The sequence below is a fragment of the Tigriopus californicus genome, chromosome 5, assembly GCF_007210705.1.
Source record: "Tigriopus californicus strain San Diego chromosome 5, Tcal_SD_v2.1, whole genome shotgun sequence".
Taxonomy (NCBI): domain Eukaryota; kingdom Metazoa; phylum Arthropoda; class Copepoda; order Harpacticoida; family Harpacticidae; genus Tigriopus; species Tigriopus californicus.
Window position 1 is genome coordinate 8,700,596 of NC_081444.1, and position 69,265 is coordinate 8,769,860.

A 69,265-nucleotide genomic window follows, 5' to 3' on the forward strand; every position below is an offset into this window, starting at 1 on the left:
TAGTAAGTGGATCATCAGGATGTCGGCTTCATCTGTCAATCATTCAACGAAAGCATCTGTAGATTCATTATGGGAGCATCGGGAAGTGCGATTTGACATCCTGGTTTCGTAAGTGAATACCGAGTTATGTAGACATTTGTCGATCCCAATTCCAAGATAGACGTAGATTGGCCAGTCAGACCTCTGACGTTTAAAGCGGCCTTTACTTAATTTTCCAGACAAATGAAAATGCGGCCCGGTGAAATATTGATCGACAAATTGGACTCTGTGGAAGATACCAAGGGTAATGCTGGTGATCGAGGTAGAATCCTGGTCACCAATCTTAGGGCCGTCTGGCATTCGCAAAGCATGCCTCGAGTCAGCTTATGTAAGAGTTATCCCCATCTTTTCAATGATTTGTCCATCCCACGAGGGCGTTAATGCCACTTGATGATGGGGTCCTTTTTCTTATGCACTAGCCAATGCATAGTCATGACCAATCGCTCTTTGACTAATAGAAAAAACTGGTCACAAAAAAGCTATAAGGCTGCAAGGATGTGTTTAAGATGTGCTATGCAAATGCGTCACTAAGTTCTTTGAATTCATAAGTGAATTTTGTCCTCTTTCTTTTTCCAAAATACAAATATCTTTTTCAGCCATCGGATACAATTGTGTACTAAATATCACCACTAAGATCGTGAATTCAAAGCTCCGAGGTTTTGCAGAGGCTCTTTATATCCTAACCAAATGCAACAATACCCGATTTGAGTTCATCTTTACTAATCTAGTCCCTGGCAATTCGCGCCTTTTCACGTCAGTTATCGGTGTCTACAAGTAGGGCAAGCTCAGATTTCTATTTCAGACTACACACTACTATATCGCCATTATTCTTTGTTTCATATTCTATTCATGGTTCAAGAGCCTACAACTCGTCCAAATTGTACAGGGAATTGAAGTTGCGAGGTGCAATTCTCCAAGACCACCAACTCAAGGTTTTGCCCCAAGAAAGCATCGTGAATGTCATTGACGGTGTTTGGAATCTGTCGAGTGACCAAGGGAACTTGGGCTTGTTTGTCATTACGAATGTCCGTGTGGTTTGGTATGCCAAGATGAACGAGCTGTTTAACATTTCCATTCCATATCTACACATTGCTTCGGTAAGCTCCCTTGTGTTGTTCCAAGCATTGGGATATCTCGTTCCATATTTCATCCATGATTCGGATATCTTGTTTCTTTTGCACAGGTTCGCTTGAGGGACTCTAAATTTGGAACAGCTCTCGTAATCGATAGTAGCGAGTTGAGTGGGGGTTATGTGTTAGGATTTCGAATTGATCCCCCTGAAAAGTTGCAAGAGACCTTCAAGGAAATTCAATCGATGCATAAGATCTACTCTTCCTCGCCAATCTTCGGGGTCGAATATTCCAAAGCTGAAGAGGTCAGTGAGTACGTTTGGATATTTACAGGGTTAGGCATTCACTTCGTAGCTATCAAGACGATGGGTGCGTGCACGGATCAGATCATGGCTCTAGCTTCGAAAACCATTGGAAAAAAACAATTGCTGTCTAACTCGAATTTAACTTCAAGATAGTATGCCGCTCCCATTTGAAAGAATACGTGCATTTTTTCCCTCTAGTCTCGCTTTGATGAGGAGGACAACGATGGTGAAGATCAGCCAATGTCAACCACCCAAGTCATGGATGATGTGGATGAGATCGATCCCGATCACCCCGACTCTCACGATGTGTTTACGGCCTATCTGGCCGAAGGCGGGTTTGAGAGTCAAGACCGCCCTCCCGAGTACAATCCAGACTTGGGACTGTGCATGGAGAAGCTTAAAGACGGATACACGTTGGAAGGTCTTTGGCAAGTCTTACCCCCTGAAGTGGGCAAGCGGGCACTAAATGGCAATACTCTATAACAGTTTCCATGATCTTGATTGTGCGATGGCTGAAAATGACTCTGAGCAAATTACATTGTGTTCCTGTGCAACGCATTCTTGTTTCTTGTTTTATTTGCATCAAAATTAAGTTCATACTAAAAACAAAAGTCCGATTGTTGGAAATAATTCTAAATCGCTAATCTGTATAGTGAGCAACCATTTCCTGCGAGCTCCCGCCATTTTTAAGCCTTGAACACTCGTCCGGAAAACTTTCATTTTCCTCCTAGGGCAACGAACCAGCACCATGCATTCATGGGTCCCACCATTGGATCGCTTGGATCTGGTGTGTGTACGTACGTACGTACGTACGTACAAACTTTATGTACTGTCAAGAGAAAGGAGCGAGGAGAAAGGAGCTCCGGCCCCATTGCTCTCCAATTGAGACGCTGTACACACTCAATCGATATTTTCGACTGGAAGTCCCTTTGTTGAGCATGGGACTGGCAGTAGCTGATTTTCCTGGGTTGGTACAGCACATGGTGCAGTAGAGTATTGGAACTTCATCAGAACTTGGAAACATGACCGAATTGGTTCCCACGGCTCTGCCTCCTTCCCAAGAGGAGCCACGAAAATCGTGGAGAAGACCAGCCATGCTCGAAGCTTTCTTTATGTAGCCTCTCCACTTCTGAGAAGGTTCCCCTCTACTATACAGCACTCTCCACGCCTCCACCAAATGCCCTGACTGCTGTCGATCTTGATGGAGCTCGAGTAGCCATTGTCAAGAGCACTGGATTTGATTGCAAGGACAATACCTCGAGTGGCATAATTGTTCGCTTTTCTGCCTTAAAAAGCTCAAACAATTTGGTAGTGGCTCTTCCATCCGCATAGTTAATATGTTCTAATCGTGTGACATTGGGGTGTCCGTGTGCAAGACATGGAAAAGAAGCAAAGCAAGCCTCCCAAACCTTTTAAGATTTTAGTGAATTTCTTTCACAGATCAAAGAATCGTTCCAGCTCAGCTCCTTCCGGAGTCAACCGACAAAGCTCAAAATCCGACGCTGCAAAACAAAGTTAGTGTTGTTGATTCTTTATCTAGATGCATTTTGTCTTGCCTGTCTGATTGATCTTATATTTCAATTGAGTCTTTCTTTCTTCGCTTACCTCTATCTAGCTAACTTCACCGTGGTGAAAACTCCTTCCATAGCCACGCCAGGCGATGAGTTACAATTCGACACCTTGTCCAATGGGTCCGGACTTCTACCACCCGGTCTTTACACCGAGGTTGAAGCATTGCATCTTTCTCGCGGCGATAACCCATACATTCAGAAAATCTCCAGTCAAGACAATTTGGATGAGTATCTCGGCTCGGAGATCGGCTCGTTTGCTCGATATGCCAGCCAAAGCCTGGTGAGTGGGAGTCACTCTCTCATGAGCCCAGAGCCTCCGTATTCTCCAACCAAGTCTTGCGATGCCCTCACCTTGTCGGAGCTACACTCTCACTTGGTGCGATCTCCCCCACCAGTCAATTGGCCCACAAGAGAGCTTCCATTGTCTCCCCGATCAAATGGAACCTTCTCGCCCGACTCGAGCGATGGCTTGGAATCATCGGAATACAACGGCAACGCCAACTGCTACATGCGTAGTCAGTCCGAGGAGCATATTCTGTCGCCATGTCGGGATCTTTTGAAGGCTGGCCTTTTTTCCCCCGTACGTGGGACAACGCCCGAGCTGATGACCATGAGCATGGGACCGGAGACCTTGGCTTGCCATTTCAATAGTCCCAAGAACCCACGAGAGGCCAAAATCAGACGAAACTACACGTGTAACTTGTCCACTGAAGATACTCTAAGTCCAACCCGACGTGGTTGCGAGGGTAGGCGGGCCAACCTTTTCGGCTTTTATATAAGGAGCAACTATTAAAGTAATCATATCCATACCTATCATTCGCAGGTGGCACAACTCCATCGTTTTCAACGTACACTATGATGAGTGGTGGATCTTCTCGGCAAAATGCAGAGCAAACTCGAAGAGGCTACGGCGGTCGAACTTTGGGTGGCAAGCGATCCACGGGCGACAATTTCTTTTCCACCTGGCGATCTCAAAGATGCCGTAGGTCATCGGATCAGCATCAAGATGCAAAATCCATGGAAAGCTTGCAGGTTGACTTTTATCGAATGGGAGGGGGGTTCAGTCCAGGAACCAGGAAATCAATTTGCTCATTTGGCGGCGGTGGAATGTCACCACGAAACGGTCCATTAACTTTTACTCGCTTTCGCTCCTCGGGGACTAAAAATGATCCAGATCTCTTGTTTATTCCTTGAACCACAATGTGTTACAATCTACTTATACATAAATCTATAAAAATCTGCATCGATTAAATCCTAGAGAACAATAAAACCGTATTGACGTGGAATATTCAATCAAAGTAAGAGTTGCTTCTGTCGTAGAGGTTTTACTCGTAACTCTGAAACCTACTTCCGTGATTGCAAGGCATCGCTGGATTTCTCGCGGTGCAATATTGAGCAGTTTTGATCAATTGTGCGATCCCGGAACTTTTGAAACTGGTTATGCATCACTAGGGCCGGCTAAAATTTGTGCATCCTATATTTTTCTCCAAATTTCTTGCATTTTCAAATTTGACAACCTGGCGAGTAGAAGTGAACCGGTTGGTGCAACCTTGTCGAATATCTGCTCGACATGCAGGACACAATTTTTGTCGGAGTCTGCTTATTGACAATATCTGACATATCTCTGCAAGTTGTGAATCCTGGTGCCAGTTATGATCAATTATGGGTACAATGTAGCCGAGCGGGCAGGGACGCAATGTGAATTAGCTAAGCACCTTTTTCCGATATCGGGTTCATTTCCTAGTGCTATAACCTAAAAGGACAAAACTATATTTTTCATTGACATATTGTTTGACATGAAAAGTTAGAGTTAGTCCTCACAGTCTTCCTTGACTTGTTGATCCCTATATGTTCGGAGGTTTATTTACATTTTTTTGCGACAATTATAGACAATTTCCGTTTCACACATGTTGTCAATAAAGACCACATTTGTCTACAAACTTAAGCCAAGCACGATTTTTGAAATATACGTTGAGTTTAGTAACAAGCAAACAACATGTTATACAATCTACATAGATCAGTCAGGAAGACAAAATGTACAAAAGCTAATTCAATGGATTATAGGAGTGCACTACGGCAATCCTTCATTTGATGTTTTCAATTCTAGACCTTAGCATATCAAAAAATAAGGGGCCACACCGAATGATAAAGTATCATACCAAATATCATAGACGTAAGAAAAAGAAAAAGATGCATGTTTTGGCACAAAAAACAAGAAAGGGTAGGGGTAGGGTAACATTAACAAGTCATGGGTGTGTGTATGTATTGGCCTACTAGAATTCCTAATTTCCCTCCTGGCCGAAGACTGCATTTGTTGGTCAAAAATTCATTCAAGTCAGACCAATACTGAATGAGAAAATGGATTAATCCTAAGGGTTTAGCTTGTCTGTATTGATCCCTTCATACCTAATCAAACATCATCAGGAGTATTTTTGGGTCATCTGCTCATCTCAGACTAAGGACATCGGAAATGGCCTGCAGATATCACTGTTAATGGATCGCAAAATCTCTCCCCAAGACAGTAGGCCACAAATCGTTCAGCTTCACTTCAGAATGCACACTTTGTGATGGGTTTTGAAAACAAACGCTTGGGAACTATCCTCATTGGTCTGTAATTTTAAGGCATATTTTTTCCACTACTCCAATACAACCGTCTTGTCTGCGATGCAAAAAATATGAAGAAAAAACAGGCACCTGTTTCCATACATTGATCATCATTCCAAGGAGACCTGTTTTCCATCGCATTGTGGAAATCCTCACACGACATTTGCCTTGTGTCAGATTTGAAATCAACGTCAGTAGGTGAGCTGCCACTAAGCTGAAGACAACTCGAACCTTAAAATAGGGTCTTTTTCGAGTTCAAGCCCAAGTCCAATTTTAGGACATATTTTGCTCTTTTATTGTCATTCGGGTCCTTATCTGCTTCCTTCTTAACTTGTCCTTTGGTCCAAATCTAAATCCTCTACAAATATCGAGCTCAAGCCTGATTCGAGCATGCAGCAATTGACCTAAAAGACCTTAACCAAACAGAGCGCTTAATTAGATTTCAATCTATTCTGGACCGGTTTCTTTCAGCTCAATTAACAACATTTTTATTATTGTTGGCAAGTGTTAAGTTTGGAGGATTGAGCCTCGCCCTGCCAGCGAATCCTATGATCATAACATCCAATTTCTCCATATCCGTACCACTTTGGTTATCCATCTGTGACAGTGATTAGTGTCAGAATATGGTTTTGAAGAAATAGGTCTGGTTTGCCATTTTGTCGGTTTTGGCCACATTAACGATAATCGGTTATCGATTAACTTCTTTTGGTTCGTGACAGAGTTCGCAAATTAACGCTTAATGTTGTTAGCCTTTTAATGAATGGATCATGTTACTTTGTGTTTAGTAATGCCCACCACTGCCACAGTATTGAAAATCAGATCCATAATTTGGGAAATGACCTGACGAATTCTGCATTCTCAATCATAATCAATGGACAAGGTCAAATTCCAGATAAAAAAGCAATCAAAGATAGACATGACTGGAGAGAAAGGAGATACTCTTTTTAGAAAGTTTAAACTATTATCTTAATAGTCGAATGACATGGTTACAAAATTTTCTGATGCCCATTCCAATTAACATAAGCATCTCTCCACTTGGTTCGGATACAATATTCCAGAGGTGGCACCAGATCCTGGTCGTCATTTACCAATTCGCTTTTGGAGCAATCAATGGTCAAATTGACCAACTCCTCTTGCATGGCCAGTCCGTCGTAGAAAATCACTTGAATACTCTGTCTGTCGGCCACGTTGGTATTTTGGACACCCTGGACTGTGGCGAATAATACCGAAAAGTGAGACTCGGAGCAAATCAGCCAAATGGGATAATTTGGGGTCTTGAAATTTTCCCCCACGCGAATGGATTGATAGTGCTCGAACAGAGAAAGCATCCCAATATCCGAACGGTGGTCAATGCCTCGTAATTTGGTAAATTCGGATGAGCCATTTTCGCCTCCAAGTGTAACGGTCCCATCAAACGAATTGGAAATGGCCTCACCAACTAGGAACAAATTAACCATCTCTTGGGAACAGTACCCATGGGCTGCCATCAGAGGTAAATCAGGCGAGTCCATGTCGTCGCGTATGTTGGCAAATCCCCGAGTGAGCATCACTGAATATAAAAACGCCACCACGCCATGGTTTCCAGGGGCGGTAAAAAAGGTGACGTTCTCCTCTAAACACCGGATAACGTCTTTCACTTTCGTAAATTCATAGCGTGAGAATGTCTCGGTGACAGCATCATCTTTGTATCGTCCAATGCCAGTAAAGTGAGTCCTGGATGAAGGCATGACCAGGACCATGGATTTGGTCTTCTGGGCGCATTTGGCCAGAATCGAAGCAATCGCTACCACGAAAGCATTTTCTCTCTCTCGTTTATTGGGAGCCAGTGGGTCCACCGCTCGAGTTGTATCATCCAATTGGCTGCCAAACAATAGAGCTTGTAGAAGGATGGCTTGGACCGAAGCCAACACACCACACGGACCGCCTCGGATTTGTCGAAACCCGAACTTGAGTTTACCATCAAACTCGAAGGCCTGGTTCCACCATCCCGAAGGAAAACTCCGATTTGTGGTGCCAAATAATAACATTCTCAAACTCGTCGCCAGTTCCAAAGTGAACGGTTGGCCTTGTCTTTGAATAATGAGCTTTTGCTTTCCATTGTGGTTGACAGGAGGGGAAATTGAAAAATCTTGCTCTTGCTCATCAAGATCGCGAAGTTCCATGGCCGCTACCGAGTCTTTGGGTATCATGTAGTCTTCCACGTCGGGAATGGGTGCCAAGCCGCTATTTCGTCGGGACGAGTCTGTGCTCTCGACGGGCGACAATGGGTCTTGGGTGAACCAATTATCCAGAGTCAAGGTATTTGCGGGTGCGGCGGCCGACAATTTCCGCTCATAGTTTGGCTGGTCTGCTAATGCTCGAGCATGCTGGTGTTGAGATTCTGTTGGATACTGATTGTGGTTTGATCGGCTATTGGAGCGAGCTGTTACCCGAGCAGTGGCTGCGTCAACTTGTTGACGCCAGCTCTTTTCGATGCTTCCGTTTAGGGCTCCATGCATGTGTCTGGGGCTCTTGGGGAGAGGGTCTCCCAATTGGGCTTTTCTGGAATTGGGAATTCTCGGTCGCCGTGAGAGTGCCTCATCATCAACCGAGGAAGTTATTGGTCCATAAGACAGGCCGAGGGATATCTTTCTTCCCACCATGGTAGCACTAGGTTGAGTCTGATCCTGCGTTGTGAAAGTCAAAGGATGAACTCCCCTCCTCCTCTCTTGAGGCCATTCAGCCAGATTAGGCGCTACTGTCCCGCTTTGAGGAAAGAGGGATTGGCTCCGATTCATCTTCTGACCGCTTGATTGAACTAAAGTACCTTGACTGCTCGATTGAGGGGGAATGGTCCCAATTTGGATGAGAGAGTTCTTTAACTTGGGCGCAACATTTTTGGGTTGCGGAGCTGGCCCGAGATCTGGGATCATGAACCCTCCCGATCGCCTCCGATTCGAATTCATCTTTAGGCGCAGTTCCAGCGCTTCATTGACATCCGTCAGCTCACTGGGAATACTTTGAGAGGTTTGCGTTCCAAAACTTGGGTAGTATCCACTCTGATGAGAGTGGCTTGAGCTGGTCGAAACGGGAGATATGGCATCCTCTCGACTTTTGGAGCGAAGGGCCAAGTGATGCTCAACAACTTGGTCGACCGACTGACCAATGCTTTGTCGACGTCGGGATGCAGTGTTCAAATTCCGCCTTGAGAGCCGTGCTGGATTATTATTATTTGTGGTCTTGGTGTTCGGCGGTGGAAGACCATGGCCAAACATTACCAGCCTCAAATTTGTCTCTCTTGAGTTTGAGGTAAAAATGTCACTCAAAAAGATTTGATCCGACGCATGTCTGAATGCTGCTTTCTACTTGATTAAAATTGCAAATGTAATCATCATCAGCTATCTCTAACTTTGCAATACCTGCTTTCCAAAATGTGTACTTGCTTACACCAGCTCAACAGTAAGGCGCCGCCAATTTTATGGTCCACAGTCCGCACCCCCCCTAAGCAATGACATGAGGTCTAACTAAGACTTTGCTCTCAAAAAAGGAACACTCGCCTCTCATGGGCTTGTTTCCGTTTTCATGAGGAGGGCCAAGTAACTTGGAGCAATTCGATTTTTTTCTTTGCTGACCTAAATTGCTCGTCCTTTCTTTTTCCTAGAGTTCCTTTCCATGATGTTCCATATGAAGAGCATATGTGTTAGTTGGAACTGACGCTCTTGGTCCCAAGAACTTCAGCTGGAACCATTGGAATTGATCACCTGTCTTCAGATTCGTTATACGATCCTGCCCTGATAGATGAACAATACAGAATACAAGGGTAAAATGGCCTTTTTAAGGAACAACTTTGATTTTGATACTCAATGGATTTCTAGCACAGATTATAAGCTTGCATACCCAAAAACAATAACACTGAATTTTTCAAAATTGTATGTGACGGAATTTTGGAACAAATTGAGTTAGCACTTGAAATATTATCAGATTGATATAGTATTTTACCACCGCTTATTAAAATTGTTTGCATGCTTTTTCGCTCCAAAATCCCTCGGTTTTATCTGAACTCAAATTCACAATCATTTAATGACGATGGTCAAAATCAGAAAAATAAAATGATATTTTTCCTCTCTTTCCTTGATTTGAAAATAGCTCAAAATGCTATTTAACATCACTTAAAACTCACGGGTCTTCTAATGTAAGCTGAAAATATTACTGTGTATGCGGTCACTCGAACCCTGAAGAAAAAACCTTTACAGTGTTTGTGAAATGTGTTAAAATGCGTATCATACACAGACGGACAAAATAATCAAATGGCCAGAATAATAAATGGCAAGAATTTGATATCATACTAAAGATGATTAAAATTGGTTCAGTGCAAAGAAAGGGTGCGAACAATTCCTTTGTCATCTCCCAGAAGGGATGTCAGACCAAGGACAGTAATAGGATATTGTCAAGTCCTAAACGGGGAAGGACAACTTTGGTTCTGACACCAAATTGGGAAAGGTCAGGTGCTCGACATTGTTGGACAACATATCCTCAGCCAATCCGGCAACTAGTAGAGTGGACATCATCTTCAAAAAGGGGTTCGTTCTCAAGGCAATGATTCGATGGTGATACTTTTTAATTGTCTGAGTATTTGAGTTTGGATATAACCGGGGCATTTTGGAGCTAAAACGCATGCGACGTCAACATTGGTTAAAAAGATCATGGTGCAATTTGAATTTCAGAGCTAACAAAATGCGATCCAGATATTTTCAATGCAACTTGAGTCTTGCAATAAACAAATCCATTTGGCAATAAAATCAAAATTGTGGTCTTGTGATCAGCAAAGTGCCAAGATATGTTTGGGTGTTTATCTAGAAACTTGATTAAGCTTTTCAACCACCGTGGGAAGTACTTCTTTTCACGCCATGGAACGACCTCGGGATTTGTCTTCATATTGTTTGCAATCTTCCTTACCGCTACTGGGAATGGAATCCCCAGCAGTTCAAGATGAAGGACTGCTACATCTTATTTTATTTAGATTTTAAATGAAATAATATCTGATCCACCAACGTATTAGAGTTGTCAGATCTGGCTAGACTCTGAGTATGGGATTGATTGGGAATTTTGGTCAAGAATTTATGCTCATCTGACTTGAATCCTGCTAGAGGCTCAACACCTTCATATTCCCTAGGAATATTTGAGGGCAGCAAATATTCCAATGAAGGAGCCCAAGAAAGAAGAGAGAACTTTGGACTTCATTGTTCTAACTAGCGTGGATTCACGAGGGTTCGAAGATGCTCTCAAAATGAAAGCTAAGCTTCTAGGGGTGATACAATTGATTATGATTTGATGATCATTTATTCTGAGGACTGTGTTGGTATAGCAAAAATGGAAAAAGATGTAAATAATAAAGAAAATTGGACGATTTGAAAAAACCCAGTAATGTCTCCTGGTAGCCCTTAAGCCGAAAGGCTTAATTCAAGGGTCCAAAACCATGGTTGGAACAAAGCTCATGAATGCTCTTGAAAACATACAATATTAGATACCTTTTGTTACTTCTCTGAATAGTGTACAGTCCCAACCTTTTTAGTCCCTCCCAATAGGAGAGCTCTCTCATTCCATCATTGTTGCTAAGAAAGTAGGATAGTGTAGCGCTCCTTCATTTTCCATAGTTATTTTTCCCCGATCTAGCATAATGCTCGATCGGTGGGTTGCTGTTTTGGGGGTTCGTGGCTTCAATATTTTTTTTTGCCCGAAAATAAACGAGGTCATGAAATAGTTATTTCTCCCGTTATTTCGCAGCGCTAAAGTTGGTGACTCCTACAATGGACAAGCACGCCCCTGACTCCCCGGTGACATTCTGACAACTACACCAGCTCTTCGCCGGCGTCCTCTGTTTCCTTGATGTCCGCCATTGATTCGATCTATAAACCACCAGTGTACTGGCACCACAATCCGGACCTTTGGTTCATCACTCTGGAGGCCGGTTTTGAGATGAACCACCCCAAAATCACGGACGACAAGACAAAGTTCCAGAAGGTGCGTCTTGCCCTGGACGCCCACACCATTGCCGAGGTGCGCGCAATCATTGTCAAATCCCCCGCCACTGGCAAGTACCAGGCCATCAAGGACGCCATAATTGCGGCTTTTGTAAAGTCCCAGGCCAAGAAAGACAAGTTCTTTTTCGCCATCTTGGGGTTGGGAGAATGAATGGCATCGTCCCTTCTACGCTACATGGAAGATCTTGAACCGGATCCCACTTCCCTGTTCAGTATTTGCTTCCTGAACAACCTTCCCGCCGNGCGCGCAATCATTGTCAAATCCCCCGCCACTGGCAAGTACCAGGCCATCAAGGACGCCATAATTGCGGCTTTTGTAAAGTCCCAGGCCAAGAAAGACAAGTTCTTTTTCGCCATCTTGGGGTTGGGAGAATGAATGGCATCGTCCCTTCTACGCTACATGGAAGATCTTGAACCGGATCCCACTTCCCTGTTCAGTATTTGCTTCCTGAACAACCTTCCCGCCGTTATCCGGAGATTGGGGCAAGAACGGCCACCCCGGGGGTGGTAACGCCCAGAAGAGGAAGGGAAACGAGAACGGCGGGTCTGGGCAGTGAAGTGGCGCCAGCCGAAATTAAGTCTCCCTCAGTCCCCTCCTCTAGCTCCTTCTCCTTCTTCACCTCGTCAGTGCTCGCCAAAGGTTTCTGTCTCCAACCTCAACAACAAGGAGGCCAAGGAGTGCAACACAGCCAAAGGCGGTGAAAGGAAGACCATGAGCATCACATGCTCCAACTTGGGTGCAACATTCCTAGTTGACTCAAGCGCCGATGTGTACGTCCTCTCCGCCACCCGCACTGACCGCCTTAAGGAGTGGACTGAGGCTATGGTTGCGGCCAATGGTTTGTCCATCCAGACATACAGGACAAGGACGATTCCCCTCTGTTTCTCGGGGAAGTCTTATTCCCGACGGTTCTGGTTAGCTGATTTGGCCAAACCCATTTTAGGAGCATGGCGTTGAATATTTTATTCCTACCAACGGCCCGCCCGTTAACGCCAGAGCACGCCGCCTCCACGGCGCCCGCTACGACACGGCCAGGGCGACTTTTGATGAGATGGAAAGGATGGGTACTCCACGTCGTCAAGAAAGCGGACGGAGGTTGGCGCCCGTGCAGTGACTACCAGGCCCTGAACCTCATCACCAAGGATGACCGTTACCCGCTTTCCAACATCGGCGGCTTTGCCGGCCGCCTACACGGGAAGTGGGTGTTCTTTATCGTGGACATGGGTTGTGGTTATCACCAGATAAGAGTGTGGACATCCCAAAGACCGCCGTGATTACGCCATTTTTTTTTTGCGGACTTCCTCACCGCTACCGGAGCTCCTTGCCATCTATCTCTGGATTAAGAAGCTTCGATGATTTGTGTAGGGCAGGCCATTCAGGGTCTTCACGGACCACAAGCCGTTGACCTTTGCCTTGGCCAGCGGCAGAGACAGGTCCCCCAGCAAACCCGCCACTTGTCCTTCATCTACGACTTCACCTCTGACATTTGTCATGTGAAAGGCATGGACAACGTTATCGCCTACGCCCTCTCGCGACTGCCGACCGCTGAGGAGGTCGTCATCACTAACCACGGTCTCTACTGTCGGTACCACCGAGGTCTCTGCTGTCCAAGCCCCCACCATGGACTTCAAGGCTGTTGCTGCTGCACAGCCCTCCCTAGCTGAGGCATGAGTCTTTTTCCCTCACTTGACCTCACCGTCCTCTCTGCCCACGGCCATTCCCTGATCAATGACCTCTCAGGAGTTCGGCCGCTCCCTCTGATCCTGGATCCGTAACGTTTCATGGCGTTCTCCACCGTCCACAACCTCTCCCACGCCGGGCCCAAACCGCGCTCCAAGGACGTGGCCTTGAGGTTTGTCTGGCCACACCTCAAGGGAGACGTGAGGGCGTGGTGTAAGGCTTGTCATGCCTCCCAGCTGGCCAAGGTGAGCAATTGCTTCGGCGCATAGGAGAGATGACTCCTCCTCCTTTCAATTTCCATGGTGAGATCCCTGCTCACGTTCCCTGCTCCCTCAAAGACTCACAGTTTGTCTATGTGCGCAGTGGCAATTCCCCCGCGCCGTGGGCGCCCACGTGCCGCCACGAGCACGCCAATTCCGGAGCGTGTACCTTCAAGACAATCAGGTCGCCCTTGAGGCCCTACCCCTGCTGAGTCTGCGGCCACAGCCTCCCTACCACTCGTTCTGGGCGGCTCTCGAAGAAGGTTCCCCGATACTTGCAAGTTTTACTCTACGGTATCGCTCCCTACTAGCTCTGACGATCGATCGAGTTCTTCGCTGGGGAGAGTCATCTAGCGCTCCTTCATTTTCCATAGTTATTTTTCCCCGATCTAGCCTAACGCTCAATCGGTGGGTTGCTGTTTTGGGGGTTTGTGGCCTCAATATTTTTTTGGCCCGAAAATAAACGAGGTCACGAAATAGTTATTTCTCCCGTTATGTCACGGCGCTAAAATAGAATCAAATGTAGGAAAAAATAGGAAAAGAACCAAACCATGTTTGGTTAAACTAGTTCTTGAGCTTGTTCAGCAATTTCGTGCTGTTCTTCAGAACGCTCTTGTCCTTCATTTTTGGACTAACAATTGGCCTTTTTCCATCTTGAGCCAAATGGTTTTGGTGGTCCACAGTCTCAAAGTCATAATCAAAGTCAACCAAAGCTTTTCTAGTGCTCATTATTTTGGGGGGCATATTTATCAGGTCAGAAATCTCGACATTTTCTTGTTCAACGTGGCTTCAAAATAAGACTTGATGTTCTTCTTTGATTATGTGAAGCAAAATTGAGCTGGAGCCGCCATTTTTACACTAATACTCCTTACTTCCCAATAATTACCATTTTCATCTTTGACAAACCAATCCCAAGTGATGAGTGTTGGCAGATTTAAATGGCCCACGGGGTAGATTTGATATAAGTTATCTGCAAGATCTGTGACTATAAGATCATCTAGAGATGCTCAATTTGACAAACGTCATCAATCTCAACTGACTCATCAATTGAGCAATGGGCTGTTGCTCCCACACTCTATGGAATTGAAAACACACTAGATAACTGATCTCCAAGCAAATTAGCCATAACTGCAGATTACTTATGGCTTTACCGTCGATCTCAAAAGACCCTAGAGGGTTTTTCTTGGTTCTCTTAGAGTTTCCAAACTAGTTTTCTCCGATTCGACCTGACCTCTCTACTTTTTCAACTGATCATTCATCAATCAAATCCTATTTTTTAAAGGTTAGTTACAACAACTGGATTCAAACTGCTCTGAAGCCTTTTTGTTGATATGCAACTCTTTTTGAACAGTTGCTTCCTGTATGCGTACGAATACTGCAAACGAATATTAGCTGGTGTCCCACTTTTCGGAACACATTCAGGAGTTGATGGAGTAGAGCAAACCTCTTCTAAGACTAGATTTATCCTTTCAATGACCTCGTCTATGGACGGTTCCTGGTGGCCATATGTTTCCCCCAACCACAATCTCCCATTGTAGTTTTCCGCCAGTCAATCTCCCCCAGATCAAACTCAACTGTTTCTGCATTGAAACCAGGCCCAACTCTCCTACCCTTTCCACCACTAAGGGCCAACGGTTAATGTTCATCTTTGAACTTGAACTTAGCCAGACCGACCTTTCTGGTCGGTCTTAGTCTTTTAGAGCATGCCGGTTTTTGAGTCATGGTCAAAAGCTCAAGAATAAGACCAGCCAGAAAGGTCGGTCTGGCTGAGTCCAAGTTCAAAGATGGAGTTCATTGCAGCACTTAAAGGAAATTGAAGACTCTTTCAGTTGAATGCAAAAGGTGCAAGAGATCTAACACAAACGAATGCAAAATAAAGCCAAATCCTTTTAAGTAAGGAGCAGCAAGTTCGGAATTGGCAAAACAGCTTCTAAACACATCGATTGAAATTGGAAAAAGTCGATTGATGAATGGATTAATTTGTCCCCGGTCTCTCCTTTTTGATTGTACTAAATCTATCAAAAATCGCCAAAATTTGGCGAAAAGTTTGGTTTACTTTTTAAAATTTCTAATGATGAGGCATTAAGCAAAACAGAGTATTAAGAAGTTTAATTTTAACGATTTTAACGCCTCAAATGTAAACCTCTTTTTAAGTTGGGAAAAATGTGAAAATAATGGGTGGAAATGGCATGAAAATGGACAGATAATTGTAAAAATGCAAAAAATAATTGGTGATAATGCAAATATGATTTTGACAGTGGGGAAAAGGTCACTTTGAGCCTTTTTATCCTCTTGCCTGCATTTTTATTTGTTACAAAAAACTTAGGCACACAACTACATTTCCTAAGTCATATTACTTAGGGCGCATTTGTTCACAAAATGATTTTTTTTTGGTTGGATCAAACCAAAGACGGCCGGTTGAGCTCAACTGCACCTCTCTGAAAACTAATAGGAAAAATGTCGGAAAAGAGTCGAAAAAGTAGAAAAATGGCAAAACATTGAAAAATCGGAACCAACTTTCATTCATTCTTATTCCAACATCAAAATAGTTAATTATGTCATGTAAAACACTTACAGACGTTGATTTTTTTAATTTATTTCACTATGCCATAAAGATAAGGTCCTTCCTCATGACTTTGTAATGTACAAGAATGTCAAGATGACAACTTTCGTCGATGTTTCATAAGATATTTCAAGCCTCATGGCAAAGTATTATACTAAGATGATAATGAAATCCAATGTTACGATTTAGGAACTTAAAATGACTGAAAAAGTAAGGGCAAAGGTAGTTTAGCTGGTGCAATACCTACACTTTGGTATTTTGTTTTTCATCAACATATAAAGATTGAAAGGTAATAAATAGACGAATTATAACCTCTCATTTTAATAGTACTGGGGATTTCATTCCCTGTAGCGGTCGTATAAGCCCGTGAAAAACCAAACCAAACCAAAAAAAAGGAAAATACCAAGCAAAGAAAATTGTTATGATGTTTTAGTCGATGCTTTTCGCCATATTTTGTTGGGGAAAATTTCTTTTTTTTGCGGGCTTCCTCACCGCTGCTGGGATTGGAATCCCAGCAGTTCAAGACGAGAAACTTATTCATTTACTTAGTTATATATATTATTTGATCAACCAACGAGTTAAAGTTGCCTGATCTGGCTAACCCTTGAATGTAAGGTTGATCGGGAATTTACGTCAAAAACATGTCCAAGTCTAACTTAAATCCTGCTACTGGATTAACGCCTGCATACGCCCTACGAATATTTGAAGGCAGCAAATTGAACAATGAAGGAGCCCGAGAAAGAAGAGAGGTGGACTTCATTGTTTTAACTAGCCTGGAATCTTGAGGGCTTGAAGGTGCTCTCAAAGCGCACGTTAAGCCTCTACGGTCACTACAATTGACCCTACAGCCTAGTATGAAAAACTATATTTCTTAAAGCTTTGGGAAAAACTAAAAATATAGGGGCTTTTTCAAATCAGGACATACCGTAGAAGAAATTATCACTCATCTATCCCCTGTTTCACTACTTGTATTGAGACTCTTTGCTTCTTGTTATTTGTCAGGACATATTGCCAACCAATGAGCTAAGAAGATAGTAATTGTAACTTCAGATTTTCTAAGTTCCCTAGTTATAACATGGTTCAAAGAAAGCAAAAGTTTTTTTGTTCACTATTTTACCTATCCTCTCTTTGCCTCAACAGTTTTACATCTCTTTATTGAATTTGCCACACACTCAGGCAACTCTTGTCTTGATATGCTAAGAGCCCATTTTCTTCCTGAGAGGGACCAAAATGGTCCAGGACTTTCCACAAGTTGTTCTATCCAGAATTTATTTTATTGAAATATCCATGTGTTTCAAGTTCAGAGAAGAACAAGACCAAATAAATGTCCATTGGCCGAAAGTCGAAAAACCTTGCGCCAACTTTGGTGCTTGAGAGGGTCGGACAAACCATCCTGTTCTAACCCTTATGGCGCCTTAGCATACTCTCTCTGGATCCTTGTAAGCAACTTTTTGTGACAGAATAGACAAATTACAAGATTGTTTCCATTTGACGGCTCAAGGACGACTTCACCACTGGACAGCGACGGGGGTGGGGGAAAATGAGTAATTCCAATTCCAATCAATCAAATGCATTTATCTTTGAGTTGGCTCAATTATAGCCTCAGAAAGCAATGTTCAATTTTGATCTCAATCGAACGTCTGTGTCAAAAGTTATGAGCATTTAAAACTCGGACCAGGGAGGGCGCAAATTGAATGAGCTAGCACCACGTTGGTAAGATCTTACCAACGTGGTGCTAAGCAAGTCATTTTCTGCCCAGGTTGTACTGACTTTCAGGACCTCATTGCTTTTGACGCAGATGTTCGATTGAGATCAAAATTGACGAGCGCTTTCTAAGCTAACTTAAGTCCAACTTGTGTGAAGGAAAATGCATTCGGTTCTTCTGGATAAAAGTTACGTTTCCCCCACCCTACCGTCTCTGTCCAGTGGTGACGTCGTCTTTGGACAACATCATCATTGAAGATCATATAAGTTTTTCTTCTAACATTTGTGACCCCAACCCAAACCATCAATGCAGGAGGCATTTGTCTTCGAAATCCAATCCGAAGATCCTTATTCATGTTTCCCTTCGTTTAGACCTTGGGTATTCAATATAGCATAGAATAACGACTTTACAATATAGATCTACAGTGTGTTGTTTATTCTTTATTGAAACAAAAGGGCAAAATCCTTGCAATAAAGTCCCTTTTTAACGCATGGACTGCAATTTTACTTCTTAGCCTCTATTGAAAAAGTTTCAACGAAAACTTTTGAAACCAGACAATTTTCGACGTATTTCAATCAAATATTGCCGATATCTTTAAGTACTGGTACTCAGCCTCTTTTTGTCTACTTGTTAGATTTCTAGCCTATTTTTAAATGCTTTATTCAATCAATATTTTAGATACTTGTTTGTACAATTTGCCTTGTTTAGAGTGGATTTTACTTAAATATTTAACCCTCTATACACAACTCCAATTTTTTCCGAGTCCCTACTTACAAGGGACCATTACAAGGGCCTTAAGAACCAATTTCCACATGGTGGTTGGGTTCACAGTCTCCTCCTTTGCCAACCGTCTCGTTGACTTGATGGGGCTCGTCCTCAACTTCACCTTTATTATCAACTTCTTCGTCGGTTATGTTCTCGCGACCTTTTGTGTTTCTGAAGCTCCTTGTCGGTTTTGGTGGTCTTCTTGACAACTTTGATAGTCTGAAGCTCAATGGATCGGCTGCTCGCAGTCCTTTCCAGCATTTGAGCATTTTTGAAGTTTACTGGACTACTTGATAAGTAGTTAGGAGGAGCTCTCACCTGGCTTTCTAAGCTCAGTATAGCACCCAAGAGTTAGAGTTACCCAAGAGACCCAACTTAAATTAATGTTACGAACACAATATTTACGGGTTCCATGCTAAAAAGTGGGACATTTAAAAAAAAATATTTTTGTCAACAAGCTTGACTCTCGATTCCAATGAAACAGGTGCTAAACACATCTGGTTTTCTTCATGGTCCTTACAATCGCACCAAGGCTGAAGGTGAAATGCGTTTTATTGCTGCTCAGATAGACTGCAATGTCATACAAATATGCGATCGATGCGTCTTTTTTCGTTTGTAGACAGGCAAATCATGTGCCTCGCCAAGGGCAGCTGAGCTAACAGGGTAGCCGTCCCTGGCCCCGCTTATCCTTTAAAGAGTTGTTGCTAACGTCAAAGCGTTGCTTCGCATTCTCTTTTTTGCAGTTCTGATCACTCATTGTTGCTAATGGCAAATGCACCTGAATATGAAGGTATAGTGGACGAAAGGCAGTAAAGCTAATCGTGGTAACTTTTATTGTCATTTTCAACAATAGCATGGCAACAAAAATAGAAAAATTCAATCCTGAGTAAGAGGCAAAACTGTTCAACCCTTCTTTACGCTCACATGTCTTGAAAAGGTATTTGCTTAAAGTACTTCCTTTTATGTCTTCATAATATTACATTGGAACCATTACATTAGTAATAACCACAGACTTGGAGGATCCCAATGGACGAAAATAGTATGAACATTCGCACATAGCGCACATCCTAGGAATGTAAATTTTACGTGCCCGTTATCTAAGTCAAAAATAACGAGCGCTGGAAGCTAACAATTTGGAACTCCAAGCTAGAGGCTGCAAACTTGTGACAACCAATTTGTGCTAATCCTTTGAAATACGGCGATGAGAAGTGCAGGAGACAGTAGAGCGAGTACGCTCGTTGCACTTGTGTCAGATAGATTCATACCACCGTGGCCTTCTTGCTTGATGTACTGGTAGGCTGATTTCCAGAGCCAGCCGAGTGATGAATCCATGTTTGAAGGGGCAAGGGGTCTTCCACGGCGGGAGAGTGAAAACTGCTCATATCCGTCAATTTCCTTTTGGACCTGGCGTTGAGCGGGCCCAATTCAATGGCAAAACTTTTTGAGCACCCACTTGGGGAGTCTTGTTGTTTGACTTGATTAGACATAGGAGGCACGGGGGAGATGGCCTTCAGCCTAGTTTCCGGCTCGCTCTCAAGCTCCAAGTCCGTGGGTTCATTTTCATCGTGGCCGGCGCCAGGATCAGAATAGCGTTTGAATGAGTTTAAGGAGGAAGTTGTGACGAGTTTGGACAAAGTTCTCGGCTGACTGGGGAGTCGACTCGTTTTGGGGGATTCGAATGGCTCGTGGTTACCTTCTGCGTGGACAGATGGAGAGCAAAAACTGGTTCCATTGCCTTCTTCAGGTAGCTCGGGCCCAGTTTGGATGCGTCGCATCAAATCCAATTTGCAGTTATTAAAACGAACATGGACATCGGAAGCAGCTCTTTTGGGGGGCATCATTCGTGCAGGACGACATCGACCTCCCGAACTTGGCGAGCCAGGCACAAAATTCGAACTTGAGCGGGGATTTCCACATCCTGCCGACAACTTTCCCGATGGGCCCCAAAGAGCTGGCTCAGTGCCCGTTCGAGAGAGGGTTTTGGACTTTTGATGAGCCGCCATCACCAAGTTGCTGAGTTTGATGTGATGACCAGCACCATTTCCGGATCCGGCCCGAACCGAATGGGAACGTGACATGTTGAACTTTCGACTTGTTGACGTTGAGGAGCTGGGTGGAATATCCTTGGCGAATGATGTCCCCAGATCGTCAAAAGCAAACGAAGACATGTTATCGCACGACTTTCCTCTTAGCGTCCTCATGAAGTCGATGGAGGACGTGGTGGGAGGCAAGATGGGAGGGACTGGGGACAGAGGCGGAACACTCACAGGAGGAAGCAGGGGATCAATGAAATCCTCGGGATCTTTCTGGTACAAGTATGCATAATACGGCAGTTGGTTGATGTCCCTGTAGTTCTTTTTCCAATGCTTGAAAAATAGTAGAATGGAGCAGATGAGTAGGAGCAGCGCTAAGCAGATCAAAACTAACTCTTTCACACGAATTTGTGTTCCAGAAACACGTGGGGGGAAAGGTGGGTACTCCAAAACTTCCCCGGTATCACTCAAGTAGGTCAAATCGGTTTGAAAGCCCTCCCCAGAGGCATTGGGAACACATATGACTCCTATTTGCGGTGAGATAGAAGAGTTTAGAATGTCTCGGAATGAGGCAGCCTTAGCCATGGTCCTTTCCGCAAACGAGAATCCTCTTTCAATTTGCAACCAGTTAGGCCGAGTAGATTCTGGTGCATGCAAAGCGATTGCCTCGAATTTCCACGAATATATATTGGTTGTACAAAATTGGTTTCTTGTCGTCAGATGTATGGAGCTTGGATAAGATAAAAGCCGTCTTTGGTCCAGGGGGGCTCTGGAATATCTCTTGGGGGAAAAATACTGAAAGCTATCGATAAAGACTGTGAGGTCGTTCTTAACCCCAAGGGTAAAAGCAAAGTTTCGGAAAAATGAATTCTTAATGAAAGTGTCCTTTGGGCTGGATTTCCTGAGTTATTTTTGACGACAGCTTTCCCGATTCCTCCTCATTCCTTTCTTGATTAAATCCCGCAGTCTTTGTAAAGAGCAGACATTGAGACGCGGCTAGTACCAGCATGATGATAGGTGAATTGATATGAGTCGAGGAATAGGGCCTAGACAAATCATTGGCCGTGAAACGTTCATCTTTGCTTGCCGAGAAGAGCTCTGGGAAAGGTTAATGGACCCAGAGAAGATAACGTAATGACAGCGAGCCTCATTTATGTGGTAGCGTGGTACGCAGGTAGTGCATGTGGCTTCTTCCCGTGAAAGCGATTGTTTTCGTTGGAACTAGGCTCCAGATTTAGTTAGAATGTCGGCGCTTCGCGAAGTGGAGAATGGTTTGGTCTCAAAAGGTCGGCAGCCCTCCCGCGAAATTTGCATTGAAAGGATCTCAATTAGACAATCAGCAGTCAAGGAGTAAAATATGAATTAACCAATGCTTCGAAGACTGATTTTGTACCTGCAAGAAAAAGAGAGAGAAAGCGACCATGAAATGAACCATGAAACACTGGAATATGGACGGGAATCCTAAGGCCGTTAAGTGGCACTTAAAGTAACTTTACACCGAATGAATGAGCTAACCTTCCAGTATCATTCAATTACCAGGTCATTTATTCTGTGCGCGTGTATTTGCTATGTATTGAGAGGGCATAACTTCATTAAGGTGTAATTTTGAATATGTACTCGTAGTGAAATTTGAACTCATAGTTTTTATTCCGAAATGTTATTTCTTAACTTGAGCGTCCCCATCTCTATTCCTGGGGTTTATTAATGGACTAACAGTTCTTAAGCTTCAAGCTTTAGGCTTTTAGATTAGATCAAACGAAGAAGTCACCATTCGTTCTTTTCCCAGGCTTCTTGAGGGTTTGATTTGTTAACCTCCTCTTGAAACTACATATAGCAACAAACAAAGCCTACCTATCAATAAATCACAATTCGCCCATCCATAGGTTAAGGGCACTACACTCCTTGAGTTGGTTTCGGGACGCTCACAAAAACACAGTTTAAAATAAGCCCCAGGACTAATCATGCCAAAAGCGCACAAGCCAGCACCGATAAAAATATATGCGCAGCAAAAAAGTTAGGATAAAGAGGAAAGTTCTGGAAGTCGACCTAGTACGTAGGTTAGTTGTTAATTATATTTGGTACGCTTGGAGAGCGTCTTTCTAATTTGCTTATACGTATCTGAAAAGCGTCGAGTTTTTTAATGATCTCCCAAAACTATTCAAGCGGATTTGACGGCCCATTGAGAACTAACACTGCCACAGAAAACTTACCAGACACATGACAAGTGTCCTTAAGATATGCCAGAGCTTTTCCCACCGCAGCGATTTCTTTAGATTCTCATATAAATTGCCTATGACATTTTGCCTGACTCAGTTGCAGACGATTGATTTAGTTACTTCATGGGAATCTACAGCATATGAAATTCGCCTCTATTATTGGTTGAGTGCGTCCTCTCCATTTATCATGTTTCGTCGTTCTGGGCCAAATGTATGTTCCGAGAGTGGGATTCAAGTCCTTGTCCGATAATGGACACACTGGACGACACACTAGTACAGTATGCGTCCCGAAATTTGGCACCCAGCTTAACATAACATCAACAATGACAGCTGATTGCTTATTTTTGACATGGACGTATTTATCGATTTCGGATTCCTTGTTATTACCTAGGAACAAGCCAAAACTTGAAAGTTAAATCATAAAACATAGATATCTTAAAGGAAACTGAAAAGCATGACCTTAAATTCCCATGAAACGCAACTAGATTATTGATGGGATCATCGATTTCAATGCAAAAAGTTGCAAAACGTATCCAATAACTAGTGAGATGAATTTTTGAGTGGAATTGTACAACGCAAAGGCTGGCAAAAAAACACTAATTGATGCAAAGCTTCACATTTTTAACTAGCTGACCAGATATCATGACATAAAAGAGCCAAAACTTAACACTCCCGCCACAGAAAAATGTTTTATGACAGTGACCAAACGCTTAAAGACGAATATTGTAGTTAGTAGATCCGTTGTAAAGGGTTTCAAGACCTCAATAAGTTCAAGAAAGGGATGTCACGAGCTTCCCTTTTCTTCCTTGACGAAAAATTGAAGCTTTATGGTCACTTTGCAAACACTCAAATGAAATGTGTTGTGATCAAAGAAAGTTCGGCCAAAGCAATTGTATATTGTGATGGGAAGTCTCTAGGTTTAATTCAGCGTTAGGCGTGAGAATACTTTGCCCCACTAACGTCTTTCAAGAAAGACACATTGATGCAGGATAAGATGTTCAACGATGGGCTTTAATAAAGACGTTTCACCTATAGGCAAGAATTTGTAGGAGCAAACAGCGAAATTGGTATTGAATCAGTTGCCTACAAAAAAGGTCCAATTTGGGGGTCCAGTTGGATGACGTCTTTGAAACCCATAAGTGAATTATGTGGCCATGTCGATATGAGCGAGTTTTTCAGCAAGGATCAATTTAACGAGAAATGCCAGCATTAAGCGCCTTCTGAAAGGTTCCGTTGAATAATACTATACAAATACTTTCAAAGAGAACTTCAAATAAAAGATTGGCGACGTTAGGAAATATCAAGGCTTAGAGAACAGGATTCCTTAATAAAAAGAAAATTGAAATAGCGCGTAAATCTACAACATATCCTCAACATCCTCAACATCCTTTTTTTCTTCCTACCTACGTACTTAAATCATCCTTATTGCAAAGATCCTTGACGCATTCGATTATAATTATTCAGGCATTACAATATTTTTTTTTAAATTTCCAATTTGTTCGCTTTAACTTCATTTGAAACGAGAGAAAATTCGAAAGCCCTACTGCACAAGTCACACTGTCTCTTGACCACAATTTTAAGATGTAATTTGTTTCTTTGGCCGGTCCTTGAACAAACCGTACATTGAAGTTATGGAAAGTCTTAGTTCGTACACTATGAATGAGCAAATTTTGTCGACAGGGATTCCATATCCCATAATCTGGATAAAGATTTGGCGAGGCCAAACAATGGGCACACAATCGGACGATGCTTTTTCTTGCTCATGTTGGACAAACACCCCATGGGAGATCAAGAGCCGCCACTCACACTAGTAGAAGAGTGGGATCTTGTGGAGGTAATCCAACACCTTGTCTTTCCTCTTTTGTAGTTTTTTCGAGTGAGTGTACGTGTAAGTGCAAAGTGCACCACTTACTGTGCCAATGAGGCCTTTGGCAGAGGCAAAATAGTGGTGAGTAATGGCTGAGTAAACAAGAACTCGAACTCGAAGACGCTCAAAACCCTCCCTGCATGCAGCATCCGTTCAAGATCGCTCCAAGCTTTTTTATCTTGGGACCGTATGTAAGTACTAATGCGGTACACAAAACACAAAACCTACAACTTCACCTCATTCGGGTCATTTTGGTCTGGTTGTTCGATGTTTCTCGAGTCTCAACTAGTTTTGTTGGCGGATCAGAATTCAAGAATGCGAAAAAGGCGCAAAGAATCTTGAATTCCAATCTAAGTCAAACAAATTACACACGGGCTAGCATTGTCATAAGCTTTCATTGATGGGGCCAGTCACAATCGTGACAGGTCCTAGTTTCACGTCTTCAATGGACTCACTAATTGGTAATGTTCCATGCGAGGCCTTGATGCCGTGGTCCTAATTTTTCCCGAGGAGTTTTTGTTGCTTTGCACTTGGTGTCTTTCGTCACCGTCTAAACGACTGGTACTCGTCGACGAGTCCATAAATACTGAAGCCTGAATGAGGTTCAATGAATGAGCGAAGCCTTTGGTTAGGCCACGGTCACTGAATCGCTCTCTCTTTTTCTCTCTCTTGCGCGCGCTCTTTTTAGCGAAACTTGGTTCAGTCTCACACTGTACGTATAAGAAGCCTTTTCTTGTAGTGGGGCCTTTACTCACTCACTTACTTACCTACTTACTTACCCACTTACTTACTCAAGAAGTGCACATACGGTCGAGTCCCTTCTTATATTCTCACAGGCGCGTCTTTTGGGCTCCACCAAGAGGATCGAAGGATGGATGGATGGTTGGAAGGATAGAGGACGGAAGGACGGATAAAAGCCTCCTCGTAGCAGGAAAGAAGAACGAAAAGACAACAAAAAGAGAGGGAACCAATGAGTGAGTGAGTAAGCGAGTGGGGACTGGGGAACGCTGGGATGGACGGACGGTGGTTGGCTTCATGCTGGTTTCGAAATGTGCTGCCAGGGCCTTCTTTTTGGAGAGATGGGTGAATGTTGAGGAGAACTCGAGAGTTGATACTCTATCCATCTCCTCGTTCTGATGAGCTTATTCCAACCAGAACTCACTCACTCGGAGTGCCACCAACTCTTGAAATGAGTAGGCGTTATCCACTTCAAGCCCCCGCCATCCACCAGCACGCATACTTCAGGCAGTCTCATCGTCGTCGTACGGAGACAACCGAACCAATATTCGATGTCCCATTTCCTGATATGGAAACTGGTTTTCATGGATGTATCTTTTACTCTCGGTGGCGCTACAGGAGCCGCTCTAACTTTTGGAAACCTTATTTCATTGCTCTAGGGCTAAGGTCTGGAAAGTGGTATTGTGGTGAATCAATTTCCATCACAGAGAGTTCTGACGAGATTTTTTGGGAAATATATAGGGATGTAATTAATCATGTTATTAGTATTTGGGTGTTGATAATTCAGATGATATTCTATCTTGAGCAGAAATTCAAACTAATTTGATCTGAGATGGTTCAATTAAATTACTCTTCTAGTTGTATATTCAAATCGTAACAAATCTTGCATGCCAAATTTATAACGTCCAATAGATCTTGAGATGAATTATAATTCAAGTAATTGCTCTTGTGCGGATTTTTTTTTCGAGTATCGTATTTGACGTCCATCAATTAAAATTTCCATAAGGCGACGGACATAAGCTTTCACCTTGAGCGGCATGCTTTTTACAGTAGGGTGTAGGACACAAATCGTTTTGCCTTGGGGTTGCGATGAGATCCAAGCCGAAAGAAAAATCATTATCTCTCAAAATTCAGCTACATAATGAACCATAATCATCACTTTATATTGTATTTGTCAACATCACTGTTACAAGCTCAGTTAGTTGTTTTCCTATTCCTGCGATATACCCTTTCATTGTAATTTTACTAGACAGAGAATGGGGATGGCTAAACTGATTGTCTCAACCTCGAGGCTACAAAGGTAGAATTCTAATTGACTGAGCTTGAGTTTGGCAAAAGACCTATTACTTGTTTTAAACCTGATAGGTATTCATGGGTTTATTACTTTATCAATTTGGCCTTTTGGTGGTGGTGTGTGTGAGAGGGGGGGAGCTACCGTTTGACACCAGGATCTCCGTTAATGACATTAATGGCCCGTTTGAACATTCCAGGTGACGAAGGCTTCTATTTTCGTTGCCATGGAAAGCCCCACGAAGACTTCTGTTTCGAGAACCTGCTGTAGTGTGCAATGCAATTACATGTGTTACGCCTTTTCTCCTCGTAGGCTCCTAAACAGGCCTTTCTTTTGGGGTCACTTTTGGCAAATGTACCAAATAGTATTTGCTTTGAGTCATTTGTTTCTAAAAACTGCACGTAGTTGCATTCCAAGATCTATCAAGTACAGAATAGAAAATCACCTATTTTCCTCAAGATAAGAACGGATATGAGTCCAATATTTTCGTAGTAAAACATGCCAATTGACGCGTGGGTCTCTAAAAGCAATCATGAATGCAATGGAAACGGGGCTATGTGCCCATGAAAAAGCAAGTCAATCTCAATAATCAACAAGTCTCTCAACTGTAATTTTACGATCTACCTACTGTCTTTCATTTTGAGGCGGCGTAGAAATACTTGTTCATACGTACAATGTGAGTTTAAGTTTAGTTCAAGCTAGACACCCCAACTCACCGTGTGACATCTGCAGAACAGATATATAGTTGGATAAGAGAGGGGAAAATGGGGTATGTGTCAATAAAAGTACTTTTTGCAGAAATGTAATTGAAATTAAAATATACCCTATTTCTGATTTCGAAGATTTGCCAATAATGGACATTATTGGCCGAGACGGAACTTCATTAATCCATAATCTTTTGTAATTTAACTTAAAGCAATGAAATTTAACAGCTAGTTTGGGCTAATAACATAGCAAAATCACATAGGACCTAACTTTATGTTACATCAACTAGAATCGTGTTGGAAGAATGTTATCTGGCTGCTGCCCCGGCGTGAAAAAGGTGGAAGTTAATAATCATTTTTAAGTTCCATCCATCAAAATTGGAAAATGGGCCATTGACAGATCTAAAAGTTAACGCTTTAACGGACGTCAGATGTAATAACAAATCATTCCCTTACCATAATGAAGGCTGCATTAATACATTGTTGACATAACGTTGAAATTATCGCTTATGTTTGTATGACGCTATAGTCAATAGCTGATTAAACAGCGTTTGACACTTTTGACCTACAGAAAACAATCCTGCTTCTAGTAGGCAACCAAGTTTATGCAAATAATTGGAAATACTTTTTAGTACTCATCCATTGCAATCTGCGCTAGCTAGTTGGTCTAGTTTTGTGGGCCTCGTCTCAGTGATTGGCATCTGAAGTTCTGACAAGAGATTTAGAGCGGCATTCAAGTTTCAATTTGCAGCAGACCATTTCAAAACAAGACTACGGTTTTGAAGAAGAATGTCAAGCTGGAACCAAAAAGTCATCATTTTCAACAAGCACCACAACTTCCAACAGTAAAGGGCTTCGATTTTTCACTTGATTTAGCTTAATTATGGAACAGAAATTCCATTTCAAATTTTATCAAATATTGTAGATCGGTTGAAGAGTTCGTTCATGGTTGAATTGATATCAATGAGCAGGAACTTTACCGTCACACTGTAGAGCTCAATCTTGATCGCGTCGAACCGCAGGACAGATTCCAGATTCCCAGAAGCCAATATCTTTCCTTCACAAGGCAGATAATGTTTTTATCCAGTGTTATTCAGCCTTTTCTGACAGAATAAATCATAACAACATCTTATTCGGAATGAAAATTAGGGAACATTTATAAAACTTGAAGAAACTAATTAACCGTGTGTTCAGAACATTCGTTATTGCCCCTGGGCCCGTACCCTTTCCTGTTGGATTAATCAGACTCAACACAGGCCCTTTAAAACCTCGATAGGCTCATGGAATGTTGGAGGAGAAGGATTTGTTAGCCTAGGTGGCTTTTGGATTCAAAAGTGAGTACGATTTATGCTCCGTCAGTTTGGCAAATTTTTGACAAACATCTTCGCTTGATGTTTGCATTCTTATATTGTTAATTATGTGGCGAGCCTGCTCTTGCTTGCCTCTACCTTTCGCTTCCTCAGAATCTCCCTATAAATAGACGATCATTAATGCAATTAACTTTCAACTACCATCCTCAGACTCATCATGTTGGCAGACCAATAGGGTCCGCCACAAGTAACATAATGATTCAAGTGAAAGTGATCAATTACACAATATGAGCTTACAACCAATCGTATGGTTAGGGCAGTTTTATTGATTTAATAACCATACTTCTCATTTAAACTTGTCCGTCCATCGCCACTTTGCCCTTCTGGTGGCATCCATGTGGCATACTTGGGATCGGAGCTATCGTAATCACCTTGCACCTTTTCTTCATCTTTACGGCATTTCTCCACCGTTCGCTTTAAACTTCCATGGTCCAGGGCGGTTTTTTTGGAACCTATAGCATTCTTCCGTTTTTGAGCCGTTCTATCTACTTTGGCTTGGAGAGAACCAAGCTCCCGAGTTGGGCTCTTTTGAGGGGGAGAAATGGTCTGGGCTTGCATGGCACCAGGTTCGTGATTGATCCCTCCAGATGAGGCTTGAAGGCTAGGACCCGGCGACTTCGAGAGCTCAGGTGATGATGAGATCTTGACATTTGTCTGGATCTCTTTAACGGCCGATGGTTTTGAGTCCGTCTCGTCTAACGCCACCTGAGACGGCACATCTGGCGAGCTTGAGCAAGATGGCTTCCTAGATGAGGAAGTAGTGGCGATAGTACGCAATTTGTTGGACGCACCTCGTTTGCCGACTAAAACACCGGCAAATCTAGACTTGGGTTTCGAAGTCGAATCTACAGACGAGGGCGAGGCGGGATGGCTAGCGGCTTGAAGTGCGGGCAAACTCGTGGGTCGAGTTATTTCTATGAGCTTTTCTAATTGGCTAGCCTCCTTTTGTAGCTCGGTCACTCTCAGCTTTAGTTTACTGATGGTACTTTTGTCTTGATTGCCACCGGACTTCAAACTGGCCATAAATTGATCCAAATCGTCGGTCTCGGTTTTGGACTGTTTGGAATGCTCAACGGCTACACTAAGTTCGTGCTGGGCTTTCGCCTTCTCCTCCATCACACGTTCATGTTTGAGGGTCAAGGATTCAAAAGTTTCCACGGCTGGGGTCTCACCCTTACCGGCCATTTGCATGCGCACCTGCCGCTTCTTGGCAATGGTGCCCGTGCGGTCGAGAAATTCGTCTTCGTCACTGGCATAAAAATCGTCGTCTTCCCACCGCTTGATCACTTTCTTAGCCCGACTTTCTTGATGCGATTGGCGCAGCTGACCCAGGCGATCTAGCATTCGACACGCTTCCAACGCGCATTGGACGACCGCTTCTTTCTTCTTGCCCTTGACCACACTCTCGGCCACCACGGAACCCGTCTCCAATGGCAACGTGACGGTGCACTTGAAGGTGGCATAGCCTTGCTCCACACACTCGTACTCCAGGTCATGACCCTCGCGCTCAAACCAACCCCGCAGAGTGCGTTTGGGGTCATCCAAATATAGGGACTCGTCCGTTTGGTCCGGAAGGGCGAAGGGATTGTGGTCCATGTCCGGTTCTTCTTGCGCATCCTCCGCCATGCCCCAAGACACGCCCATTTCTTTTTCCGCGGCTTCAGCACGCTCAATTGGCTCCCGCTGGGCTTGGGCTTGGATCTGGGCCTGAGCTTTGTGGTGGTTGGCTTGGGCCATGAGCTCATGGGCACTGAGCTCACTCTCGGCTTCCTGATCTTCGGACGGGCCTTGGAGGATCAGCAATCGGGAACTGCCGCCCAATTTCACGGTGTGACCCACGCGGAGCGGATAGAACTTGCGGGGAAAGCACCGTTTCTTGTTGTGATAGGTCCCGTGGGTGGAATCCAAATCCTGCAAGTAGAACCCGGCCGGATATCGGGGCGGATCCGGCGTGGAGCGGTACTGCAAAACCGCGTGATAGCGGGACAATGAGGGGTGGTCCAACGTGAGATGGCACTCGGTCCAACGCCCCATGGTGAACACCCCAAGCCCGCTCAAGTCGTGAGTGGACACGATCGAGCCGTTCTTAATGACCTCTAGATGATAACCGGGCGGGGCCAGGCCACTCCACGGCGGGGCTTCATAGTCCAGACGGGGCACTGTCTTAGCTGTGACCGGCGTCTCGGGCGAGGCGTGAGCTGAGAGGGGCGTCGGCTTGGGCGGGTTGGTCGGGTTGGGCGGGGGGACGGAGCCGGACGTGAGCCCCTCGGATGGTAATGGCGGCGCTTTCACGGGTTCATCGGAATGGGAGAGCTGGTTGGGGGCCAAAGTGGGTCTGGCGGTTTGAGCGGGGACGCTCATGGGTTTGGCGAATTCATGGGCTATCCCGAGGGACGGCGGGTGGTCCACGTTGTCTGTCTGGCGTGCCTTTTCTCCGTTCTCATGGTGTTCTTGGACGTTGGCCATGCTCACTCTGTCTCTCACTCGGCTTCAATCGTATAATCGATTATTCATCGTCCAATGGATATTTTTGTCTGTTGGTGATTACTAGAGGGCCTCTTTTGGGTGATTTGTTGGTAAACATCCATCAAAGTGGGCCATGCAAAAACGGAACAAAAATAAACCAACCGGCGCAACCTAGCCCAGGGCTAAGGGAAAAGAAAGTCCCAGATGATGGATGGATGGATCATGCCGATCGGTCGGGTCGGTTGAGGGCTGGGCCTGACCTGGCTCGGGAGGGTGGCAGTGCTGTGCGGTCCTTTCTTCTGCTGATTGGCACGCTGGACCCGTCGAGTAGTTGGTGGCTTGTGGTCGGGCGAGCCGATCCCTACCTTGAGCCGGATCGAACCCCCAACCCCTTATGCAACCATCGCTCAAAGGTCGAAAGTCCAGACTTCAATATCAATCAACATCCCCGAGTGAGGGGGTCACTTTCTTTGGACACCCCGGCCACCGGAAGGATTAGGCCGCTCCCGCCCCTCTTCGTCCATCGGAGTTGCGGGGAGGAAAACGTGCCTAGGAAAGGATGACTTAATGACGGGATGGGATGAGACCCGTTGCCTGAACTTGAAGGATAATTATGATCTCCTTACGACACAAGGTGTGGTGGTGGGCGGTCTATGGACGGGGCTTCGTCATCACGATCCAGGTATGTACCAACCGATACTTCCAACGGGCATAGTTAGTATTGTCGGTACGGACATCGGTAAATAGTCGAGTTTGGGTCGAATGTTCCACTTCAGATCTTATGTCACTTGAGTCGACCGGGTCGACCCTCCCAGGCCGAAGACGACGGGTTTCAATGGGTTCAGCTGGAGCCGGATTTGCCTTCATCCCCCGAGCGATCCAGCCCCGCCCCGCCCTCTTTCGAAACGCTCATTGATCATTTCATCGGTTTCTTGAGTGAGGGCGGGATCCGCGGGGACGCCCAGCACATACTTCACGTGGCCAATAACGGCTATACCTTCGAAGATCAGCTCTTCGTCTTACCCCTGTACCCTCTGGTCATTCAGAGCCTAGCTCAAGGCAGCCATTGGCTGGTGGGCGATGGGCGATGGCTGACTTACATATCTTGGCTCAAGCTCATGGCTGTGATGGTGAATGGCGTACTCTTTGTGCTAGCCGCAGATCTGTTGTATTCCTTGTCCCGGCGAGTCTTGCAGGACGAGTATCTGGCCTACAAAGCCGCCCTCTTCTTCTGCCTCAATCCGGCTTCAACCTACTTCTCCGCTCCTTACACGGAGACCATGTATTCGGTGTTTTCATTGGGTGCCATGTTGGCCATCGATGATCACCTCAGCTTGAAAAGTGGCGTGCTTTTGGCTCTGGCCAGCGGCACTCGGGCCAATGGCGTCATCAACATCGGCTTCGTCATCTACAAGAGTTTGACCGTCGTCTCAACCAAGACCATTCTGTTTGTCCGGGCCAAGAAAGAGCACGGAGGGCCCAACGCCACCCAGACACGAGTCCGAAAGCCAAAGATCTACGACATTTTCCCGGATTTGGCCATGCAAGCCATTATCCCGGGCATTGCCAATATCATCTTGTGCTTCGCTCCCATGGTGGCTTTTCAATGGTACGCCTTCACCACATTCTGTGATGCGAAGCGCGAGGAGATCCATTTCCCTGCCGCTCTCAAAAACGTGGCTCGAAACCAAGGTTATGTGTTTCCGGGCAACTTGAAAGAATTGCCATGGTGCCAACACGATCCTCCTCTGTCTTATCCTTGGCTACGACCGGAACATTGGGGCTTGGGATTCCTGACTTATTGGGAATGGGAAACGAAACAGCTTTGGCAAGCAGCTCTGGCAGCTCCGGCCTTGGGTAAGTGAGAAGCGAATACAATATACTAGATACAATAGAGCTCCCCATATCTACAGTACAGGGTGGCAAGACATCATTTGTTGAATACCACGTGTACCATGTTGTCGGTTTTATTGAGGCACTTGGTTTTCCATGGTTCTTACGTCCATCTATCAATCTTTCCTTCATACCATTGGGGAGACACATGGTTAGATTTTCTTATGTTATTACTACTGCGTTACATATGACCATGTCTCCTGAAACATTCTTACATTACCCAAAGATAGAAGAGGCACAATGGAGTATCTGTAGAGGAATACGATAAATCGTGAAAGATTCGTTCGAGGAAAAGTCTGTTTGAATCACAAAGGGATGTTGCGTAACATTGTATCTTGAAAAATGAAAACTTAAATCTCAACATGGAAACAAAAATTAGTTGCTGAATGTAATTTCTGTCCTGTGGAAGTCAAAAGGACATTCATTTCCATCAATAGTATTAAGCCATGAAACAAACGCTGGTACTGCAAGCATCACATGAATTCTCAAAATAATGAATGCAGACTCTCTTGACAATTATTTACATTTCATTTGATTATCTCTTGTTAGAAGTATAGCCTTGCGACATGATGAATGGTGAATTACCGTATGCTTTATAAAAGACCCCAAAAACTCACCAACTTCCCTCGTTCCGGGCAGGATTATTATTTTCTTTCATTATCTATGCGATTTTACCCATTCCCATCAATGAAGACATCACTCCTTATCCGGATGCACGAATTCCTGGTATTTTTGTGATACCCTATCAGCTTGCATTGGGTTGAAGTAGATCCAAATAACAATGATGTTCATGGCCCTAAAATTATCTCTGCTCAGAGTTGGAACGTAGCTAGTGGTTGAGAAGCCACATCTCTTTTGTAAATCCGACAGTGGTTGTCATGGCAAACAGATTATTCTCATCTGATTGTGCCGGGAGGAAGGCCAGGCAATATACGGTATATGCATGCAGGGAAGTAGTAAGACGTCGCATTTTACAGATCGCTACCTTTAAGTCTATCCTCTCTCCACTATAGATAATAATAAATTTCATTACTATTCATTACGTTGTTAGCATTCGAATATAAACATTAAAATAATGAATGGCTTTACGGCTTTTGTCACAGTGTGCCACACTTAGCAATATTAGTGAGAAAATCAAAATTGAAACCAGGCTCCTTGTTAGTTTTCAAAATTTAGGATACTTCAAATGTTTATATTTCTATAACCACTCTTAATATATTATCATAATTATCATCATCTAAGACGGACACGCCATCAAAGTTAGCTGTTCAACAATTGATATATTCCCATGATATTCTTAAAATCTTAATCTAAATCAAAAGAGTAAGGGTTCTTGGGACAATTTCAAAGCTATTGACTTCCAAATGCTCTAACTCAATTTCATTTAACACTCAAATCATATTTAAACATTAATCATCTTTAGTATATTTGGATTACATCCTGAGTGAAGTTACAAATTATCTAGAGTTTACCTTTAGTCATGATGTAATCCAAATTACCTAATATCTAGGCGTTTACAAAAGGGTACAATGGCAATGCACCATACTACGCTTTTTTACATCATTTTCTGTAGGAGGGCTTTAAGGCTTTGTTTGCCAACATTCTCCGTAAATGCCCTCCCCGTTCAATAGACAAAGCTGAACCTGTAACAATCATAAACATATTGCGATATTCCTTTAATCTCATGATTGAATATGCCAAACGTTATTGCAGCCTCACTATCCTAAAGATTGGAATAAGCTTAAAAAAGGCAAAGACTGTCACATAATCAGATCTTGAATTGCCATTCTTTAAATTAGTAACGGATAATGGAACGAACATTGAGTTGGCCGAACTAAACCAAAACATATCAGCCATCTTACGTTCTTTTTCTGAAGATGAATCATTCTGTTTCAGGCCTTATTTTGTGGCAACTAGTGGCATTTATGAAGATTCACAAGAAATACGCTCTACGCTTGGGCCTAGTCGATAATTCTCTTCTGGGAATTCCTCGTCTCAAAGATCCCCCTCTGACCACGACTTGGACATTGCCACGGGAGTGTTTTGTGTATATCGTTCACTCTGCCCTTTTGGCCATTATATGTCTCTTCTTCAACAGGATTCAGGTAACCAATCATTGATTTAGAAAACCTTACGAAGATCATTAAGAATGTCGGCACATAGTGTGACCGACCTACTACAGTAGGATCCAACATGACATTGCGGAATCGCCTCTCAACCAAAACAAGTACTAAATATGGGTATTTCTTATATCGATCGGACCTGAAAAATTTCCTAAACGCAATTTTGATCAAATATGTAGGCACTTTTTGAAATCGGGCAACCAAGGCCAAACACGCTTGTTGAAAATGACTTCTTAACGAGTGCTTCCTAAAAGTGTATAATGTAATTTGAAATCCAATCATAGATATTTAAGTTTGTCCCTCTTCTGTTCCTAGTTACGCTTTGGGTCTTTGGCAATTGAAAACTGTTTGTTTGATGGTTTTGATTGTAAAAGTTGTGTTGAAAAGTAAATTGCTTATTTTTATGAATAATGCATATGAATATGCATAGATTTCTAGACACTGAATGTCGGACGACCGACCACTCGGCTGATAAAACAGTACAATGGATGGTCTCCGGGGAATTGATCACAAACCGGTTTAGTGTATTGTTTAGCCAACCGAGTGGTCGGTCGTCCGACATCCAGTGTCTAGAAATCTATGGAATATGTCATCCAAATCTACTTTTAGTTTTCTTATCTAAAATAAGGCCCCCCATGAGAGTAAATGAGTACAATGTTACATAACTAGGTTAAGACTTGAACCGTGTGTGTGTCACGTTGGTATCAAAAAGAAAAAGATCAACGACCAGCCAGACAATCTATGAAACTTATCGATGATCTCTTGGTTTTTGGTGACCTTTTTCTAGGTTGGGACTCGACTGATTTGTTCCAGCTCACCCGTTCTCTATTGGATAGCAGCACTTCTGACCACGCCTTCTGAGGACGAATTAGTTCCCATCGAGACGGGTAAAGTCAATCGTGAACCCCTGGCCGGATCTGGAACTGACGCCCTCAGTCCAATCACGGACAAAGAACGCCTCCGTGAAGAACGACGCGTTTGGTTCCGAGTAGAGAAGGCGAGGAATCTGAACACTCGAAGTTCCACCATCCTGCTACAGGAAGTAATCCACAATGAAGTGGGTAATGCTATCAAGATATATTTTCTCGCTTATACTTTGGTGGGCACCGTCTTGTACTCAAACCATTTTCAGTGGTCTTGAACAACACCTCAATCTCTCGACATCGTAAACATCCAGCGCCTCAAGATGTAAAATGTAATCTCGACATTCGTGGCCAAAGTGCTTTGTCCCCCGGAACCTGTTGTTATTGGTTCAGATTGAGTAGATGTATAACACCCACATGTATCGTTTTATCAAAGGAAGCTAGTGAAAATTGATTTTCGCTATTGGCCAACCGCTTTTGAGTTTCTCGTAAGCTAAACCAAGATGAACACAAGAAGCTTGGCAGAGTTCTTGGTAAAACCAAAATCCGTGGGTAAACGTATGTCGAAAAGAGCCTTGACATGGAATTCAACTGATGTGCCACAATCGAAGTAAAAAACAGATAGCAATGGCCCTGATGGGATAATTTGGCAAGTTATCGTACTCCCGCATTGAGCCAACGATTTGATGCTTTGTAGGATCGCGATTTGGGGACCAGATTTAGAGCTCAGCCAAATATTTGACAAATGCAATGTCAAATATTTTTGGTGTCACCGTTTTGACTGTTTCACTGGAAAAAAATGTGAAATCTTAGGAAGGAACATTGTTGTAGCTCGTTTGAATTCCTCGTTTGAAAACTGAAGCCCATTTTCTAACCTTTTAGAATACTCACATCAACTTATACGTAATTGCGAAACATTCTTTACTTTATGTGAAGGCACAAGGAGACAACAAATGTTGGAATTACGTTCAACTTATGTTTTATTTTTTCTGCAACGAAGCAATGCCAATGCCAAAATTATTAAAGGCTAAGACTTTGAAGAAGAAATACTGATTTTCTTTAAAATTCGAGTCTCAAATGATTTTGCTATGGAGACAGTTATCTAATTTAACATTTAATTATAAAAGTTATTTCTTTGGCAAAATTGATCTTTTGGGAAAAAAGTTCCCAAAGGCACAAAATGACCTTTCTTCATTAAAGTCATTATCGGAATAACTTGCAAGTTAGAATTGACATAGTATGTTAGTTGTATCACAAAAAAGTAAAACGCATTCCTTGATCAAAAAAGGCGAAATCTTTAGACAATGTCTAATTTGCAAAATATAATATTTTATCTCTCTGTTGATGACAAAAAGCAAGCCTAAAATTGAAATAAACATTGATTTACGAAGGCACTCAAAAATCAACAAGAACAAGGGCAATCTAGTAATGTTATTTGGTGTACAATCAGCTTAATGGATTGAGTCTTAGATATGAAGAACGATTTCCTATTATGCATTGCCTTGTTGGCCTCGTTAACCAATCTTCCACAGGAACTACCTTTAAACCAAAAAAATATCTTCACAATTGGACAGAATTAAACACCTCAAGGTTGTATAATTCGACAAACCTTGATCGCTTTTGCTTCAGGTTTTGTTTTTGGTGTTCATTGTCTTGAGGCCATCACCCCTTAACACCCTTAAAGGGATTGAAGTGAGCCTGATGGGATGGATCACTTCGGTTTAAAATAATAGTAGGCTTGGTCTTTTTGCGTATATCCCATTTATCCGAAAGTTTAGAGCTGAATTTGCAACGCACCTGTACTTGGTCACTGAGCAACGAGATAAGCCGGTCTGTTCCCTGGATTCATGTTCCCTCTTCATAAGACTCACTTTGAGGCAAATGGTTGTTTGATGGTTTGGCTTGAATTATGTATTATTTATAGTCTACTAAGGAGGTGAATCCATGATGGTAATGATGAAATGATGATGTTGTGCGGCTTTTGCCACTCTGGTTCTCCCCCCCCCTCCCAAGAAGTATTGGAGAGTTCGTCCGAGTTGTACATGAAATGATTGATGATGAAAGAAGGGCACCAGATAGATCAGTCAAGACCTTGGCAATGGGATCTTAATAATTCGAGTTCATTCCAGCCCTAAAGTGCAATTTAAATACAACGAATACAATAAGGCAATAAGGTAGAGGAAACCTCCTAGCGGTGTGTGATAAAATTAGGATATCTTTAGGGTCTCATTGGACAACTTTAGAGCCTCTTCAAATCATGACAAATTGAAAGAACTTTCAATACTTGGAGCTTGAGAGTACCAGCCAATTCATCAAAATGCCGAAGTGCATAAAAATGGTTGCGAGTAATTTGAAATCACAGGGAAAATCAACTGGTTGGAAAAGGTCTCTGAAACCTTTTCCACGATGATCATAATTGTTGTTGATTTGTTATTGTTCCCATTGTTACCACTGTTGTTGCAGGTGTTTTTGCTCCTGCCGTCAGTCAAATCGTTTAACTCGTTCAAATAAATGAAATCAATGTCCATCACAGGTTTATTTATGATAACTGAATTGCTGCACCTGTCAAATGTAAGCGGCAAGCACCATTCCCAGACCGACCATCAAGGCGATTTGATCTGGGCTGGACAATGAGTGGGCGGCTCTGTTGAGTCCAAACGTTCCTCCGTACATTCGACAATCCGAGATGTGCATCCGCGTTCGCCCATCACTCACCACTCGGTTGAAGATCTGTTCCATGAGAATCTTTTGGCTCTCTTTTGTCTCCTCCACATTGGCGGGAGAATAGCACTCCTTCAAAAGCTCGGAACACTCATGAACGGCCTAGAACCAAGCGAGAATCAACCACTGCCGTCATTCAACAGTGTCCATTAACTGGCTTTCAATCTCCTGATGGAGGGAGCCCTTACGCGTACCTTGAACATGCCGTCACACATGATATCCATCATGGCATGACGGTTTTTGATGTTGTGTGACATATTATTCTGCATGTCGTGATTAGTCTGTTGAGTGCACTCATTGTAGCTGCCCAAGCCAAGTAAGAGAGAAAGACAGAAAGACAGAAAGGAAACGTGAAAGAGAGATTCAAAAACCCACGTGGGAGCAACATGGGTAGCGTTCATCCAAACAGAGCCTTCGATCAGCCAGCCTTTTGTTCCACGAAGATCAATTCGAGTAGGATTTCCATGGTTCAATTGAAACTCACCCATTGGTCATAATGAGCACTTGGTGTTCAGTGCAAAGCGCCGTGGGATAGAGCTTCTCTCGTCGACCACTTTCTTTGTACTCTCGAACCACGGGGCACAAGTCCAAATCCTCGTGGGCCTTTTTCTGCTTCTCAATGTGAAGCAGCAGCTCCAGCTGTGTGTCTTGGTGTTGTCTATAACAAAATTGAAACAAAGTGGATGCCGTTAGTGACCAACAAAAGAGATCACCTACATAACCCGGTACTATTGGAACATTCCTTATCATTTGAGGCGAATATCGAGGTCAAATGATACTCTTACAATGTCATTCATGGTATGCGAGTCCCTCCGATGAAGAGTACAAACTCTGCAATATGTTTTGCTCCGGGTCCAAAAATAGTCCGTGATCTTTGGAAACCCAGAAAATGGACTTGTGCAGTTGGTGATGATGGTGATGATGTTGGTTGTTTTACCTTAATTCGGTCTGATTGAAGCATTGGGCATATACGACTGAGCATTGGTCCAAAACCGCAGTGATCAGTTCACATTTGAGTGTTATATTCTCTGGCAAGTCATCCCAGAGTGAGGAAAGTAATGGCTGGATCACCACGGCCTTTCGGCTGCTATTCCTATTCGACTGGGTGGCCTCTACGTGATGCTCCTCAGGGATGGACATGGATCTGGACGCGAGAAAACGTGATTGAATTTGTCCCTCTAGGGCAACCACATCGGGCTGGCTGGAAGTGTCGGCACTGGATGAGAATGTTCTGGTGGCATGGCTCTTTTTGAGAATGGCTTCTCGACTGGACTTGGTGCATTCCACGTAACGTTGGTGAAGCCCATCCTCAACCGACGGGGAACACGGAACTTGTTGGACAGCCAAAACACTCAGTGACCACAGAAGCACCACTTGTCCAGAAACCAATGCTAGACCAGCAAAAGGCTTCCTCTTGAGCCTCATCCTTCTATTCCGAAGACGATGTGTCCCGTGTAGTACGCCAAGAGACGCTGCAATCAAACCAAGGGATGGAAAATAATATATAAGCAAGTGATAGCGGTGGTAGAAGTGGTAGACATCTGTCTGTCTTGTCAATCTCAAACACCATTGGTTATCTACTTTCAGCAGCAGATTCTTCAAGAAGCTGTTTCGAAACCTGAAGCTCGTTGAATATACTTCTCTAACCTCGGCAATATTGATTTGCTTCTCTTGCTTGGTGGCCAAGATACCCGTTTTGATAGTGAGGGTCATTTCGTGATGAATATTAGCTAAATAATTGAAGGGGGGACATGGGAGCGACCTATCACATAACTTTGACTGCCTATCCTGAGTTCCAAAGCCAGAATTTGGGCCAAAATTCGGCCATGGGAATTCATTTGGTCAGATATTTTGATCATATTGTATGCTGTTGTGTTCTAGTCACTGATATCCATTTCCATTTACACTTTACACCAGCTCCCGCCATCTTTTACCAAATAAGAATTCACCCAGAAGTTTTAAACTGTTTACGCTTGAAAACTTTTCAATGCGTTGAAAAGTTCTATGGCCTTCATCAATGAATCGCTCGAGACAAACTTTGCGTAGAAATTGTAATAGGATCCAATTCCACCATGTGCAATAATAAATCATGCTTGAGCCTGCTTGGGTTTAGGTGCCAGGTTGGGGTCTTCTACAAAGACAACAGAGCAAACACAAACCAAAGCCCCGCCATGCATCATTTTTGGGTACAATATCTACAATATGCATGCGTAATATGCAGTCCACCTGGCTCTCCTGCGCAAATTGCCTAGATGCACATTTCATTCCCAAAAATTACTTGTCTAATAGTGTCGTTAAATCGACTGAAGTCGCTCGAGATTGTACGAACCAAGGACGGTCGTCCACATAAGTTGATTTAATAACTTGAAACTTGAAACTGGAGCTTAATCAGTAACCAGTGGACACTGCAAGTCTAGCTGATGGAAAGCCGCGCCTCTACAATCAGAAACTACACCCTAGCAACCGTTCAGCTGTCACCCATTCGCTCTGAAAACGAGTCCGCTTGGCTAGCTCTCATCGCACTCTGTAGGCCTTGCTTCCTCTATGGTTAGACTGTCAAGTAGTTGATTTTTTTTCAATGAGAGATGTGCTTAGGTGTCCATGTTTTGATTTAAAGCAATAAAATTCCTGATTCAGGCCTTGGTGATGCAAAAAAAGCAAAAAAAAGGTTTAAGGACTATTGAAAGCGGAAGATATCTTATGGGAAACTTATTTCAGATGTTCCCGATCCTGGCCCTTCCTTTAACTATCGTAGATGTGAGGGGATTGATGAAGGATAATTAAAACTATTTCCGATTTCAACCGGGCGATTGTTGATGTAAAAGGAGGTACGTAGGAGGTAGAAGGCCTTCGTGGAGAACCATGGCCTTCGTCTTGATGTTATTGACTTGAAGGCCGTTCGTTCGTTGATGTTATTCTACATGCTCCTTTCATAACTTTTCATCGTATTTAATACTTTCACACATACAATATCTATTTTCAACCTGCTGACATGACACTTAGTAGTAACAAACGTTAATTGATGAAGATATCTAGGATACTTTTTCCTAAAGTGATGGATTCAAACGTTCTTAATTGATATTATACCAATAGTCCCAAGTTCTCAACTATATGTACGAGTTCGAGAGAGAAAGAGAAGTTCCGGTATGCATCTCACAACCGATTGTTCCATTTCGTGTGTTCTGAGCATTGCACCTGGTACAAATGTACAAGTGAATAGTTTGGCTAGCAAAAGTGCTCTTACCATCGAGAACAATGACGCTGAGTCAGTTAGATTGATGAGAAAACTTCTCGAGATCATAGGAGGAAACTATTCCGCCGTTTGAGGCCAAGCACCATTCTGGGAAAATACAAGCATTTTCAAAAGAATAGGAGATATTAATTTCTGGGCGGATGCCTCTTGAAAGGACATAATCAGAGGACAACTAAGCTTGGCGCTCTTGAGAGAGAGAATACTGCATGTACTCGTAATGTCCGGAGGTCAGGCGTTTGGCCTATTTGAAACCAGAGGCGAGTTTCTTGGCCGTCTCACCCATCTCACCACGGAGTTTGGTGCTTGGACGTTAAACAGAATGAAAATGCGCTCAACGGAGTGGTCAGTGGATGCTCATTCTGAGTAACGTCCAGGCATTACCTCTGAGGTAAGAGCGTTTAAAAACAGGCCTCAGTATCTTGGCTCTTTCTTTTCGTTTCCTCACTTTGAGGTACACTGTCTTTTTGCCTTGACTTTCCCACTTCTACATACAATGCAGTTTTGTTTCATAAGGGTCACTGTTCTCAGGTTTGGGATCTTTATATTCTCAGACCTGTCCATGTAGAGTGGGTGGGCCAGATTTAACAGATACTGTGTCAGCTCCTGATGTTGATGGAATTTGTCTGTAAGCCAGACAAAGGAGCGTGACGGCCAATCTTTCGAATGGGGTTTCAAGAAGTTCTTGACCAACCATGGCTTTTGCAAAAATCATGCTTATAGGAAGGTTATTTTCTATAGGTTGCTTGGCTATTTTTTGAGCCATCAGTAGCCTTCTTTAAACAAGACAATCTTATTTCAAAACTCTTCCCATTTATTAAGGTTTTTTTCATTCATACAGCTATTTTTCTATAAATAAATGTAGGACTAGTAACTGAGGATACAATAAAAGAAGCTTTTTATTTAAGCTGCACAAGGCAGGCCTAGTTGTAGCATAGCGGAGCCCTCTATAATTTCTATAATAACTCTTGATTTGGAGCTTCGATGAATTTGACTTTTTGAATAAGTATTAGAAACAATTCAGATTGTGCGAACTTTGGATGGAAATGATATTCCCAGAATTTGAACCACAATTCATAATAACTGCACTTGAAGCGTGTTCGCTGAAAACCTTTCTTCAAGCAATAACATCAATAAAAATGAATTAAACTGATTTCTTTAGAGTTATCTTATTATATTATTAAAAAGTGATGCTTAAGTGGCACTACTCAGTAGTTGGAGTTGAAGGCTTGTTGCGGATAGTAATGCTAAAAGATTATCAACTGTGTTTATTATTATGATTGCCTATCCAATTCATGGCAATTCACTTTTGTTTCTTTGAAATATCTCATAGTGTGCGTGTCCTAAATCTTTCCGTCAAGAGTCGTCACAATTTGTTCTCCTTGGCTTTACCCAAGAAGTTGAACATGTTGGACAGGAAAAAAATGTGATTGTTGGTGCCTCATAAGAGTGCTCTTTAGATGGCCTCCTAATAAGTTCAAAGCAGATCCAAAGACGACAAAAGTACATGCCTGGATTTATCTTTTAAAAAAAGCAACAGAAGATGGAGTATCCCAGTCCCATTTTGGACCTTAAAGTAAGGATTGGCAAAGTGAGGTCGACAAGCCAAGGAAGCAGAGACGTACATTTTGACTATTAAAACAATCAATACAAACAGCCAATATGAGAGCAGAGGAGAATACTTACGTACATTACTCATAGACCAAAGAAATCAAATTGAAATTTTGGGTAGAGGGTGTTTCAATAGTTTTCACAATTACCAATGACTCAGGGCCTGTTTTGGGTAACTGATCACAGCAAGACCACACCATTTCCTTTGAAATAATGGCCAATATACCAGACCAATTGGCAATTGGTCCTGACTTCTGTACCAGGATTCTTCTGTGAACTTTGTTTGATACAAGTCCCAGCCTCAAAGATGAGGAATGGAATGATTACATCTTGAGTTATGAGCTTGATCGAGGCCTTGTTGTTACATGGACCAGTATTTCAGAGAAAATGGTGCTTAATCTTATTGTAAGGAGATTGTAAGGAGAAGTAGTAACAGGTTGATAAGCACAAGCAATTTGTTTATTCCTCAGTCAAGCAGATCATTCTTGATCACATACCAACAAAATCGAAAAGCACCAAAATAACATCCTAAAAAATGACTAGGAAGGAGCGACGAAGTGAGCTTCCAATCTATAACCGAATCCGTCAAAATGATTACTAACCTCTCTTTTTCGTTAGCTCTGTAAAATGCTTCTTAAATGTCGGCACAAGCTTGATTACTGACTTTTTGTTTACATCATTTAATCTAGTTGTACCAGAATTGACTTTGTAGCATTTCCCGGAACGCCTAAATGTGAATGGCGTCAAATGCAATTTACTCTCCAATATATCTTTTTTCAATTCTAATTTGGAGCAACGCTTTATAAATCTTGGTTGAAAAATGCTCTGGGTGACTTGGCTCAAGGTCTAATGATTGACATTAATTCCAACGTTTCCATTCAGTACGTACATGAACTCCGTGTGGAATAATTTTCAAAAACCACCCAACATCCATACGTCTCTCACTCTTATAGTACAACACTTTCTTTATTTGATACATCCAACCATTCAACCAAATTCGGTTTGAGGACAAACACGTTTGTCCCACCATGTTGTTTCCTCACATATGAAACTTGTACCTGGTGTAGGTACATTTAAATAAACCGTGAAACAACTCCCTGTTCCCTAAATATCCAATCATCCAAATCTGTCGGCAAATGTCAGGATCTCATTTATAGATTGATCAGTTTCATAGGCGAAATTGAGTCTCTTTTGAATCAAAATATTGGAATCAAACCCTCATAGTTACATGATATACTACTTTATGAAATCATTATATATCAAAAGTTACCAAGTAGTTGCGTGGGAAGTAGATCGTTTGGTGAAAGTCGCTTCAATGTCTTTTCCCTGCGTTTCCCAACAATTTCTCGCCCTTCAGAAACCTTCTAAATTGAGCAGTATTGTAGGTATGCACGTAAATGAGCCCTTCCTTACCTTAGACGAATAATATTTTGATATTGCTTCCTTGAACAGGTCTGCCTGACTTGTTATCCCGCGGATCTTTCGAACGAAACTATTGTGTTCCTTACATGTTCCACTTGATCAGGGGTATGTGGAAGAGCTCTCTTTGGAGGAGTCGTCGTTGCCATCGGCGCTCCCTTACCTTGCTTAACAACCATTCTGATCTCGATTATCCCTCGCCCTGCTTACAGCTTACAGAGGCCGTCCTCGGAGGCGCTCAACCAACCACGCTACCCACTCATGATCAGAGAGAATCCACCAATACATGTAGCAATTGCAACTCGTATTTGGTTTCATTCATACGGACGACGTGTGTACCCTATGTGTGATCAATGTTAGCGACACCTTCACAATGATAAACAACCGCTTGTCCGTGGATCAAACCCTCAAAAGGTTGGGTTCCTACCCAAAATTCCCAAGGGATCAGTTCAGGGTATCACTTTCTTATGGAGTATTTCAAGGCCAGTAGGACACTAAGTCGACTATGTCCGAGTCAAAACAGAGGCACTTTCGAATCCTCCGATATCCAGTACAAGTGGCCATAGTGACACTTGCTCAATACGTACATACGCTGGACAATGTTGACTCGGTTATAACTTCAATATCCGTGAAGACAAGGAGAGGGATTCTTTGTCAAACATAGCGGTTCCATAGATTAGTTGGGTCAATACTCACTAAAAAGTCCAAGATGAAATTACTTGATCACATTCCTTCTTATTAGGATATTGGTCCTCGCCACTCACATTAAAACGTTCAGAGCCAAAAAATCTCTTGGTATCGGTCTTTTGTTATTCATTGAAATCCATTAGATTCGATCAGTTTCAAAAGGTGGCTAAAGAACAATATAGTGCAAACGTTCACTGAACCGTTTGTTGGAAGCCCATTAAGGGGCATGAAATGATGTCTAAAAAGTCTTGCTTATTTCTAGGTCATGTTTGTGTGTGCAAATTTTAGCGATGGCATAACTCTAAAAGATATAATAAATGTGAAAATACAAAACTGTGAGGGCTAAGGAAGTGTGCTACGGCATCTAAATTAGAAAAACACTACTCTTAGAACTTGAAATTAGGAACTTTTGCAATTGCTTAGCCATGGTATTACCCCCACTGTTGACATATTGTCATTTGTCACAAACGCCATACTTTGAATGAAGCTTTTCAAACCGAGCTCTCAAAATGAGCTCATGATTGTCATTGTAATTGTCTCTTTTAGATATATTTATCTAATTTGAACGCATGGCAAGCTTTCTTCAAGCTCTCTTGGATTTGTATCCGCATATTATCATGTGACATAAAAAGGACAATCAAAGAAAAATATACATACTACGGAACCCTGATTTAGGGATATGTGGAGGCAGAACTTAGGGCGGCTGTACACCAGGATGGAAAACCGAGATTGAATCCTGTTTGAAGGTTAAAGTAGGCATAGATATGGGGCAAGTTCGGCAAAAGACTTGAGTCCAGGAGAGGACTCCAGTCTTTCACTGTACTCAAGTCGAACAGAAAGATTCATGTTGCCAAAAACTCACCCCAGCACTAGTCCTACTTCCATCCTCAAACCGGATTCAATATCAGTTTTCTATCCTAGTGTAAAGCCGCCCTTAGACAAACGTCACCGACAACTTGAACTGTAATCTGATTGTAGTTTCTATAATACAAAGGCAAAAATTGCCATTTTTTGGCAGAGTTCTGTCACCATGCCATCCGTACATATTGTCTTGGCTCAATGACAAAATACTGTTTGCTTAATCAAAGCGCAAAATTGAATCAAATGACAATTGGATATATGTACGCATGGTTAATTAAGCACCATAGAGTGGCTCAAGCTGTTTGCTTTCCTCTCACTTCTCCATTACAAGCAAATGGTACACTGTCTACGTTCAGACAAATGGACTGTTGACACTTCCAACTCAATTGCATAGAGAAAACACCCACAGACCTATTCTCTTTCAATCAAATATAAAACTCAGTTAATTGAGTCTGAGTTTCAACTCAAGGAAGAATATCTTGCGGAATCCCAAACGGTCATTCAGGAACTCCTTGTCAAAATTCTGGATCAAGAATAAGTATGTGACAAAGGCACCAAGAATGTTGACATCTTATCTATCATTTGAGGCTGGATGCAACCTCATCTTGGACATGCTTTGATATCTCACAGTTCATTGTGGCATGTCAAAAAAGTCGGTAAAGTAATCCTTAAACGCTTTGATCATGTACAGGGTGGCCAGCTATAAAGACATTTTCACCTTTGCCATTAAAAAGCAATGAGGGAAAACATTCAAACCCAAATCTTACACACAAAAATTTCACACTAGCCATCTGAAACGTTCTCTCTCAGCGTTTTTTTCTCATTTGGCACTATCACAGAGACAGAAGCAAATATCCCGAGACCATAAAACAACCATTGGGAGAGATTTTTGCAAAGTGCCAACTGTGATCGAGTTTGAAGTAGTTTGGAGGCTCTGGTGGTCACAACCGAAGGCTATGGCCTTCATTGATGGCATCAGCCCTTCCTTTTTGGATGCGTGTCTGATCGTGTTTAAAGTATGAAATTGGAATTGCAATCGGCATTTATCCTTGAATATTAGATGATTCACTGTGTGCCGTCATTTTCGGCCACCCTGTATTTACTCGTACATTACACGTAGCCGAAAGACTGCCTTAGGATCAATTATTCGAGAATGCAGTAATTGGGGTGACAAGAATGATAGTACAAAGGGGATCATATTTTAGTTCTTCTAGGTCACGGTGGTTATATTTTCTGGTTAAGTGTTTGCTCAAATGCCAAGACATCTAGATATGTTTTTCTTTGTCAAAGAGACAAAAGGAACAACTTTTGTGAAATACACATGTTTAAAAGTAGCTCAGATAAGTGTGTTAAATCACTTAAAGTGCATTAAAATGCACCATTGTCAAAAACGTAGTCAATCAGTATTAAACATACTCTTAGTTATGCATTGACGTAAAGTTTCATAAGCTTCTATTCCGCAGATGCCTAGATATTACAACTTAAAGGTTGCGTTTTACGCCTTAAAAGATCGAAAAATGGCCTAATTATGTTTCCAGTTATGCCCAAGGAATATGATTGTGTTTTTCAATGACACGACAACAAATGATCTTTCGCCATTTTCTTGAAGATTTCTTTAAAAGCAAAAAGTAGCAAAAAATGTCGCTTAAAACTTACAAAATATGCAAAATTGCCTTTCATTTTACTTAAGTGCCAAAAGCTACAATATCCTATCGTGTTCCTAAAATATCTGAACGATACCTGTGACAGTTTAATTTTCCAAATTGTCACTTTTTGCAATAATTAATTTCTACGTACTAGCGATGTTTTTATTGAACGTTAATAGAATTTTGTCAAAATTCAAGATTAAGCTTCATTGAAGTTGCGATTGACAAGTATGGCATCAAAATTGTGAAATATTGACATTAAGTAAGTTTTAAGTTATATTGCAAACTATATTCGGGCTTTTCTACCTGCTTCAGAAAAGTGAAAAATTATCATTTATATTTTAGGCATAGAAAAAGCTTATTATATTTCTTGGCAATTGCTTTAAGCTATAACCGGAGCAATTTGCTGTCAAATTCGATGAAAATGCAATCTTTTAAAACGAGATATCTTATAGTTTGCTCCATGGATTTGAATAAAATTTTAGTTGGAAACGCACCTAAGGTTACTTCCAACATCTATTGATTACGTTTTTAAAAATGCTATCTCTTTGTAGGTTTTAATTGGATTAATATTCTAATCTGAGCTAGAATCCAAAATGATTTTTTACAAAAAATGTTCCTTTTTTTTCAATAACAACGAAAATCATTATTATAAGTCTTGGCATTTGCAAAAAATCTTTATCAGTATTGTGAGTAACACCGTGAGGTGCGATCGTACGAACTCTACTCGATCAATCCCGCGTAATACCCGAATGCGTGAATTGCCACCGAGGATATTCCCTGGACAATGAAATCCCATTTTCAAAAGGTGGATATTCACGTCCCTTGACATATGAAGCAAAGGCGAACGCATTCGTATTGCCATATCGAAACCTTTATTAACAGGGCTAGCAATAAAGCATAACAAAATCGTTGAAAACCCCTCAAAATGGTGAAAAATGTTGTTCTGAAACATTTCCCACATGGAGACATTTTGGCAATTTTTTGGGGTGGAGTTAGTTATTCATGTGTGTTTACGAGGATGTTCAAAGAAATTTGACCAGATTGAGGCAATGTTTTTGATTGTTGTAAGGATATTTCAAAGTTTTTCATTTTATTTTGGATGCTAGAGCTGTACCTCATCCTTCCTTGGAAGTCTACCATCTCAATGAGAATGTACAGTGTTAAAAAATGAAAGGATTTTGCAACTAACATGCAAAGTAAACTTCAGGAAAATGAATTTGAAGACGCCTACTTGAGCTAAAACTATCTTTAACCGTATGGGAAAAGGAGCGTTTTTAGCCATAAAGTAAACAAAAAATACTTTTCTTTTGATCTCCAGAGCCACTTTACCCTAGATGACCATTTTTAGACAAGCAGCTCAAAAAGTCATGTGAAGCGAAGGCAATTCAAGGAAAAATGTAGTGGGGCACCCAGATTTGGGGCATTTTGTAAATGGAGAATTTAGACAAACATCGGAGTCAACCTGAAACCTGGCATATACTGAACTGCCATTTATATCAATGTAGAAAATATGGAAGCAAACATGATTCTGATATTGAGCCAAATATTATCAGTACAGTGACAGAACAGCACCAAAGATAACATTTTTCATAACACAACTCTCTCTATGGTTGAAAATTAAATTCGACCACATTGCGAGTTGGCTGTCATAATTGTCTAAATTATTCCTTCATAAAATGCCAAAGATTTTTTAATATTCTTCATATTTTTTAAATATGCTTAATATTCAGGCCCAGGATTGATGTCATAGTGGTTGTAATTATCAACACTTCAGCAATTGGTTCATGTAATTGTGTACATTTTCATGTTGGAGTCTGAAATGAATTCACTTAGCTCTCTCTCTGAAAATTTTGATGATGATTAACTTGGGATTAGCATTGGGCGTTTGCCTCTGCCACACTGTACAATGCGTGCTCGTACAATGTGAACCCAGGAACTAACTGACCGGCATTTTCCCGGGGGCACAGAGGAAAGGAAGACTAGCAATCAAATAAACTCAGCTCCCTTTCCTATTCCCAAGTAATTGCACTGGAAATCAGACTTGTGTCAATCAACTTTGATTGTAATTAGTTATTTTCATAATCGTATTGTTTCAGATGCCCTTAAAAATTACAAATACACGTTTTTCAAATGCTATAGATTTCAATTACATTACAATCAGTTTCGCAAAGTAATGAAATTACATTAAATCAAATGTCAATCATAATCCTTTCGGAAATCGTTAGGATTTTCTTTTCCCATCATTCATTTCTGAAGACAAGTCTTGGACTGTATGTAATTGATAACAAGATTCAAAGTCCATTTGAGGGGAGTTAAATGTAGTTAAATCAATATCTGATTTGTGCATTGGCCAAAATGTGCTCTAACTATAAAAGGTAAGATGAAAGTGCAATCGTAATTTGAATTAAGAAAATCTCAATGACATCTGCAAATATGTAATCAATTGCAATTCCTATGAGTTAAAGTTTAGTTGATTGTAATAACAGGTATGTGAAAATGCAATCCAAAAAGAGCTTCAAGCGAATAACTTTGTCCATACCGATACAATTCAGTTAAGCTGAAACTGGTTAAGAGATGATTAGTTGTGTTGGTAGCCATGAGGGTAATTTCAGGGTCTGACGTACCATATTTGCCATGAAATAAAAACGTGATGTTTTTTTTGTGACAGCAGCATTTTACTTACATTGACATCTATGTATTGAATCGTCATTAAAGACATCCTAGTGCAGATGTTATTCTTTACTATTGTATGAAAATGCTATTGTAATTGTAAGTCCAACTACAATCACATCTCAAGTCTGTCCGCGAGCAAGAGTCGTCGAAAGCATTTTGAAGAAAGAATTTATGTTTTCGAGCCAACATTGAGAAGAACGTTCGCACATTTGAATCAGACGACCCGAATTTTGAGGCGCCAAGCTTGGCTGACGCGATCGCTTTCTTCTTTCACTCTGAGTTTGAAATCCACAAGTCCTGGACGTTCCTCGTGTCATCTCAGTCGCATGAAGAGTGTCTCTCAAAATGGTATCCACTGAGATCATCGAGGAGCATCAGTCCCAATTTCGTGGCCCAATCTGAAACTTGCAAGTCAGTGTCCCCTCTCTCCTGCACATCCATTGGACTACCATGCCACCCCCACTTAACATACCCAATGAGTCTTTCAAAGTGGACGAGACCTTCAGTTGTGCGCTTCGATCCGTCAAGGAGAGCTCGACCACGCCTCCTTCCTCGGGCCACTCCTCGCCAGCCTCATCTCCCCCCAGCGAATTCATTTCCAACGCCTTTGAGCGTCGACAGTGGAGCAGCGAGCTCCTCATCTGCCCAGAGTGCAAGTTCGTGAGTGAGAGTGCGGCTCGATTTGAGGCCCATTTCAAAGAGCCCCGTCACGTGTACTACTTCAGGAACATGGCCTATAAGGAGCCCAAGCGTCGTCAGATGTGGCTCAAGATTTGGTTCTCCACTTTAGAGGCCGCAGAGGAGACCAATTTGGAAGCATTTGAGGTCGACGAAAGCGAAGAAGACGCCTACGTGGTGGCTCAACAAAAGAAGACCACCACAAAAGGATCCTTAAAAAAACAAGATTCCATCGATTGTTTGTCGTACAGTATTGGAAAATACAAGTTTAAACAATAGCCTGCCTGCCTGCCTGCGAAAACAAGTGTACGTACTTCGGCTTAGAACTGGATAGCTTCAGACAAATAGCGCATGTGACGATTCAACGGCGTTCGAATGCTTTGGCACTAGATTTATGTAAAACGAACGAGGGCTAAAACCGACACAGCCAAACAGTTTTGTTAGTGGGAGTCCTCAAGATTCGAATGCCAAGCGAGCATTCTAGCCATGATTAGTTCGCAAATGCGAGTATATTACCGTACATAGCTCATCATTGCTTGACTGTTAAGACAAGGTTAAGGTGAACTACCATTTGATTTTTTATCATAATTGTCTTGGGTTCTTATCGATTAAACCCTAATCGCGGCTTTCTTTTTGAAATTGATTTCTCATGACTTAGAGGGGACCATTTTCAAGAAGCTATCACTTGGGGAAGAGTTATTGTGAATCCTTCTATTTTTCCTTGTTTTGTGATGGATTGATTTATTGAGTTCATAGTCAATTTTAGTAGCACATATACTTGATAAGCTTCTTTAGGTCAAATATAAGACCACACAAAAGGATCTTAAAGGAAGCTTTTAAAATCATCTTTTTAGTAATATTTCAGCCTCCTTTATTATGTTCAGATTTTAGACCAATGCGATTTTCTTCAACCGCTTTCTCAGTTTTTTATTGTAAGTTTCTTTACGCCCGTGCATTCTGAATGTGATATGTCATGTAATACACCCTTTTTTATTGCGCGGCCATGGCAATGATATAATTTTTGGTTACGTTTAAGCTCTAATAGAACAGGGCCAGAGCTCTGCAGTCGGTATGAAGATTTGAAATGGAATTCGTCAGCATAAACCTCTCAAGAACTAATCAATTCGAAATGTGTTCAAAGTTGCATGGGCAAAGGGCATAAGTAGGTGTCCAACTTGAATAGCATAAAATCAAATCCAGTGAGAACACATTCCAACGGTCTCCAGTAAAGCCGTGATAGACGGAGAGAAAAGAAAAGATATTCGTTTCACAAAGGTTACTCAAAAACATTCAGTTTCATAAATAGAACTTCAAAACTATATTGTATATGTAGCTTCAATTGTACAACAAATATTGTACAACATTGTTTAAAACTTTGATATATGAGTATATGACGATATGGAACAAAAAAAGAAAATAATCTCTATCACAGATCCATCTCATAAGCGGATTTTCCCCCTGTTGTGTCCGGAAATCCGTCGATTTATCTTGATAATACCCACATACTCCAATTAAATAGACCACTAAAACACCGCCATTCTTAGAACCGCAGACGATGCTTTCCGCCCGTAATCGTCGAGAATCAGGAATCCACCAGCCGACCCGCAAGTGGCGTTGTTGAGAGCCATAATTGTACTACTGTTTTGATTGGCAGAGATACGTAAAACTTCCTCCTTGACTTGACTATTGATTGTACTTTCGATGCGTGTGGCAGCAAAACGTGTTGGTGTGCTTAGTTAGAATTTGCCTTGAGGATTAGGTTTTCCGCCCTTGCCTTCCCAGGCGGAGGCCACCCGAGTGATGGGCGTAACCGGAGAGATGGAGTTCTCTTTCCCGATCGTTCCAGGACCAATGAGACTCAGGACCACGGGCAGGAACACCAAGCCATGGAACACACCGAACACCACCACCAAGAAGAAAATCTTGAAGAACGTTTGAAACACGTAGGATTGGGCCGTCATGAGCAGAGCAAAGGCCAAGAAGGTCGAAAAGCCTCCATTGAGGACCGCGGGTCCCATTTCCACCAAAGTTTCGTGGATTCGATCGTTGCGTGATCCCGAATTGACCATGAACGAGTGAGCAATGTGCGCGCTGTAATCCACCGACAATCCCATGGCAATGGTGAGAAGCACGGCGGCCACGGTGTCCACGCTTAGACCCCAGAGGTACATAAATCCACTCACATCCACCAGGACCATCACCACGGTTATGACGACAATGATGCTGGCCAAGAGGTCGCCAATGAGGATGAGCGTGGCAATGAACACGCACAAAAGAGCTAGACCAATGTTGCGCAAGAGCTCCTCGGAAATGATCTCCATGGTCACGTAGTTGGCGTAGAGAGCGGAATAGGCGAACACCCGAGCGTTGGCCCCAAATTTGTCGGACCACTTCTTGATGCTGTCCTCAAAAGCGTTGATTTTGTCAATATGCTCGTTTACGCCTTCGTATCTGAAATTGAATCCGTTCGTCTCTGACTTCCTATGCGTAAGCATATGTACAGTATGTAGCACAGCAGTACAAACATTCGAACGTCATTGGATTGGGATTTGTCATCAGTTTTAAGCAAAAAAAATCACCCTAATTTCACTAAAATGAGCTTCTTTAGGTACGTCTCCCAGGGAGCGCAATGGTCGAGTTTGAGTACTTATCAACCTTTTCCGATCCCCGGGATATTCTACAAGGAAAATGTATTACTTACGCCTTATGAGTAAACCCGAGCGTAATGATCTTGATGGGTGGGGCAGGGTCGGTGCAAACTAGTTCCCCCTTGAAAATAATGTTGTTTCGAAATGGTCGTCCACTGGTGTGAAGGAATTCAGTGAGGTAAGTTCTTAAAATGGCATTGTTCGTTGATGCAGGCTTATTGGCATCCATCCATTTCTTAAAAGCAAATGGAAAGGAATCCAATGCTCTTGTGGCAAACTGATTCAAGGATTCGTCTTCGCTGACTTGGGTCATCAATGCTTGGACCTCGTCTAAATTGTTTAAGATATTCTCACTATCTCCAATGAAAATGTTTCCAGAGATCCCACTATTTGGAAAATGTTCAGCCGAGGCCTCGATGAAGCCGCGCAAATAGGTGCCTTCATTGATGAAGTCCGTTGACTCGAAACTGGTTTCCAATTGAAAAACAAAGTACAACGATATCCCAAAGATGACCAAGGTCAAGATGAAAATCACAATTTTGGCCCATAACCGAATCAATGTATCAGCGAATTTTTTAAATCCGATAGTCATCAGTGACGTCTGACTGCATTTGTTTGGACTCCAATCGCTCTTCTTCCAGCAACAAATGAACCCATCTCGAACATCTTCCAAGCGCCTTTGGTCAAGCACGAACCAGCCCAAGAAGAAGGTGATCATGTAGCCGAACACGAAGAGGATTCCCATGGCTGCAAACAAGCAGAATGACATCAAGGCCGGGAGAACGGTTGTGCCACCGATACCAAAGGCCAACAGATCCGTGACGGACGTAATGGTGATGGCCACTCCGGCGTGACTCATGCACAGACCAAACCGTTGAGCCAAAGCCAACGCCAACTCTCCGTCCTTCAAATTATCAAAGCTCTGCACAATGACAAACATGTCATCGATGCCAATCCCCAAGAGCAAGAACGGCAAGATCGAATGGAGTCCCGTGTAGTCCAAGCCAACATAAGAGCAGAAACCATAAGCGGATCCAATGCCCATACCCACCGCCATGATGCCGGTTAACGAGAGAAGGGCCCGCTGTTCCACGGAGTTGAATTTACCCAACATGGCCATGACGTAAAGGATGACGATGAGATAGCCCAGAGCCAACATATTGACGTCCCCACCAATTGATCCACCCAAGACGTCGCCAAAACTGCGTGCGGCATTCACATAGGCAGTGACTCCGGCCAACGTGAAGTTGTTCCCAATTTCGATGAATCGCGTCTCAAAGTCCAAATCCGCTTGGGTCTCATTCTCAGCCAGAGCGTCTTCGTGTAGTCGTCCCACAAAGTTGAACTTGGTAGCGCGAGCGGCGGTGATTTGACCCGTTCCATCCTTCTCCAACCCACCCAGAAACTGCTCAATGCTCATCTTCTGGCCCGTGATCCCGCTGACCAGATTGGCTTGATCGTTGATCTTGGCCAATAAGCTGGCATCCGTGAGAGCATCAATCGAGGCTTGACTCGTCGCATCATACGAGCCGTTATTGGCCCATAGCTCCAAAATGCCGCCTTCAATGCACACTTGACAACCTCCTTGAGCAGAGGACTGACAGGACTGAGGCCAGGCGCCACCCCCAGTTCCACCCCCTGCTAATGCTCCACCTGAACAGGACAAAGAAGGCACCCTCATGCAAGCTCGTTCCCAAGCTCCATTGTTCACTTGCTGAATTTCGAGCCTCCATTTGAACATCTCCTGGATGGTTTTGGCTTGAAGAATGTTCTGGTCGGCCACAAAAATCGTGGAATGGAACCGCGGCCGAGGTGGAGAACTGGCCGCCACAAAGTCTCCGTTTTCTTTGAAATCCGAGTCTTGAGGCACCCAAAGCTCATTTCCGTTAGTGTTTTCCTCTAAAAGCATAATCCCGCTCGAGCAAATAGCGCATATCACAATGGAGCCAATGATGAAAGCCACCGGCCATCTGTTCCAAGAATGAAGATAAGAAGGAAAGCGCACTTGAAATGAAAAATGACCCTAACATTTGGCACTGAATTATTTTAGAAAATAGAGCACATATTCTGATTTTTGGGAAAGCTTTCAATTGTTAGCGCTTGAGTTGAGTAGAACTTTCAACGGATTCTTGCATTCGGTTCAATCATCAAGGATCTTCCATCGTACCTTGAAACTGCTTCACCATATTTCTGGAACCCCTTTTCCAGTCCTCCAATGAATATAGACTGAAATTTGGACCCAATGGATTTGCACGGGTTCGCACCCTTTTTCTTGGCCACTACCATCACGTGGAAATCAAAAAGAGGGACCAAATCCAACAAATCCAATGGCGGGACAAGTTAAGTTCAAGACAAGAAGTCCTAAGTCCTTGAAAGTCTGAGCGAGATTAGATCGAATTCCCAACTGAGATCGTTCCATAACAGCTCAACCTAACTAAATAGAGAACAATCGATGGCGACCTTTGAGTGCTTATGAAACATTCTAAGAGGGCCCTAACGAGGGCCATCCACAATTTCATACGTTCACATTGGCTCCGACCGAATGTAACTTTGAGCTTGTTTGCCGGGTCCGGCGGGGCTTTCAATGATTATTCAGGTATTCGAGGCCCAGAAAGTCTGGCCTGACGTTGGCCAAGGAAATCGGAAAGCTTCGAACTCTCTCCTTGGCCGTTCAATGGCGTTGACGTAAAACCAGCCTCTTGAGTGAATCCACGCAAGTTTTGACTCATGGCCCGTTGGTCGTCACGAGTTCATCGTGGCCGGTTTTACAACTGAGTTTTACGCAACGTTCTCAGCCAAACCGTATCCTAATCTTGTCGGGTCTTTGGGAAAGAAATCATCCCATAGAGTATGCCTCTACCGTATAGGGGCGGGCACCTCCAATCCAGAAAATGAACAAGCAGCCAAGACCAGCTTAGCCAAGGAGTGCCCTTCATCTGGCCATCTGGCCATCTGGCTGTCTGGCTAATGTTTTCAATGGTCATGCATGGCAATTCCCCAAGGAACGAGTACTTCATGTGAATGTCAAATCTCCTAGCAACGGTCCAGTCAATTGTCCTCATCGGTGTCTTCAGCTTACTTCAATTAGGCCTTAAGTGGAAGTATAGGAGGACGTTGGACAGGAACTGACATTAAGAAGACCCCGACGCCCTTAAGTGTCCGGACTCATTTTTAGATTGAAAAACAGACCACCGGACAGTTGTTGTAAGGCATTTTTTACGATCCTCTACAAGAGTACTCTAGGGGAAACGAGAATAGGCAGACCAACGTGAAAGATTTCGTTCTTTGTTCTGCTTCATGATTTCGTTGAGAAGACCTCGGGGAACAGCATTGATGTTTGACAGATTTCCCGTCGGATGAAGATGATGTTGGAGGAATGTCATACATGTATTAATGTGTTTCGGTCAAACTTAGCAGACATTTTGAGTCCAAGTATTGATGTACTATTTAAACAAACTCTCCAGCTGAACAACCTTGACGAGTCCAGCGGAGTTGCCTTTATGAAATGACTAAAGTAGGTGCCAGTTCACGCTTTCCTTAGCAGCTCTTGTGGATCTTCCGAATTCTCAACTGAGTGTGCTTTTTTCATCTGTGGTGCTAGGGTAGAAGGGGTGAGCGTCACCCGGCCCGTGAATCCGGCCATCATATGATCCATTTCCCAATTCCGACGTCAGATTGGTTCTCCAATGCAATACTTTACTATGCTATAAGTACATACTCAGTGGAAAGCTCACACGCATTCCCATTGCTCAAATTCTCAATCTTGCTCTTCCTTGCAGCAATATTTCTAAAATTAAGATTTTAAAAAAGAGGCTTTCTTGGATAGAGACATTCTTGTTGTATGAACCTTACAAGGTGCTAAGTAAAGCCATTAACTGGGGAAGCACTGTGATGAAATCAAATGAAGATTTAAAATGAAAAATGCTCTCTTTCTTGCGTTAGTTTATTTTTCTTCTTTGATAGCGCTCTGCTATGATTTCCAAAGCTATTGTCCTCGTTCGAAAGTTACTTTCATTCTCATTCAAGTTCCAAGAGGCTTGTTTGTACAATAACATCCCGTTTTGTAGAAAAGAGAGTCCACCCAATCCTTGTAAGCATGCATGGCATGTATGTCCCTTGTCACCTTTCAATTTGGTGTGTACTTGAGCTCAGATAACACAATCCGGAGTTTGACCTTGCGTTTGTACTTGTTAGATACTAGATAGCATTGATGGAATTGCCTTCCCCTGCCTTATTCTTCTGTACATGTACCGCACACTGTAAGTAAGTAAATAAGTAAGCAAGTAAACGGTGCAGGCATACGAGACATCATGCCTCGTACTTCTCAAACTTTGGACTTTGTGAATGGCCCCAGTGACATCATGACCTTTCTACTTGTCGTTTGACTTGAGCATTGTCCTATTCAAGTAGCTCTGTCATCAAAACTGTGGGAACACTTCAGATCTGATCGGCACAGTCTAGCTACGGTTTTTGTTTGAGTGTACTCAATTTATATGCATAAAAATGAACAGCCCCATTTCCCCAATGAGCATGTAAAAAACCCGAGTGAAGGGAATTTCAATGAACCGAAGCTGAGAGCATTTCGGTTGAAAATTGGTTGCATATGCCAAAAATTACTAAAGAATGCTAACCACATGCACAAACAGGCAGAGATCCAACCTGATGCGGACCTGACACTGTCCATTAGAAATGAATTGGACGATGTGATGGGCGAGTGGCCGACTGGCCCAGCAAGACAACCCGAGTCAACCCTTCGACTCTAACAGCCACCAATGAAAATAGAAATGTATACCTTGAATTACTCTAGCCTTTTTTAATACAAATCTAACGAAGAAAAGCGCGCTTAACCAAGGTTAGCTGGAGATGACTTTTGTTTTCTTTTATCTGATTTATAGTCATGATTGAACTTAGTGAAAGGCTTTAGCCAATTGAAAACAATGGATTTACAAATCTTAGCAATTGGACATGCTCGTTTCCAATAATTTTAACCCCTAGTTCCAATCATATCAGAAAATAATTTTTTCAAGTTATGAACGTTGCGACGTAATTGGATACCGCATATATTTTTTGCCTTCTAGTGCTAGAGTGCGAATATATACGTAGGGTGCCCCAAAATACATAGCCCGTTCCAAAATGTGTTAAGATTCAAAAACTCTCCAAAGGTACTTCAAATGAGGTATTTACCAATCTCACTCAAACATATGTTCATGCCCACTTACGGGGAAGACTGATTTGTGAACCAAATACATATTTAGCTATTAATTTCTGACTGAATTCTCCAAGCAAGTCCAAAATACGCAAAGGATATTTACAAAGTTGCAACAATTACACAAGATAAATGAGGTCCTGAAGGACAATCCCTGATCTGTCCGGCTTCAGGATTGTCTGAAGAGCCAAGGGGGGCAAAACCAAAAATAGTTACGAAAAGAAGACAATCTACCAAAAATCCGTTTCACCGATAGTCCTCATTTGGTCAGCAAGATGGTATACTAACGGTTCATAGACGTAGTTTCAGCGAAATTATTTTGTTGTGGCAGTCTCCGAGCAACCAACATGGCCTAAATTGACTTCACCCAAACAAAGGAAAGATGCATTTTTGCAGATTGGATTGGTCACGAAAAAAGAGGCAATTAACTATTAGAAATTGGTGGGATTGGTGGAAAGATAAAAGTCCCATAACCTTTTTGTTCCAACCAATGTTCAGAAGCACATGCTTGAACTAAGACCTCTTTGAATGTTTCTCCCCGATTCTTGGTAGCACCGAATTCACAAAAGATCCTAGTTTGGGTAGTAAAATGGACCCGTCCAGACCACCTTTTCTCTCTTCAAAAATGAATGAAAGCATAATAGTATGTGTCCTATAACCCAAGAACTTCTATAACCTGAAAGAGGCACTTCCAGTTGTTACAAGAGAATTGGTGAATAGTCTAGTATTGACAAAGAAACAATTGTCCAAGGATATCAGAGCAAGAGGCTCTGTTGTTAAAGCTTGCTTTAATGTCATGCTTCCAGATTTTTTTTATTTTTATATCAAAGCATTACGTAAATCATTTTCAAAACAATAATGTTCAAAGTATTTTGAAAGGTTTCCCGCTGAAATAGAATGGCTAGGGTGCATAGATAAACTCACTCCAGATTTAAATGTAATCAAAAGTGTGCGGTCCATCCATGGAACTACCAAAGCCTTTAATTGCCACTTCAGAGCACGTAGGGAAACTAATGGTTTGGAGAAAATGAGGAAAGTCCAGATAATTTGTTTCTAGGAATGCCTGAGACGATCAATGGTGGGATCTTATTTCAAGGGAGTAGTAGTCAATCGAGAAACAAAGATACACTTTTGAGCTATTTTGTCATAGTCGTAAGGACCAGAAAAAAAAGTTTCGGGACACCTTATAGGCGTCTCTTTTGGAACCACCTGTGGGGCAGTTTTGTAGCGCCTCTAGGTATAAAAAGTATGAAACGGATGTTACCCTCATTTGAGATTTGGATCATATCGTTCATTTTTTTGAAATTTCCATCATATCCCATTGATTTTTCATGTGTTTCACATTTTCTCGGTCTTTGATAAGTAGACAACTCTGATCCATTCCTTCAAGAAGCACAAAATGTTGCCAAAAAATAATCCATAGAAGATTTGAGACATTGGTCTGCTTCTTGACTACGTTTCAACGGACTTATTCTCCGTTTCGAGCTCAATCTGAAATGATTGAACGATATTCTGACTGTTTCAAGAGATCCCAAACAATCGTGGAACCCAATTTGTGACCGGTTATTGGCGTAAACCCGGAAGATCCCAGGTCCAAGCTCATATTTTCAGTCTGCAAGAAATCGTTTTCGCTACGTTGTTGAATTGTGTATACAAGTGAAACTTTTCAACACATAAGCATTGCGAGATTGATCGCCGCCATGTTATGCAATGTTATGCATGCTTGAGACCGAGCGAGACAATCGGCCACAGACGCCATTTTCCGTGCATACATGCACTCAGCCATTCACCCTCTGTCAATGCGTAGGATGTACGAGTAGATAATACGAGATAGTTCTGTACATACGTATTTGACCCATAAGACGATTGACAGCCAACAAACCGACTTATTCTGGAACATCAGCATTCAGTATTGTCTCCTCGAGCTTTGCCTCCTTCACTTCAGGATGAAGCTTTCTTTCCTCCTGACATGTTCGTAGTAGTTCAGACCGAAAGAGGATAGATCCATGGATATGAAGACGTCATCATCACGGAAGAAACAAACATGGACAAAGTTAGCATCACGATCGCCAGATTGAGTACCCAAAATTGATACTGTCCAAAAGGTCATTGGGTTTTTTCTTGAGATGAAGGGTGAAATCAATACTAATTGAAAAGGCTGCTTTTGGGTTTTTGCTTGGGAAAATACTATCTTATATAGAGCTTGAGCTCCGCATCGCATGCATTGTTCTGCCGGAAGTGTCCTACATAGTCAGAATACACTGGGACATTGAAAAGGAATGACTACATTCATGCATACACAGAGTGAAGGCAACGAACGATCTGTCATACCCTGAACCCTCCCCTCATTCATTTGTTTCACAGAGAGTTTCTGTCCCTTTGATTCTGACACTTCGACGCACTACGCAAAAAATAAAAACAAATCATTAGTAAGTAGTCCGTTGCCCCCGCCCTCCTCTGAAAGAGGGAAGAAGTCTCAAACCATCACTATCATGAATTGAGAAGAAGAAAAAAATGAGTCCACCTCCCCCATTCAATGATCAATGATGGGAGACTGATAGTTGATCATGTGAATATATTAGCCAGATGCCGAGTTGTTGCTTGAGACATATCCCACTAGATCCCTGAGATTAGCGGCGTTCTATCAAGCTCCAATTCATTGGTCAATCTGACATGAACGAGAATTAGAAGCACACAAGAGTAGATTTTATTTTTCGACTAGTTTGCTGATGAGACCACTTATCTTATGTTACAGAGTTTAGCCGTACATCAAAGCAAATTTTCATGTACTCAGCAATGAGTAAAAACAGGCTTGAATTCGGACTCGTTAAGTGCAATCAAGTGACATCACAAATATGCAGTATAACATGCTATGCACAATCGCCATTAAACATTGTGTCTGGTTCAATAATCAGACATTACCATGCGTGATATGTTGCCTTTTTTGAGTTGTGCAATGTAAGGAAATATGCCAGATGAAGAAACTTCTTTTCGCTTTCTGAATTTCATTCCCCCAAAAATTTCCTTGTCTCAAGTGACAATTTTCGGCCATAATTTGCAACATTTGCGACTGAGAGTCTGACCTGCGGACACATGCATTCCTCACCAAAATTGGCTTGTAATTCAAAAGATATTTTTCTCCCGTTAGTTCCGAGAGCATTGGCTAGCTTTGTAGTAGGGACAAAAATAGGGATGGGGGAAAATTGCAATCACATAGAATTTCTCATTTTGAATGCAAGTTTTGACTTAAACGTATATTTTGACCCCTGCCAACTTGTATCATGCTTTGACAAAACCTAGTTGAAGTTATTGGCTTATTTGCACAAAATATATTCTGATTATGAGTAAGGGAAAGACACACAATACATTGAACTGGATTTTTGATTGAATTTTGTTGATCAACTAACCTAACCATAAAGTTAACAGCTGGAAAAAGATACATCTGGCGTGTTTGTCTCCACTTTCACAATACCGTTTTTTACCCTTGATCTCAGATTTTTTACAAAAAAAGAAAATGTCCATGCCTCTGTCTTTAGGGCTTCTGACAAACGTTCTTTAACATCAAGTGATCGTAAGATTTTGAATCAAAATCTGTTGAGGAAAACACCTTGCATATTTCCCCATCTCTAGCCATAAAGGATGTAATCATACCTCTGTCGCTGTTGTGACCGACTGTGCAAAAGAGAAGAGAAGGAAGGAAGGGGTTAGACATGCGAAAAAAGCGATTCCTTGGGCACGTAAATGGAAGTGAAAATGGGACCAATTCCAGCGGTGGCCAAGAGGAACAGACAGAGGCGAACAACAAATGTGACATCCAGTGTGTCAGAAAGAGCATTGATATGGTCGTAAAATGACACTTTGCACACTGAAGGGCATGGTTAATAGCGCCAAGAATATTTTTGCATTTCAGATTCGATTTTCTCTCCTAATCTGTCACGTTACCGATGCGTTATTTACGAAACACATTTCCACACACGATCCATCAAGGAGCGGGCAAAAACGGCGATTCGTGAGAGGAAAAATTGTGAAAGGTTAGCCAGCTCGATTTGATATGCTCTTGGGAAGTTACTTTGTCCTCACATTGCCTGATTTATTATTGAATTTTGGAGCCAAAATTACAACATCTCAAGCAAAACTAAATCGAGAGAGAAGAACATGAACTACAGGGTTGATCCGTTTTAAATGTTTATCTTAAAAAGGTATCTGGACTTCCAGTAAGGGGGGGATTGGTATTGAATACTGTATGTAGAGACTCATCTGTCTTATAATGGTTTGTAGTAGATGTCATCATGTTAGGTAGGAAGCACCCAAAAGTAATAAGACGACTTGTGATCAAGCGTAAAATGAGGCAACACCATCATCAAGCATCAAGATCAAAGTAAACACGAAAACGGGGAAGGCGTAGGCCAATCGAGGAAACATCTTCTTGTCGCCTTAAAGGTCAAGAATGTTAACTACCTTCTTCTGTGAAATGGCCTTCTTGAGCTCGAGTTCCTGTTCCTTGTCGTCGTTCGTTCCTCTTCTTCTTCTTCTTCTTCTTCTTCTTCTTCTTTGTAGCCGGACAACTTGTGCTACGGACTGCAGTCCTCGGAAAAGAATACTTGCTAGTTGGTTGCATAGCTGCAAGGATCGGGCAATTCGGTCCGAACGAAGGCATGCACTTTGGGGAGTTTGTACGTTTGTCAGTTCAAAGATGAAGAATCTGACGTATGAGATTCCTACTACAAAGAACGCCACATCTCAAATGGGCTAAAGTCCAAATTTTGACGATTAACTTGTGCGGACGTATGAACCCTGCCTGGTTGCGCAAAAATGTGACGAGTCTGTGAACTTTAGTTTTTCAACATGATTTCAAGCAGGCTATCATCATCCTACTTATTCTTCAAGCACGAGTGATTGCGTCAGTAGTGCAAATCGAGCACAACGGGGAAAAGAGGATGAAAATGCCCAAATTCATCTTCACATGAATGAACCAAACATGAAACGAGGTCCAGGTTAGAACGGCAAAACGGGCCCAATCCCTCTTGCCCCTTCTCCCTCATGTGTATTGTCGTACTTACCCTACTTGTGTCAGAATATCATTGAAATGGACAGGAACACCGTTCCTTGCCTAGGATATACCATGGTTCTTAGAAGAGACCCACGAAATTGGCCCTTGCCGTGAACTGACGTAGTAATTTGCTTCTCCAAAAGAGTTGTCGCTTTTAAGAAACTAATCAGATCGATTTAGTTTCATAATGCAGGGGGTAACCTTCTCACCACGGATATTAATTTGCCTAATTTCAAAACCACATTACTTGTGTCTTACTTATAATGATGGAACTTCAGAGCCAGATCTTTTATAAGGACATGAGTCTTCCTGAAAAACAAAAGAAATAATTTGAAAATGAATTAGTACTTTCAAAAGTATTCAGTTTTTTTTTAATTAGTTTGATTCAAATTTACAATTCCTCAGTTCCTGCTCTTGTAATGCTAGTTTTCTGGATTCTGTCATAACAATAACAGAGCTGCTAGGTGGTGCTGGCCTAGATGTAGTCACTTTATAATCCAGCAGGTTTGCTTCACTGGCTTCAAAAGCTTGACTCGATCCATCCGTACTTGCTTGAATCCCTACCGATGAAATACTCTTCCCTTCAAACCTTACTTGATTGAAAATTAACACTCGGAAGTTTTGACGCTTTTACTCATTCCATTTCTTTTTTTTTGGTGGAAAAGGATCAACATGATATTTCTCCCGCTAAAACCAACAAAATCATTTTTTCCCCTCAAAAGGCAAAAAAGTGGGAAAAATTAATTTCAATTAGAAATTTTCTCTCAACCTTTGTACTTACATTTTCCTACGTGCAAGCTAATGGAGAGATTTCATTTGTTTCTGAATATTCAATGTGAACGCATTAGGTTGCGGGACTGTGCGAACTAACACTCGAGTAAAATTCTGGGGCAAAAAGTAGTACGAGTATGTACGTAGATATCGATAAAGAACTAGCTTAACCTCAAAACATTGCGAATTTACACGAAAACACAGTACTGACAGGTGATGTAAACCAGCACACGGAAACTGAGCTCCCTAGATAAATTAGGGTGCTGCAATATCGCAAGGTAACCTATATCATCTTGGATCAAAGCCTGAACAGTTTATAAAACAAAATTTGGTAACTGAGATTGTACACATTTATCCCAAAGAAGGTAAAAAAACAACCTATTATTTTTTTGCCAAAATGTGGGACACATGAGCACAAAACATGGCGATAGATTCCCTACATTCCAGGATTTGTTTCATACCCCCAGACGTACGAGTCACAACTATTGTGAGTATAACTTTGATTGGTGTTTTTCTGCAAGAGGGCCCAACGGAAATCGGAGTGAGCATTTAATTTTGAACGCTCTTGTCCGCCGCTGTAGAAAAGTATCAAAAAGAGTCTAAAAATTAAAAACTTTAAGACTGCACAACAGAACTTTGAAACTTATATTGCAATTCAAAGCATATCTTATTGATGATGCTATAAGTAGAATAAGTGATCAAAACCTTTAACAAAAACCTTTTACATATCAGGAAAGGCATTTCTTCAGTCCTTTCTCTTACTTCAAATTTCGCATAAGAAACAGGCACCAATATCTTCCAACATAAGGGTAGCAAAAAGTTTGAATAACACTTCAACACAAAGTTCATGAATGTTCTTGAAAATGTCCAGTATCAGACACCTTTCGTACCTTCTCTTTTGTAGTCGCTCCCAATAAGAGAGGTCTCTCATTCCATTAACGTTCCTAGTGAAACATCTTTGAGCCTGTTCGATTTTTGAGATATCTGGAACACCTGGAAAAAGCAACTTAACACCATCACTCAAATGTGCTTAAAAATTCAAAAAGTTTGCTTTACTTGTATTGCTATGAAGACTTAGTTTTATGATTTAAGTTTTAAGACTAATTGCTTCAGCGGCTACTTTTAAACAATTTGTATTGTTTTTTGACACGTTGGACTTATTTTTAAACAGTTTTGGACCATTGCAATTCAAAACCTCTGCCTATATCCCCAAATAACTCACTCTGATACTAATAGCTGCTACTAAATAGTCAACGTGCCCATCTTTTATAATTAGACTTAGGCAGCTTTCATTTTGCTTTTGTCCAAATGTACGTTCATCGAATCTTGCTTGGCCCATTCGATTACTACCGCTGACAGTTTCATACTAGCTCTACGAGTACTCAAAGTCAAGTGTTCAAGTTCCAGAGACGCCAAACAGTCAACAAAATAACTCAACCACGTTGACATGGATAGAATGTGACGTTCGGTTCTTATTTCCAAAAGCTGGAACCGCTCAAAATTGACAACAGTATTGCTTGATTTTTTGATTGTTACTAACTCGTATTCGCTGTACGACTAACTTCAAAGAGTATCTGAGAGGGGAAAGGGGACCAAATTTCTATCCTTTTTATTGAAATAATCAAGACTATCTATCGGATTTACCTCTCACATCTTGTGATCAGCGGGCGTATATTCTTATTGGTATTTTTAATAACTCTTCTCTCAAAATCAAAGGATAGAAAAATGTAGGCGTCTTTGAGGAGCTTTTTCTTGAAGAAATGAAAATCCACCATGATCTTAGAGGATACTTTGAGCTCGAAGTTCATTTGAATGACACTGAATAAGGAGGAATTGCTCTATCAAAACGGATATGTCTTTTTGCTTTTGGGTTCCCATAATGCACATGGCGCCATCAATGCATTTCAGCTTAAGTAGTCTCAATACCTGGCTGTAAAATGTAACTGCTGCCTTACAAAATGTTCTTCGTCTATTTGTCGAATTTGTAATTCCTCGATTTCGTGAGCGTCTCTAAACTTCGTCTGTCCCAGTTCGAGCTTCAAAGAATGGTAGGAAACAAGGCCCGTTGAATTTCACCCTAACAATACCTGCCACTTTTGATTGCATTTTGTTGCAAATCTTTAGCCAAAACATAAATGGGTACAAAAGATAGAGGATCAGTTAAAAATTTGCACATAGCGAGTGGTTTGATCTGTAAAGAATTTCTTGGACTCAAACAACAAACACAGAAACGTTGGGTAAGAGGCAGAAGAATCTGAAAAATAACTTCAACTTCAGATCGAATGGGCTAAACATCAGTCAATATCCATGAAAAAGAGTCCAACGATGTTTTTCTCCAAAAACGGACCTCTACGTACTTTAGGCAAATGCTAAAGCATGGGGATTTTAAATAAAATAGTGAGTTGAAACTACTATTTCCAGGTGCTTGTCACACAACTGACAAACCAATCGCATAGCTTGATCAAACTATAGTTCAAAAAGTGCTTTTGGCAGAAGCCTATACGAGTGTCTACACTCTCTTAGTTGAGAACTCCAGTGTTCGAGCAGAAATGTCCAAGGTGTTTAGATCTCAATGTCATCTTGTGTTATGTGTTCGATAAAGTCAAAAGACAATGGCCGGAAATACTAAAAGCAACAGAGCTCTCTCAAGTCTTTATGCACATTCGTAGGCTGTCGTTGATGAGTTTATTCGATGACTTACTACAATCAAGGCAAAAAACAACAGCTAATAAATGGAAGGATGGACGGATGAACCAAACAAAGCGATGCATGTGACATAAAATCGACTACGTGGACCTTCAAACTCCTGATCCCGTGTAAACACAGCATCACTGCGCTGTAGCAGCTTTCAGGCTCTCCCCTCGAATCGAAGTTCAGAGCTCTTGTGCTTACATAACCAGAGATTGAGGCATTTGGAGATGCCTCTTTCGCCTACAATAATTAGCAACAGATTGTACCACCTGCGGCCAAAAAGCACATACTAATGACCAGATTCAAGACAATTCACCGAAATGTTTCTACGAGCCTTAGGGGCTCTTCGTGTTCATCAGAAAAGAAAGCCAAGGACTCCAAGGCCATGCAAATGTTCTGTACATAAGCGAATTCAAGTTCTTGGTAGACGAGCATTGTGTTTGAGAGAACCCACTGAATTGAAAAGGTCAATAAATAACAAGATGTTTGAACGCCACAATCCCCCCTCTGAGATGTGATCGAACCTAACTTGAAAGAGAAAGCATGGGCTGGAACATTTGATCACTCCGTCAACCCAACTGGATCTCTCCAAAAGGTTTGAAAATAATATCAGAAGCGTAGTGCTGGGGCGAGTCCGGACTCGACTCCGAGTGCACTCGAGCCTTTTATTTGAATTTGGAGAATTTGACATGTCCAAGAGGAAAAAAGTAATTTTGCCATTCATTGGTCTGGCTAATATTTTCTACTCCAAAAGTTACAAAGTTCATCTGTATCGTCTACGTATGTCTAAAAGTGCGCAAAACAATTAACAGAACTCTACGGTGTAATTACTTCGTACATTGATGACATGCTTTGTCATATTCAGGGCTAAATGCAACAACAATCAACATATCTTTAAAAGAAATCACCTTCATGTTACAATTTTATTAAATAGCCCGAAAATGAAGACTCAGTGAAAGAAAAACTTGACATTTGATACGTTTTCGCACTTTCCTGAGCACATTTTCACTTGTTTCCCATTTTCTAGATTTTCCATTAACTAAAGTCTCCAAAAGTGCCAAATTTGCCAATAAATATAAAACCCCCAGATTTGATTTATCCAACAATCTATCTTTTTGGTTTGGAAACCCTAGAGCAGATACATGAAGTATCATAAGCATTGGTATACTATTGGTAAGCTTACACCAAATTAAACAAAAAAAA

The 69,265-nt window shown here is 42.1% G+C and overlaps 9 protein-coding genes across 12 annotated transcripts in view; 4 read left to right on the forward strand and 5 right to left on the reverse strand.

Moving 5' to 3' along the window:
* LOC131881028 (Bardet-Biedl syndrome 5 protein homolog) overlaps positions 1–1,972 on the forward strand; it is a 2,453-nt gene extending 481 nt beyond the window's left edge. The window contains exons 1-6 of one of the 2 annotated variants that reach the window (XM_059227777.1): positions 1–108; positions 219–283; positions 636–813; positions 899–1,136; positions 1,223–1,414; positions 1,613–1,972. The exon at positions 1–108 is cut by the window's left edge and continues 481 nt beyond it. In XM_059227777.1, the coding sequence (XP_059083760.1) occupies positions 20–108; positions 219–283; positions 636–813; positions 899–1,136; positions 1,223–1,414; positions 1,613–1,897 (1,047 nt within the window). In that variant the 5' untranslated portion in view covers positions 1–19 and the 3' untranslated portion in view covers positions 1,898–1,972. Of the gene's footprint in view, positions 109–218; positions 368–635; positions 814–898; positions 1,137–1,222; positions 1,415–1,612 lie in introns of both variants that reach the window. The other variant, XM_059227776.1, reaches the window with a different exon arrangement.
* Positions 1,973–2,718: 746 nt separating this feature from the next.
* On the forward strand, positions 2,719–4,271 carry LOC131881027 (uncharacterized; the record flags this gene model as incomplete). The annotated part of the gene is given in 3 exon segments (XM_059227774.1): positions 2,719–2,928; positions 3,030–3,731; positions 3,809–4,271. Coding segments are annotated over 3 exon segments (1,209 nt in total). The 3' UTR covers positions 4,180–4,271.
* Positions 4,272–6,385: 2,114 nt separating this feature from the next.
* Positions 6,386–8,953, reverse strand: LOC131880416 (probable ubiquitin carboxyl-terminal hydrolase MINDY-4). Its single transcript, XM_059227051.1, has one exon. The coding sequence runs from the start codon at positions 8,841–8,843 to the stop codon at positions 6,576–6,578; it is 2,268 nt and encodes a 755-aa protein (XP_059083034.1). The 5' UTR covers positions 8,844–8,953; the 3' UTR covers positions 6,386–6,575.
* A 10,446-nt stretch (positions 8,954–19,399) lies between these two features.
* Positions 19,400–25,309, reverse strand: LOC131881108 (uncharacterized). The gene is made up of 2 exons (XM_059227875.1): positions 25,155–25,309; positions 19,400–22,009 (listed from the first exon to the last, which is right to left on the reverse strand). The coding sequence occupies exon 2, from the start codon at positions 21,199–21,201 to the stop codon at positions 19,843–19,845; it is 1,359 nt and encodes a 452-aa protein (XP_059083858.1). The 5' UTR covers positions 21,202–22,009; positions 25,155–25,309; the 3' UTR covers positions 19,400–19,842.
* A 3,721-nt stretch (positions 25,310–29,030) lies between these two features.
* Positions 29,031–31,397, reverse strand: LOC131880473 (kanadaptin-like). Its single transcript, XM_059227127.1, has one exon. The coding sequence runs from the start codon at positions 31,266–31,268 to the stop codon at positions 29,073–29,075; it is 2,196 nt and encodes a 731-aa protein (XP_059083110.1). The 5' UTR covers positions 31,269–31,397; the 3' UTR covers positions 29,031–29,072.
* Positions 31,398–31,517: 120 nt separating this feature from the next.
* Positions 31,518–38,672, forward strand: LOC131880474 (GPI mannosyltransferase 2-like). Its single transcript, XM_059227129.1, has 5 exons — positions 31,518–31,950; positions 32,045–33,125; positions 35,058–35,266; positions 36,072–36,345; positions 36,417–38,672. Exons 1-5 carry the CDS (start codon positions 31,882–31,884, stop codon positions 36,599–36,601), a joined length of 1,818 nt encoding a protein of 605 aa, XP_059083112.1. The 5' UTR covers positions 31,518–31,881; the 3' UTR covers positions 36,602–38,672.
* A 2-nt stretch (positions 38,673–38,674) lies between these two features.
* On the reverse strand, positions 38,675–45,242 carry LOC131880475 (uncharacterized). 3 transcript variants are annotated; one of them, XM_059227132.1, is made up of 6 exons: positions 42,675–42,694; positions 42,113–42,208; positions 39,806–40,340; positions 39,353–39,526; positions 39,063–39,171; positions 38,675–38,970 (listed from the first exon to the last, which is right to left on the reverse strand). In XM_059227132.1, the coding sequence occupies exons 3-6, from the start codon at positions 40,291–40,293 to the stop codon at positions 38,713–38,715; spliced, it is 1,029 nt and encodes a 342-aa protein (XP_059083115.1). In that variant the 5' UTR covers positions 40,294–40,340; positions 42,113–42,208; positions 42,675–42,694; the 3' UTR covers positions 38,675–38,712. The 3 variants fall into 3 exon arrangements, with proteins under 3 accessions (XP_059083115.1, XP_059083113.1, XP_059083114.1); XM_059227130.1 differs by lacking the exons at positions 42,113–42,208; positions 42,675–42,694 and adding an exon at positions 45,143–45,242; XM_059227131.1 differs by lacking the exon at positions 42,675–42,694 and having other exon boundaries at positions 42,113–42,657.
* A 5,902-nt stretch (positions 45,243–51,144) lies between these two features.
* Positions 51,145–51,988, forward strand: LOC131880332 (uncharacterized). The gene has a single exon (XM_059226935.1). It carries the CDS (start codon positions 51,469–51,471, stop codon positions 51,973–51,975), a length of 507 nt encoding a protein of 168 aa, XP_059082918.1. The 5' UTR covers positions 51,145–51,468; the 3' UTR covers positions 51,976–51,988.
* A 1,011-nt stretch (positions 51,989–52,999) lies between these two features.
* On the reverse strand, positions 53,000–56,783 carry LOC131881045 (NPC intracellular cholesterol transporter 1-like). The gene is made up of 3 exons (XM_059227802.1): positions 56,512–56,783; positions 54,398–56,314; positions 53,000–54,147 (listed from the first exon to the last, which is right to left on the reverse strand). Exons 1-3 carry the CDS (start codon positions 56,628–56,630, stop codon positions 53,433–53,435), a joined length of 2,751 nt encoding a protein of 916 aa, XP_059083785.1. The 5' UTR covers positions 56,631–56,783; the 3' UTR covers positions 53,000–53,432.
* Positions 56,784–69,265: the final 12,482 nt, after the last annotated feature.

Coding starts and splice junctions, on each gene's coding strand:
- LOC131880416 (XM_059227051.1), bottom strand. CDS start 8,843: ATGTTTGGCCATGGTCTTCCACCGCCGAACACCAAGACCACAAATAAT.
- LOC131881108 (XM_059227875.1), bottom strand. CDS start 21,201: ATGGCTAAGGCTGCCTCATTCCGAGACATTCTAAACTCTTCTATCTCA.
- LOC131880473 (XM_059227127.1), bottom strand. CDS start 31,268: ATGGCCAACGTCCAAGAACACCATGAGAACGGAGAAAAGGCACGCCAG.
- LOC131880474 (XM_059227129.1), top strand. CDS start 31,882: ATGATCTCCTTACGACACAAGGTGTGGTGGTGGGCGGTCTATGGACGG. Junction 33,126..35,057: donor TCTGGCAGCTCCGGCCTTGG/GTAAGTGAGAAG, acceptor ATTCTGTTTCAG/GCCTTATTTTGTGGCAACTA. Junction 35,267..36,071: donor TCTTCTTCAACAGGATTCAG/GTAACCAATCAT, acceptor ACCTTTTTCTAG/GTTGGGACTCGACTGATTTG.
- LOC131880475 (XM_059227130.1), bottom strand. CDS start 40,293: ATGAGGCTCAAGAGGAAGCCTTTTGCTGGTCTAGCATTGGTTTCTGGA. Junction 39,172..39,352: donor GTGCTCATTATGACCAATGG/GTGAGTTTCAAT, acceptor TGGCTTGGGCAG/CTACAATGAGTGCACTCAAC. Junction 38,971..39,062: donor TGTGTGACGGCATGTTCAAG/GTACGCGTAAGG, acceptor GCTTGGTTCTAG/GCCGTTCATGAGTGTTCCGA.
- LOC131880332 (XM_059226935.1), top strand. CDS start 51,469: ATGCCACCCCCACTTAACATACCCAATGAGTCTTTCAAAGTGGACGAG.
- LOC131881045 (XM_059227802.1), bottom strand. CDS start 56,630: ATGGTAGTGGCCAAGAAAAAGGGTGCGAACCCGTGCAAATCCATTGGG. Junction 56,315..56,511: donor TATGGTGAAGCAGTTTCAAG/GTACGATGGAAG, acceptor TTCTTGGAACAG/ATGGCCGGTGGCTTTCATCA. Junction 54,148..54,397: donor CTCGGGTTTACTCATAAGGC/GTAAGTAATACA, acceptor ATTCAATTTCAG/ATACGAAGGCGTAAACGAGC.